General features: G+C 50.7%; 2 protein-coding genes and 1 pseudogene across 3 annotated transcripts; 1 reads left to right on the top strand and 2 right to left on the bottom strand.

Annotated features, from left to right (window-relative positions):
• Positions 1-1230: 1230 nt before the first annotated feature.
• On the bottom strand, positions 1231-6288 carry LOC141998441 (uncharacterized). 2 transcript variants are annotated; one of them, XM_074971272.1, is made up of 4 exons: positions 6163-6288; positions 4569-4695; positions 3847-3960; positions 1231-3521 (listed from the first exon to the last, which is right to left on the bottom strand). In XM_074971272.1, the coding sequence occupies exons 1-4, from the start codon at positions 6184-6186 to the stop codon at positions 2035-2037; spliced, it is 1752 nt and encodes a 583-aa protein (XP_074827373.1). In that variant the 5' UTR covers positions 6187-6288; the 3' UTR covers positions 1231-2034. The 2 variants fall into 2 exon arrangements, with proteins under 2 accessions (XP_074827373.1, XP_074827374.1); XM_074971273.1 differs by having other exon boundaries at positions 1231-3518.
• Positions 6289-32368: 26080 nt separating this feature from the next.
• Positions 32369-52620, bottom strand: LOC141998450 (zinc finger protein RFP-like). The gene is made up of 7 exons (XM_074971287.1): positions 52137-52620; positions 48007-48102; positions 44859-45089; positions 42140-42162; positions 41466-41581; positions 39043-39093; positions 32369-34125 (listed from the first exon to the last, which is right to left on the bottom strand). Exons 1-7 carry the CDS (start codon positions 52554-52556, stop codon positions 33590-33592), a joined length of 1473 nt encoding a protein of 490 aa, XP_074827388.1. The 5' UTR covers positions 52557-52620; the 3' UTR covers positions 32369-33589.
• Positions 52621-66125: 13505 nt separating this feature from the next.
• Positions 66126-70319, top strand: part of LOC141998463 (zinc finger protein RFP-like) — a 14047-nt pseudogene continuing 9853 nt past the window's right edge.

Genomic DNA, 70319 nt, shown 5'->3' with positions numbered 1-70319 from the left:
CAAATACATGCTTACAGCCGATTCTTATTAACTAAAGTAACACTTATTAAATGAAGAAAAGAGAGAGTCTTGATCATTATACACACAGACATGAATAGAGTCCTTAGGGCAGTTTCACAGCAGAGATGGTGCTTTACAATTGAAGGGTCCTTTTTCGAATCATTTCATCAGGTTCTTGTCCAGATGTGAGCAAAGTATGGCTCGCGGGACCATCCTGCAAGGCCCCCAAGCTCCCGGCCGGGGAAGTAGTCCCCGGCCCCTCCCCTGCTGCCCCCCTCCCCCACAGCCACAGCGCGCCCCACGGGCAGCAAGCTCCTGCCGCTTTGAGCGCCATGGTAAGGGAGCGATGGTGGGGGCAACAGACGTTCGGGGGGGGCGGTCAGGGGACAGGGAACGGTTGGATGGGGCGGAGGTTCTGGGGTGGGGCGGTCAGAGGTCGAGGAACAGGGGGCGTTGGATAGGCATGGGAGTCCCGGGGGGCCTGTCAGGGGGTGGGGGTGTGGATAGGAGTCGGGGCAGTCCGGGGACAGGGAGCGGGGGGGGTGGATAGGGGGTGGGGTCCTGGGGGGCCTGTCAGGGGGTGGGGGTGTGGATAGGGGTCAGGGCAGTCCGGGGACAGGGAGCGGGGGGGTTGGATAGGGGGTGGGGTCCTGGGGGGCCTGTCAGGGGGTGGGGGTGTGGATAGGGGTCGGGGCAGTTCAGGAACAGGGAGCGGGGGGGTTGGATAGGGGGTGGGGTCCTGGGGGGCCTGTCAGGGGGTGGGGGTGTGGATAGGAGTCGGGGCAGTCCGGGGACAGGGAGCGGGGGGTTGGATAGGGGGTGGGGTCCTGGGGGGCCTGTCAGGGGGTGGGGGTGTGGATAGGGGTCGGGGCAGTCCGGGGACAGGGAGCGGGGGGGTTGGATAGGGGGTGGGATCCTGGGGGGCCTGTCAGGGGGTGGGGGTGTGGATAGGGGTCGGGGCAGTTCAGGAACAGGGAGCGGTGGAGGGGTTGGATGGGGGTGCGGTCCTGGGGGGTCTGTCAGGGGGTGGGCGTGTGGATAGGAGTTGGGGCAGTCTGGGGACAGGGAGCGGGGTGGGGTTGGATAGGGGTGGGGTCCTGGGGGGCCTGTCAGGGGGTGCGGTTGTGGTTAGGGCTCGGGGGGGAGTTGGGAAAGGGGGGTTGCATAGGGGGTGGGGTCCGGGGGAGGGCAGTTTGGGGCAGGGGTCCTGGGACGGGGTGGTCAGGGGACAAGGAGCATGGTGGGGTGGATGGGTCGGGGGTTCTGAGGCTGGCAGTCAGGGGGCAGGAAGTGGGAAGGGGCGGATAGGGGGCGGGGGCCAGGCTATTTGGGGGGCACAGCCTTCCCTATTCAGCCCTCGATACAGTTTGACACCCCAATGTGGCCCTCAGACCAAAAAGTTTGCCCACCCCCGTTCTAGTCTAATGTCAAAATCAGGGCAGTTCACTATCAAGGCAGTCCAGATGGGACTGGAGATCTCAGTCTTACGACTCAAACTCCCCCCGAATAAAGCTTGAGAAGATCTGAGAGAAAACGATCAGGTCCCAAGAGTTTTTATACAGATTTCTGCAGCCTCTCAATGGCACGCAGTCCTGGGGTGAAAAATAGGCTTTTGAAATAACCTTGTATTTCCTAAATATCACCGGCAATTAACTACAGGGATTAACAGAAGGTGATTATCCATTAAGCAGTTCATGGACTGTTTACCACAAACTTTAAAGAGACATGCAGACAGGGATATTATTACACCTAAATTTTATCTAAATATTTCCTTTTGATCTCCAAGTTAACAGAATACAGCCCTAGAGAGGAACTGTCTGATTACATTGTTAACCTCTAACAAGACCTAGGTAAACACAGACTCCTACGGTTACCATCTTCCAATTCTTTAGGAATACAAGTTTACATTTCAAAGCTCAAGCTTATAGAACATGCAATGGCCCTAAATACCATTTACACACTTAGAAGCATGTCTCGAAAGGTTGAACCTAGATCAATTAGCCTGCAAGTTGCTTCACCCTTTCTGGCCATGGGTCACAGAAGTTTAAATGCTGTGTGGATTCTCCCATGCTTAATGAGGTGTGATCTCAGTGTGAAACTTTTCCCACAGTCCAAGCACTTATGGGGTCTCTCTCCTGTGTGGATTTTCCAATGATGAACAAGGGATGATCTCCATGTGAAACTTTTCCCACAGTCCAAGCACTTATGGGGTCTCTCTCCTGTGTGGATTCTCCAATGATTAACGAGGCCTGACCTCCATATGAAACTTTTCCCACAGTCCAAGCACTTATGGGGTCTCTCTCCTGTGTGGATTCTCCAATGATTAACGAGGCCTGACCTCCATATGAAACTTTTCCCACAGTCTAAGCACTTATGGGGTCTTCCTCCTGTGTGGATTCTCTGATGTGTAACAAGGCCTGATTTATCTGTGAAACTTTTCCCACAGTCCAAGCACTTATGGGGTCTCTCTCCTGTGTGGGTTCCCTGATGTTTAACAAGGACTGATTTCTGTGTGAAACTTCTCCCACAGTCTAAGCACTTATGGGGTCTCTCACCTGTGTGGATTCTCTGATGTCTTATAAGGTCTGACTTCCAAAGGAAACCATTTCCGCAGCAGAGGCATTTATAAGGTCTCTCTCCTGTGTGGGTTGCCTGATGTGAAACAAGGGCAGATCTCTGTATGAAACTTTTCCCACACTCCAAGCACTTATGGGGTCTCTCACCTGTGTGGATTCTCTGATGTCTTATAAGGTCTGACTTCCAAAGGAAACCATTTCCGCAGCAGAGGCATTTATAAGGTCTCTCTCCTGTGTGGATTCCCTGATGTGAAACAAGGGTAGATCTCTGTTTGAAACTTTTCCCACACTCCAAGCACTTATGGGGTCTCTCACCTGTGTGGATTCTCTGATGTCTTATAAGGTCTGACTTCCAAAGGAAACCATTTCCACAGCAGAGGCATTTATAAGGTCTCTCACCTGTGTGGATTCTCTGATGTGTAACAAGGCCTGATTTCTTTGTGAAACTTTTCCCACAGTCTAAGCACTTATGGGGTCTCTCTCCTGTGTGGATTCTCCCATGTGTAACAAGGCCTGATTTCTTTGTGAAACTTTTCCCACAGTCTAAGCACTTATGGGGTCTCTCTCCTGTGTGGGTTCTCTGATGTCTAATTAGTGCTGACTTCGAGTAGAAAGATTTCCAGCACTTGAGGCATTGAGAGGGTTTCTTGCCTGTGTGGCTTCTCCCATGGTTATTCAGGTCTGAGCGATTAATGAAGCTTTCGCCATGGTCCAAGCATTGAAGGGGTTTCTCTCCAGCGTGGATTGTCTGATGTGTCACAAGGTGTGAGCTCAGAATGAATCCTTTCCCATAGTCGAGGCACCGATAGGGTTTCTCTTCATTGGGATTTCTCTGCTGGGCTGTGGGATCCTTGTGTCCTCCACCACCTATAATAGATTCATCAACTTCCCCAGGAACGTCCTCATGATTCCCATCCTCACTCTCACTCACTCTCTTAGCACCTGCTGGGAGAGAGACAATCCAGACAGGAGTCATCGTGCTGGGGAGAAAGAGGAATAGCACAGAGGGGAAACCCAACACACTAAAGTTGTGAAGAATCAGCGATTGGATTTTGACTCCACATCCCACCCAAACACTCACAGGGAAGGAAAATTGGGAAGGAAGCTCCAGCAGCTCACAGCGTGGGTGGAATGGCGTGAGCGATATCTGCTGACTACGGCCCTGCCCTGGCTGAGATAAGGAAGAACAGAGGGCGCTTACTCACACCACACATTTGGGATTCTCAACTTTTTCCTACATTCACCACATGGTTTCTGTGTCAGTCCTCACCTGTGCGGGTGCCTCTCGGGATCTCTCTTTCCTCACAGGCCTGGAGATCCGGGACCCACAACTCTTCCCCTCGTTCCAGCTGGGCGATCAGCTCAGGTTTGGGAATGCGAAACCCTGCGCAGGGGGTGAAATCAGACCAGATCAGGGTGCATGGAGGATTGAGAGAGAGTCTGTCACAAAGGGCATTCCATGTCCTGGTGCTGTGCTGGGGGAACGTGGAATCCAAGGGGACGGGAACATGGTCACTGAGCCCCCTTGGGAGAGGCAGACATCTGGGGAGGTGAGGGGAATTGTCACGCCCTCACTAGGAGTTTTCAGGATCTGTGCATTCTGCGGACCCTGCTGACAAACACACAGCTCTAGAGTTAAACCCCTGCCTCCTTCTAAACCTGCAGAGCCCAGAGCCCTCCCCATGGCAAGAGCTAGACCCATGGAGGGAGGTGAACAGAGATGCTGTGTGTGAATGAGAAATAATAGACAGGACACTTCATGAGTTCTGCCCCACTGAAAGCTGGGGGTGGGTGGGAATGGTTTTGCATGTCCATTAGGTTTTGACACTGTGGTCCCATTGGAGAGGGTACAGAGATGCAAGTCTCTCTCGCCGCAGCTGTGGACTATGGGACAAATTCTCCTCCAATCTAACTGACCAGGGAAGAACGTAACCAGAGTCAGAAATGCAGGCCCTACACTTTCTAATAACTGAGGGGACGGGAATCGCTTACCCAGCGAGGTCACCGTCTCGTAGTTATCCTGCATGACGTCCCTGTAGAGGGCTCTCTGACCGGGGTCCAGCAGAGCCCCCTGCCCCTGGGTGAAATACACAGCCACCTCCTCGAAGGTCACCGGCATCTGGAACAACAAGAGTCCCCCACTCAGCACCTGCTGCTCCAGCCACAATCCCACTAGTCACGGGAAAGGAAGAAAAAAAAGCTCTGGGAGGGCCAGAGAAGCAGAATCCCTCTCCCACCCTGCAGCAGCCATGTGGCTTCAGGGCGTGGGGAGAAGGTGAGAGCTCCTTGTCCCCCCAGCACACAGAGCAGGGCAGGGTCTTCTCATTTCCCACAAGCCTGCCAGCCACAAACAGAAATGGGAAGCAGAGCTCTGAGCCGGGGACAGGGACAGGAACCCCGACAGCTTCCCTTTGTATTTCACAGCAGCCTCTGGCCAGTGGGGTCAGGCTCCAGCACTGGGAGTCTGGAAAATGTTCCAAGCCCTGTTTCCTGTTTCATAAATGAGGAAAGTTCCCCTGCTGCCAATGGGTCTATTCAGAAAAGCAGCAGGTGTGAAGATGGAGACATGCAGGCCTGGCTGTAAAGGCCGATACGCTAAGAATTTAGGTGTATTCTTATCACTTGGCTAGTTCTAGAGGTGTAAAAGAAAGAATCAAAATCACTGTCTGCGGGTGGAAGGGCCTTCTCTTACTGTGACAGTCTGAGGCCCTGTGCTTAGGCTAAGGCCTTTGGCTAAGCAGCAGAGGCAGCCATAAGCCAGGAAGCGACCGGTCACCTCCTCACATTCCAACCTAGTCACATTGAAATAAGTTGCTATTGGGCTGTTAGGAATACAATCCTGTCCTGATAGTGCCCATCGCCTCCAGAGAAAGGGAAGTGCCTAGAAAATGTAAAAGGAAACTTAGTTTGATAGCATCCTGTCTGGCAAGAACGCACTTATCAATAGCTGGGATGGGAAATCCTCACTTCTGTATTGTTTTGTCATTATAGTTCCCACTTTGCCATTGTTTATTTGGATGGTCTCTGTCTGGTTCTGAGATTGTTTCGTCTGCTGTATAATTAATTTTGCTGGTAAACTAATTAAGGTGGCGCGATATAATTGGTTACATAATCATGTTACAGTATGTTAGGATTGGTTAGTTAAATTTCAGGAAAATGATTGGTTAAGGTATAGCTAAGCAGAACCCAAGTTTTACTATCTAGTCTGCAGTCAATCAGGAAGTGAGTGTGTGGGGGGTGGGGAAATGGGAACAGGGAATGGGGGTGGGGAAACTGGAATCATGTTTGGCTAAGGGCAGGAATGGGAACAGGGACACAGGTGTAAGGCTCTGTGGTGTCAGAGCTGGGAAGGGGGACACTAAGGAAGGAAACTGGAATCATGCTTGCTGGAAGTTCACCCCAATAAACATTGAATTGTTTGCACCTTTCGACTTCGGGTATTGTTGCTCTCTGTTCACGCGAGAAGGACCAGGGAAGTAAGTGGGTGAAGGAATAAGCCCCCTAACAGCAGGTTTATCACACCCTGTTTCCTCCCTGCCTCTCCCTTTCTCCCCTCCCCCCCAGCAGCTCCCTTAAAATCCCCTACCTGAGCTGGCTCCATCACAGCCATTTTCCTTCCCTTTCTCCTGGAAGATGGGTTGATCTGGAGCGAAATCTGGACGTGATTCCTCAGCCTGTCGGGGTGAGAGGGGCGATGGGGGAGGTTTCAGAAGGGGCTTGAGTCCATTTCGCACCCCGATTCCCCCTCAGACTCTTTCCCTTGAGTCAGATGCTCTGGACTTTGCCATGCTGGGAAGAAACCCAGTTAGGTTATTACCACCCAGGCCAGCCCCCTCCCAGGAGAACTGAACCCACCGGGACACTTTGAAACTCTCCCTGTAACAGTGTTTCTGAGCCAAATGCTGGAAAAAGAGCAGAACCAGAGAAGCCACTTTTGGGGATTCCCTCTGACACTGTCCCCAAAGGCAGCGCCTGTCCCCCCACTCTACAAGCAGCGCAGTGATTCCAGGCGGTCAGCAACTGGCTTTTCCTCTCTCAGCTCCTCTCCTTGTGCCCAGGAGAGTCAGTCTGCCCGGGATAATGCAGGGACTGGATCTGGGCAGGTCTGGGAACTTCTCTTCCTGCTGCTCCTTCCAGTCTCTCCACTCTCCCTTTTTATCATCTTCCCTCTCCCTGGAGAACTGGTGACTGCTCCATTGACGTGGGCCTTTGCTCTCCTTCGGGAGATCAGCCACTGACACTACTAACAGGGGTTTGAACCGTAGCAGTATCCATGAGGACAGCAGCTCTGGGACTCACAGACACACGGGGAGCCCCTCTCTCCTGTACTTCAAACTCGCCAGCAGGTCCCTGAAAGGGGCCCTTTGTGCAGAGTCACTTTCCTGCCATGTGGAGGAGCAGAAATTGCTCCCTGTAGGAATTTGCTACTTAGGGTGCGCTGAGCATGCTGACGTGAACTGAGCATGCTCAGTAACATCTGCTGAAGTCACTGCCCTTCACCCTGCCCTTATTACCCATAAGATTCTGCAGACTGTTTTTACAGGGGTTAAAAAGCAGGAAAGGGGGCAAATCGGAGGAGGGAGGTGTTGGCCAGATTCTGAGCAGAGGGCAAAAATTCATTGGTCTGGGGGGTCAAGCAGCTGGAAGCAGGGTTAGGATTGGGGCTGAAGGGCAAAATCAGGGATGGGGGGGAAGGAGCTGGGGTTAAGCCCAGGGGTAAGGCGCTGCCAGAAGGTAACAGAGGGTAAAACCCTGGCAGAGGCAGGGGCAGATGGGGTATGAGTTACCCCGGTGGACTGAGACACCAGTGTTTCCAAAAATAGGGTGTGGGGGAGGGAGAGGGTTTTTTTTATTTCTCCTCTCACAGACAGCTCCTGTCAGCATGGGCTTCCCAGGGCTGGGTTCTTAAAGGCATCCCAATGACTAGCCACTGGAGCTCCTCTCTGTCTGATGTAACCTACTAAGGTGCTGCAGGAGACTTAATTCAGTGAAACAGGGACTTCCCTCCCCCCCCCCGCCCCATTCTTTCCCCGCCCCGCAGTGATCAACCAGTTACCCGCAGTGTTGCCAATTTAGTCATTGGTTGGAAATTGGAATAGAAATTGAAACATTAATGCACACTTTAAAATACACATACAGTGTATGATCAAATACTTGTACCTGAAAGTATAATAGGTTTGAAAAGTCTGAACAAAGACTGGCTTCCTCACACAGCCGTTGTTTTTTCTGACAACGTCGGCACATTGGGTTCGGCAATGTTGGCCAACCTTATCATTTAAAATGATGATTTGTAAGCAAGGTGTGAATGAGCTCTCCCCTGACAGCTCGTGATGAGCCAGGGGTAGGGGGAAGGCTTCAGGACCAGACTGTATTTACATGAACTCACCTACTCTGCCGAGGTATCCACCAGACAGAGCTGTGGGGCCCAAGTGATCAATTTTGCCTGGTGTCGGGAGTTTCTGTACTAAACATTTTTATTATATTATAATTAATTTTTGCATAAGAACGTAAGAACGGCCAGACTGGGTCAGACCAAGGGTCCATCTAGCCCAGTACTCGGTCTTCTGACAGTGGCCAAGGCCAGAGGCTTCACAGGGAATGAACAGAACAGGCAATTATTGAGTGACCATCCCCTGCCGTCCACTCCCAGTTTCTGGAAAACAAGAGGCTCTCAGAGCATGGGGTTGCATCCCTGCCCATCCTGGCTAATAGCCATTGATGGACATATCCTCCATGAATTGATCTCGGTCTCTTTTGAATCCTATTCTAGTTTTGGCCTTCACACCCCCCACCCCGGCAAACAGTTCCAGAGGTTGACTGTGTGTTGTGTGAAGAAGTCCTTCCTTTTGTTTGTTTTAAACCTGCTGCCTATTAATGTCATTGGGTGACATTGTTCTTGGTTACGTGAGGGAGCTTATTCACTTTCTCCACACCAGTCAAGATTTTATAGACCTCTATCATATCCCCTCTTAGTCCTCTCCTTATGCGCGTGTGAAAGGACGTCCTCTTTCCTCCTCTTTTTCTTATCTGTCTCAGGGGTCTCCTGCACCACTGTAGCCAGACAGCCAGCCCCCCCCCGCCCTCAGACCAGCATTGCTGGGAACACACGGGAGCCAAAACAACAGGGCACTTAACATAAATTCCAGCACAGCCTTTGAAGCTGTGAGAAGCACAGGTGTGCTGCTACAATGTGCCTCTGGGAACATATACAACGATTAGGCTCACAGCAGACAGAGAAGCTGTGACAGACATGGCTCTTAGCCCCTACTAAACAGCGTGATGCACACACCCCAACATCCTAGGTGGGAAAATATTTACCCTAATAAAAGGAATGTCCGGTAGTCGAAACTTATTGTTTCTCTCCCTTGCAAGTGTAAACTACTCTTGCGAGAGCTGGCGTCGCCCAGACAGACCAGCCCCAATTTGGCATAAGAAAGGAGAAAGAGAATAAAGGAGTACAGAGGTATAAGTAGGGGACCTACAGCACCATGATTTTTGAGTGCTTTTCACTATCTATCTGCTGGTCAGATAAGTGACAGCCTCCCAAGGCTTCTGCAGCTAAGAGGGTCCCTAAGCCTTGTCCCTTATTCGTCTTTCCGCGGAATTGAGTGACCGATCCTGGCTTGGCACCGCTGGAATCGAGAGATGCAAGGAGGGTAAGAAGCACCCACACCCGATCTCCTATCTTTAGTGTACATATATTTTGAAATAGAGCTCTATACTTTGTTTTCTTTCTTTGGGATTGTGGCTTCAGTTTTGTAACTTGTTTGTGTGTGTAACATCTCTACATTTAAATAAGTAGGCACTAGCAATTTTGTAACCACATGATTAGAATCTAGTTTAATAAATTTTGGTAACCATTTGTGCATAAGCCTGACTTGTTTCTCTGGTTTACTGTAAAGCAGCCAACACAATTAAAGAACCTCAGCCGTTTTGGCTACAAAGCCTGGCCATTAGGTGAGAGTACTAAGAGCCTAGCGTTGAGTTGTGCCGCCTCCACGGGGCAAACTCTTGGGGCGCCTGTCAGTCAATCCTGACTGCCCACTGCGAAGGAGCTCTGAACTCTAGCAGTTAAAGTCACGGGTGTGGAGAGGCTCTTAGTGCTGCCATTGGGGCACCTGTCAGTCAGTGTTGACTGCCCACTGCAAAGGAGCTCTGAGCTCTAGCAGTTAAAGTCACGGGTGTTTAGGACCTTGGGGTATCCGTCAGCCTAGCCCGGGCTGCCCGCCGTGAAGGGACAGTGCGTCCTAGCGGTTAAAGTCACGGATGGTATAAAACGGGCATAGCTGGCACCTCACCAAACATCCTTGGCCATCGGCTAACAACCACTCTGTGCTATGCCTGCTTCTGCCCCTCCTCCGGCTTACCCTCAGCTTTCTGACTTATGCCCGTCACCTCCTTGCGTGCCACCCCCCAACCCGTACGGGCCCACTATTGACCCGCCGGTTGCTCTGCAAGCTCCCCTCATTCAACAACCCCTTGTTACCCATGGTACAGACGGCACTGAACGGCTAGCCTTCCCCTATGTTCACCGCCCCTTTGGCCCAGGCGATTTAGTAACATGGCAACAGCAGATGCTCTGCCTGCATGACAATCCAGAGAGGGTACTGCAAAACATTTGGTCTGTATTCACTGCGTTTAATCCTACATGGGGAGATGTCCAGGTAATCCTGGACACACTTTTTACCTCTGACGAAAAATATTCGATTCTGGATGCTAATCGGCGCTGGGCAGGGGAGGATAGTACCCTGACTTCTTGGCCCCTGACTGATCCCAATTGGAATCCTAATCTGCCCGATCGTATGGGCCTTTTAAAGGCAGGTAAAAACGGCCTTTTAGAAGCTATAAGCAAAGCTGGTAGTAAAACGGCTAACTGGCCTAAAATCCGCGAATGCCAGCAAGAGCTTACTGAGCACCCCTCCGCCTTTTTGGCTCGGTTGTCCAAACAAGTTCATGTATATAGCGGCGGTATAAACCCTGAGGCGGAGGAAAGCCGTCCTATGATGGTTTCCTTTTATGTCGATCAAGCAACATCAGATATAAAAAAATATTTTTCTAAACATGTTCCCAATTGGCCAGGAAAACCCCTCCATGAGGTAGTTCGCCTGGCCACCTTTGTGTTTAACGGCAGGGACGAGGAGAAAGCAAAGGAAAAATGTAAACAGAAGAAGGAAGAAGTAAGTATGTTAGTTGCTGCCTTGCAGGTTCCTTTGGGAAACCAGCATTGGCAAAGGCGCAGAGAGATGAGAGGAAGGGGGCATGGATGAGGGACAGGCGGAGGGGGAGGCTGGGGTAAGTGAGGGACGGAAATTGTAATTATTGTAAGCAAGCAGGGCACTGGAGGAGGGAGTGTCCTCTGCTTCCCGGAAGGGCTCCTTGGAAGAGTCAGGTAGAGGCCAATTCTTCTTTTCCCCCTAACGGCCCCCAGGACTAGACCCCCAGTGTTGTTGACCCCCAGTGACTAGAGGCGGAGGTTTTGGGAACCTTGGGAGAATTGGAATGGGATTTGGGGTTACAGTCGCAAATTTATTTGAAAGTTGGGGAACAGCTTGTGCCTTTTTTAGTAGATACCGGGACCACCCTCTCCACTTTAACTTTTGTTCTGGGCTCTCTATCCGATACCAAAGTTTGGGTGCAGGGTATAGAGGGCAATCCATGCCCGGCTCCCTTATCCTACCCTGTCCCTGTTGAGCTTGGCTCTTTAAAGTTGTCACATAGGTTTGTTGTAATGCCGGAGGGCCCCACGAACCTCCTCGGGCGGGATGTGCTGGGCAAACTGGGGGCACACATATATTGCGCCCCCGAGGGGCTCCGCATGTCCGTCCCGGACTCGGCGGTTGCTTCTCTTATGGCATCGGTTACTCCTGTTCCTGGTGTGCCCTCTGAATTGTCCAGTGTTCCCCACAGTTTGTGGAGCACAAATCCTACCAATGTGGGTCTTCTTAAATCAGCCATTCCCGTGAGTCTGGAAACAAGGGACGGACTGCCTCCGTCCATAAAACAATACCCCTAGCTGAGGGAAGCGGAAGAGGGCATCTCACTTCTTATTGATAGCTATTTGACTCAGGGGGTTTTAGTCCCCTGCATTTCGCCTTGTAATACTCCCATTCTTCCTGTAAGGAAGCCTAAACCAGGACCGGACAGGCATCCAGTCTATCGGTTTGTTCAGGATCTATGGGCCATAAATGGTTATGTTATAGCCCCCCATCCAGTCATCCCTGATCCGAGCACCATTCTAACACTGATTCCTCAGTCAGCCACTTGCTTTACTGTCATAGATTTGTGTGTGGCATTTTTTAGTATCCCTTTGCACCCCGATTCTCAATATTTATTCGTGTTCACCTGGAAGGGTCAGCAGCTAACATGGACACTTCTTCCCCAGGGGTTTTCAGGATCCCGCACTATTTTTTCCCGGATTCTCATCGAGGATTTAAAAGATATCGTCGTCTAGTTCGTCTGTCCTAGTTCAATATGTGGATGATTTGTTAATTTCCGCCTCTGATTATAATGCATACTTAATTGATTCTGTTGTTTTGCTTACTGCATTAGCTAATAAGGGTCATCGTGCATCTCCATCCAAGCTGCAGCTGTGCAAAGATCAGGTAATTTATTTGGGTTTTGTAATTAGGCCTGGAGAGCATCTACTCTCCCCTGATAGGGTCCAGGCAATCCAGAATTACCCACGCCGGACTACCAAAAAGCAATTACAGGCTTTTCTGGGGGCTGCGGGGTTCTGCCGACCGTGGGTAGTGGCTTTCGGGGAATTGGTGAAACCGTTAGTCCGGGCTACCACAACATCGACCCCCGATCCTGTCTCCTGGACCCCGGAAATGGAAAGCGCTTTTGAATCCACCAAGAAGGCTCTGATTTTTGCACCCGCCTTGGGATTCCCGGATTACAATAAACCATTTTCTCTTTTCACTCACGAACACCAGGGGGTGGCCAGCGGCGTCCTTTTGCAGTACCTGGGGGATCGCCCACGCCCCATAGCCTATTACTCAGTGCAGCTGGACCCTGTCATTCGGGGCTCTGTCTCCTGTGTGCGATCCATTGCCGCTGTCATGGTTGAATGGTCACAACCTATTGTTTTGGGGCACCCTCTGACTGTCTGGGTCCCTCACAAGGTTGAAATTCTCTTAAAACAACATTCTACACAGGCACTGTCTCCACAGCGGGCTCACAAATATGAACTAATCCTGTTGGCTGCTGACGTTACTTTACGCCACTGCAACGTCCTCAATCCAGCCACGATGCTACCCCTCCTGGAGGACGGTACCCCTCACTATGTATGGATGGATGTCGTCACGCAGGATGGTAAGCCTCGCCCGGATTTAGCTGACTCCCCTTTAACCAAGCCCGATTTACTCCTTTTCACCGATGGGTCTTCGTATTATTTAGATGGCCACCGGGTCTCGGGCTATTCAGTTACCTCTCAGGCAAACGTTATCGAGGCTGCCCCCCACCACCTTCCTTCCGCGCCCAGGGTGCAGAGTTATACGCGCTTACCAGGGCTTGTCTGCTGTCTTCAGGAAGAACTGTTACAATCTATATGGACTCTAAGTACGCTTTTGGTGTTTGCCATGCTACGGGCCAGCTCTGGAAACGTCGAGGATTTTTAACCTCCTCAGGCACAAAAATTGCTAATTGCTCTTATTTCTGCCCTTTTGGAAGCTATTCAGGCCCCTCGCCAGGTGGCGGTGGTTCACTGTTATGCGCACAGGCAGCCTAACACTTTTGTATCCCAGGGCAATGAATTAGCTGATTCAGCCGCGAAGGCTGCAGCTCTACAGCCCCTCTTGGTTTCGGCTTCCCTCTCCCTGGATGCGTCCTTCCCGCCTGCTGAGTGGACGCTGCTGTATGCTGATGTATCCTTGGAGGAGCTTCGAGACTGGAAACGCTGGGAGGGATCTGAGGGCCCCGATAAGGTTTGGCGAATCAGGAACAAACCTATTCTCCCCCGCCGTTATCTGCTCCCAGCTGCTCATTATTTTCATTCCCTGGGTCACGGGGATTTGGGGACAGCGTATTTTGTATTTAATTCTTTTGACTGTTATTGCTTTTTTGTATGCCTACAATGCTGTAATATGTGCTGTCAGCAATTGCTAACCCTGCATCGCGGTTACTCAGCCCCGATATAGCTTACTGACGTACATAAGAAAAGAGGGGACTGTTAAGGAAAAGCTAACATATGTGACTCCATTTTGGTTGGGGGGGGGAAGGCACCATTGTCTGGAAGCAAGCACATCATGCACCAGGAGGAGTGTTCCTTAGATACTGCATTCCTGTGAAAACCCTCCCCCTTGTCTCCAGCTTGCCTCGACTCCTGATGTCTGTTCTTTGTCTGTCCCTAACTCCTTACCTCCTGGCCTTTGATGTGAGGCCTCCCATCCCGATAATAAAAGTTACTGATGCATTGCTTTAGGGCCATGCTGTGTAACTGAAGTACTAGTTTAGCACGGGGAATGTACCTAGCAGGGACAGGTGGTAGATAAGAAAAGGGTTTGTTTATTGGCTAAAGTTTCTGATGCATGAGGGCAACATGCTTTGCTAAAAGGTATATAACCTTTGTATAACCTGCATTTGGGGTCCTCTCCTGGTTAGCAGGGGGGCACCACGCTCGAGCGTAATAAACTTGGTGTTTTTTGGGAACTCTACAGTTGTGGACTTTGTTCGTGTGCCTCAGCCTAGATTCGAAATGTGCGTGACCTATCAGGTATAATTCGCAGCAGTTCCTGTGCGTGACCTATCAGGTATAATTCGCAGCAGTTCCTGTGCGTGACCTATCAGGTATAATTCGCAATACTACATGTAGCAAATTCCTACAGGGAGCAGTTTCTCATACTACACCCACCCCAGCACTTTGCCCCAGGTCTCTCCCCTCACCTGCAGGCTCCGGCTCAGGGGCTGGTGTCAGCAGAGCCTGGGGCTGCCCCGGGGCTGGTTCCAGGCACCAGAAAAAGTCCCCACCCGAGATGGGCACTGAGGGGGCTTTAACAAAGGTCGCTCCTCTGCCGGATAAGCAGCAGCTTCTCAGTTTGGGTTCCCAGGTCAAAATGCAGGAGGCAGGGCCGGCTCTAGTTTTTTGCCACCCCAAGGGGGAGGAAAAAAAAAAAGGAGTGCCATCCCTTCAGAAGTGCCGCCCCGCCCCGGACCGTGGCCCCTTGAGAAGTGCGGCCCCAAGCACATGCTTGGCTGGCTGGTGCCTAGAGCCAGCCCTGCCTGCACCACCCTGGGACAGGCAGGCAGAGACTGATCTCACTGGCCCTCTGCACTCACCCCCTGCCAGAGCCAGCAGTGACTCCAGTCTGACTCCGGTGTGGCCGAGATCTAAATCCTGCATGGAAATCAGACCAGGGCCCTGGGCAGCCCCGAACTCCCAGGAGACAGACCCCAAAATTATTATTCTCTCCTGAAAAATAACAACCAAATAATACCTTGGGAGCACCGTGTGTGGGGGGAGGAGGGGGGGTTGCCTGTGGATATTTGCTGTGTAGTTTCTGAGCGGTGAGGGGTTAGATCCCTGCCCAGCCACCCCCCAATGCTTCTGTGACCAGCTCAGGAAAAAAATTCCCACCCACCGGCTGCTGGAAGGGGCAGCCCCGCCCCCTCTCCTACTCCATGGGGCGGGGAGCTGCCTTGTGTCCCTCCCCACCCCCCCCTTGCTCTCTGGCTCTTCCTTCTCCCCCCAGCCAGTCTCCCCTTGCTCTCACATTCTCCCTCCAGCCTCCCCGCCCCACATCCCCCCTTTCCCTCGCAGTGACCCCCCAACATCTTCTCCCTAGTCCAGCCTCGTTCCCCTCAGCCCCATAATTCCCCCCACACCCTGATTCCCTGCAACAGCCCATCCCCCCTTCAGTGCAGCCACTGCCACCCATCTCATCCTGCCCCCAGATCCCCTTTAACCCGCCTCCTGCCCCGCACACACCCCTGCCCCCCCCTTCAATGGTCCTTTCCTACACCCCACAAAGCCCCTCTCCAGACCCCTCCCGGCTGCCCCCACGTGTTGCCCCAGCGCGGCCCGGCCGGGCTCCCCCCGCCCCGCACACACCGGGGGCTGGCGGCAGCTTGCCCGGGCCCGGGGCAGGGAATCGCAGCCGGCTCCGCGGGGAGCCGCCCGGGGCCAAACCCGCCCCTGCAGCCCGGGGGTGCCGGGGGGGGCGAGTCTCTCTTACCTTCCCTCCGAGCGGGACCCCCGGGGCAGGGGCCGGGCCGGGAAGGGGCCCTGGCCGGGCTGGGGGCTCTGCCCTGGGAGAGGCTCCCGGGGAGCAGCGGGCAGGGCCCGGCTGGAGGTTCCCCTCTCCCGGCTGCAGCCCGGGCTCCGGGCTCCCAGCACCAGCCGCCGGGGCGCGGGGATCTCGCCGGGAGCCAGAGTCACCGCAGCGGCTGCGAGTCACTTCCTGCTGCCGGGGACTGACCCCAGCGATCCTCCCCCCAGAGCCGCCCCCCAGCCGCTCCTGGGTCCTAGCGATCAACCCACCGCGCTGCAGCCGCCTGCCCCAGACCCTGCCTCCTGGGGCCCCACCTACCCTTGGCACGGGCAGCCACATCTCTCAGCCCTATGTAGCCGTCCTGCCTAGAAGCCACAGGATCACTGGGGGCACAGAAAGGAGACGTGCAGATCCCGGGGCGGGGGGAGAAGGGGGGTTTCTAGGGAGACTCCAGGTTGTTCCAGAGAATCCAGGGGTGACGGGAGCCGGGGACACTCTGTGTGTGATCCGCTCTGGTAACAGACTGGCACAGGGAGCAGGTGGTCAGAGCTGCCCTCTTCTCTCCACACCAGGCTCACTGGCGACCAGCCCTGGGCTCCCAGCTCTGCTCCCCTCGCTCCGATCATGGAGCTGTCAGAGCTTTGCCCCTGGGTTCCTCTGGTTACCTGTAGGTCCAGATGAACCCATCCCTGGGCTCAATTTAAACCCCCCTCCTGTCTGCCCCCTCTCAGGGATCCCCTCTGCCCATGTCCTGGCTGGCTCCCCCCTGTGGGCACTGACTGCAGCTCCCCATCGGGCACCTGGATGTCTGCAGCGAAGCTCCTGTTGCTCTGGGTCAGAGACTGGTGCTCTGCCCGCTCAGGCTTGTCACCTGTTTCCCCCTCATTGTTTTCCAATTGTCACCAAAATCATCCGCCTTCTCCTAATGGCCACCTAGAAATTCCCCTGAATGTTGGAATTGATCCGATGCAGCCATCGAAACAGACCAGTGCCACCGAGTTAAGTGCTAGGCCAAAAATAAATCAAGATATTCGATAGCACTCTTAGGTCATGGCCACTGACGCAGCCGCGCCCCAGTTAGCTCTCTGGTGCAGGGGTTCTCACAACAAATGTTTTGGTGGCCTCACAGCATGGCCACCAACTACCACTGGTGGCCACTCTGACAATTTGGTCTAAAATACTTAATTAACTTTAGGAATAAATAAATCTGCCCTTATCCATGCCCAAATCCTTGCAATTTATTGATGTAGGGTTGTTCTCATACTCAATAATAAAAATAATGTACAGTTGCCTCTATTCTTTACTGGACCTACACCGAATAGAAACACAAGTAAGGTGCTTCGCATGTTCTTGTCTTTGTTTAATTGTTGTTTCTTTTGCTTTTTTGGTTGCTTTTTTAAAGACTTGCTAGCGAGTAAGTCTGCTGCTGTGAAAAGTGATGTTTGTACGTTTGTTAATATCACGTCTCACAGCAGGAGACTTGCTAGCGAGCTGGGAGGCAGCGAAAAGTGATTCACAAACATATGTAACCCTTCTGCCCATCAGAGTTGGCAGCAACAAGGGCCGGGTTCAATATCTAGGGGATCCATTCCAATAACACAATGCAAACCGGCTCGAGCCCCCACCCAGTGACCTGGGACAAATATATACCACCCCCGCTGGGCACCTCCAAGAGGCAATACTTCCCCTCTCGCAAGCACATAGTCTGAGTGTAGCAAAAAGCCTTTTAATAACAGAGAGAAACAATGTGGCATTATGTTGGGGAAACACCACCAACAGGATTCATAACACAACCCATGAGCAAAAAAACCACCCCAAGCAAATTGGGGCATGCCCCTTTCCCTCGGGTTCTTGAGTCCCAGCACCCAAACGTCTCTTGAGTCCAGCAATCCACGAATCACCCAAAGTCCAAAAAGTCCAGCCCCAGAGTTCAAAAGTTCATCTGCATAGTGTTACTCCCCAGTCTGGCTAAAATGTGCCTGTGTGTGGGGAAAAGGGGCAAGGGGCACCTTACGTGTCCTGAAGCTGACTGCCCCACAGGGCTCTGCTCTGCTACGCTGTCTCACGAACGGCTCTGCTCCACCACGACCGGCTCCGCTCTGCACCGCTCGCCGTCTCACAAACAGCTCTGCTCAGCTCGCCGTCTCACGAACACACCGCTGTCTCACGAACAGCTCCACTCCACCACGACCGGCTCTGCTCTGCACCGCTCGCTGTCTCAAGAACAGCTCTGCTCAGCTGGCTGTCTCATGAATGGCTCCGCTCTGCACAGCTCGCCATCTCACGAACACACCGCTGTCTCACAGACAGCTCCGCTCCACCACGACTGGCTCCACTCCGCACAGCTCGCCGTCTCACAAACAGTTCTGCTCAGCTCGCCGTCTCACAAACACACCGCTGCACTCTAGATCTTCCGGCTCCCCACTACTTGACACAGTGCTCAGTGATTTCAGCTCTTAGTGATTTCAGCTCATAGTAGTGGGGGCCTTAGTGCTGGTGCACCTTAAGGCCAAAGTGAATGCAGCATAGTACCTGTAGCAAGACTCTTAATAGACCCAAAATTAGCTCTGACATTCCACAGTGGAGAGAGACAGAGGTGCAATTGGTGCTTCAGGCCCTCACAAAGGGGCCCATACCACCAAGCACTAATACCTGTCTCAAGTCTCTCTCAATTCACACAGTTTTGGAACCCTTGCCTAGCGAGTGCTACTTAGTTGATGGTGAGTCCCTCCATCATAGCAAAAGGCCAAGTACAGTTCCAAGCACAGTTCCCATAATCAGGGTAATAACAATTTATTCTTCCTGCCCCAATAACAGAGACACTGGGGATCCCACAGCAGCCGAAGTGACCATTTGGGCAGCTATGGCCTCAGTCTAGGCGGCGTGGGTGTGCCTATGCAAATGAGATCAGCCCCTGAAGTTTTTTTTTCCACAACTTGCCACACCTCACCACCAGATGTCAGGGTGGAGCTCATCCTGACACTGCTTACATCCTCCCCCCAGCCGAGAATTTGTCGTCCCGACAAATCACACGCCCTTTATACCAACTCATTGGTTTCCTCCAAAGGGCCTCAGGAAGCCCACTTTAGCTTCCACAAGCCTGTGTGCTAAATGTATTGGCTCCTCACTAGTCACCCCAGGTGCATCATAAGTCAACCGTTTCACTGGTCTTATCACCCTGTCTCGTCTATTGAGACTCTCTGTTGCCGAGGTAGGGGGAACATCCTCTTGAGTGACGGATGGAGAGGCTTCCCTGGAGGGTCCCTCGGCTACTGGCGTAGGCCCCTGCACTCCTAGTTCTAACGCTGGAGGGTCCAAGGTGCCCAGGGCATCCTCTACCTGTGTGTCTCCATTGTCCAATAACCTGTGTGTCTCATCACAGGGGGGTCTCATCAGCGGCACCGGGGTGTCAGAAAGGGGCCTAAATAATTCCGCCATGGGGTTTAGGGCGGAAGAGGGAAAACTCTCGTTTAGTTCAGCTGATCGAGTCTGAAATCTTGTCTCCATCCCAGGATACACCAGGGTTGTGTCTTCCTCCTCAGACTCACTCTCAGATGTGCAGAATAGGGGTAAGTTAGCTGCAGGGGGCCCGCTGTCTGTGTTGGATGGCGGCTTTGGTCTAGCACCTCTGTTCTGCCCGGCTGCCCTGTTGTGGCCCGTCTCATAAGGGATGCTTACCAATTCCCCCACAGGGAGCAAAAGGTTTCTATGCACCGTCTTTATTTGCCCTGGGCCGTCTTCAGGTTTGATCTTGTAGACCGGCAGATCTCCCAGCTTTTCCATCACCAGGTAAGGTATTGCCTTCCATCTGTCAGCTATCTTGTGTTTGCCAGCAATACCCAAATTTCGCAGCAGGACTCTGTCCCCCGGCTGGAGCTCCTGCGAACGCACTCTAGCATCATATCGATGTTTGTTGCGGTCTGCGTTCTTCCGAGCCGCAGCGGTAGCTAAGCGATAAGCATCCCGCAGCTTTTCCCTTAGTCGGGATACATATTGCTGGTGAGTTTCATAGCTATCTCCATCCTCTGATACACCAAAGCACAAGTCTATGGGTAATCTTGGTTCTCGCCCAAACATCAAGAGATATGGGGTGACTCCCGTAGCATCGTTCTTGGTGGCATTGTAGGCATGCACCAGAAATGCGACATGCTGGCTCCAGGTTGCCTTCTGCTCTGGTCGCAAAGTTCCCAACATATCTAATAGGGTTCGGTTGAACCTCTCTGGCTGAGGATCACCTTGGGGGTGATAAGGCGTTGTCCTAGACTTTTTGATTCCTGCTATCTTCAGCACCTCCTTCAGAAGGTGACTCTCAAAATCCCGCCCCTGATCAGAGTGTATCCGAGCCGGGAATCCATAGACTGAGAAATATTTGTCCCACAATACTCGAGCGACGGTGGTGGCCCTCTGATCACGTGTGGGATATGCCTGTGCATACCGTGTAAAATGGTCAGTCACTACTAGAATGTTCCCAACCTTCCTCTTGTCTACCTCTACAGACAAGAAATCAATGCATGCCAATTCCAAAGGTTTGTTGCTGGTGATGTTCTTGAGATATGCAGCCCTCGTGGGCAGAGTTTTCCTTTGAACACATCGAGCACAAGTCTCACATTTCCTGCGAACATCTTCAGCCATTCGGGGCCAATAGAACCTACTACGAATAAGTTCCAGGGTCCTCTCCATCCCTAAATGCCCAAAGTCATCATGCAGAGCCCTCATGGCCAGGGCTCTGTACTTTTTTGGCAGCACTAGTTGTGCTCGTTGTTTTTGTAAAGGGTCAGTGGTCATTCGGTGTAGCACTCCCTGAATCAGTTTTAGTTTGGTCCATTCTCTCAATAGTAGTTTACCCTCCGGGTTAGGTGGGACAACCGCAGCTGGGCTTCGCCCCTCCCTTTTGGCAAGTAGTGTATCACGAATGTCAATATCTTGCCGCTGGGCTTCTTGCCAGTCAGCTGCATTGAGCATGGGCAAAGGAGACTGGTCCAATGCAATATAGTTCACTGAAGCAGAAGGCATGCATTCAGGGGGCAGGCCCAAAGCTTCTGCAACACATACCTGAAGGCTCTCACGGGCCTCTGGCTCTCGGCGACTCACACTGCAAATAGCTCTCACTCCATCTGTGGGTATCACAGCAACTTCTGGAGCCTGTGGACGCCTGGACAATGCATCTGCATCTACATTGCTTCTCCCTGATCGGTACTGAATGCTGAACTCATAGCTAGCCAAGGCGGCCACCCATCTCTGCCCTGTAGCATCCAGCTTAGCACTTGTTAACACATAAGTCAGTGGATTGTTGTCTGTCCACACCTGGAACTGAGCACCATACAAGTAGTCTCGAAATTTCTCAGTGATGGCCCATTTCAGGGCCAAAAATTCCAGCTTGTGGGTGGGATAGCGAGTTTCACTATCAGACAATCCTCGGCTGGCAAAGGCTACAGGTTTACGTTTGCCTTCCACTTCCTGGTACAGGACTGCTCCCAGACCCTCCAAACTGGCATCAGTATGCAGGATAAAGGGTTTGCTTGGGTCAGCAAAAACTAGGACTGGAGCATGAGTTAGGCAAGTAATGATTTCTCGAAAAGCCCTTTCACATCTCTCATCCCACCGTGGCCCAAATGGTTCAAATGGGCCATAGTGTCTCTGCACAGGGGGCTTTGGAGACCTCCCCTTATTCTTGGACTTAGATTTGTTCTTGCTGGACTGATGTCCCCTGGTGAGATCGTTCAGAGGCTTTACAATCGTAGCATAGTTTTTCACAAATCTGCGGTAGTAGCCACTAAATCCGAGAAAGGTCTTGAGTTCTCTGTAGTTACTTGGACGTGGCCATGTAGTGAGTGCTTCTATTTTATCAGGATCAGTACTCACACCCTCTTGGGACACGATGTGACCCACATACTTCACTGAGGTTCTGCAGAACTGGCATTTGTCAATTGAAAGCTTCAGACCATAATCCTCCAACCTATCAAGCACTTTAAGAAGTCTTTCTTCATGCTCCTCTAAGGTTCTTCCAAACACAATCAGGTCATCCAAATAAACTAACACTTGCAGTAAATTCATGTCTCCCACAACTTTCTCCATGAGACGTTGAAAGGTGGCAGGTGCTCCAGAAATCCCTTGGGGCATGCGTTCGAACTGATAAAACCCTAATGGGCAGATGAAGGCTGTCTTCTCCTTATCTTCTTCTCCCAGAGGGATCTGGTAGTATCCACTTCGAAGATCCAACACAGAGAACCACTGGCTTCCCAGCAAACAGTCTAAGGCATCTTGCACTCGAGGCATAGTGTACTGGTCGACCACAGTACGGCTGTTTAGGGTGCGGTAGTCAATACACATCCGAATTTTCCCATTCTTTTTACGAACTACCACAATGGGTGAGGCGTATGGGCTGCGGGACTCTGTAATGATGCCATTCGCAGCCAGCTCCTGAAGATGATGTCGCACATCTTCCATCTCAGAGAGAGCAATCTTCCTAGATCTCTCCCTGAAAGGTCGAGAGTCATGGAGTCTGATATTGTGCTCTACTCCTTTTGCACATCCCACATCCCACTCATGCAGTGAGAACACCTTGGATCTTTCACAAAGTTTCTTCCTCAGGCGATCTTTCCAGTCCTCGGACACTGGTGAATCTCCAAAGTCAAACTTTGCTGGGTCTATTGTGGGAACTTGAGTTTCACACTGGGGTTTTACAATCGACTCAGGCTCAAAGAGGTCTGCTATCTTTTGTCCTTGCTTCACAACAACATCACGACTCGTTTCATTAGCAATCAGTATAGTCACCCTTTCCTGGGCTTCAACGGGTAGAGTTATGACTCCACTGGGGACCAGCACTCCTTCAGGGAGCTCTCCTCCCATCGGCTGCTCTATCATTGCTAACGTCCGTTTACTGCCTTTCAGACAGGTACTCATGACAAGCACTTCTTGCTCCGTCCTTGCAGGCACTACTAAGGGGGTCATGCCCACGTACTTCAGTGCCCCAAGCGGTAGCTCAGATGTCTCCCTTTTAGCACTCTCAATTTTCCTATAGGCTTCAGCACAAAGCGTATGGATCATCAGGGTATTCAGGTACTGGTCCCCAGCCCGCCTTCTGCAGTAATCCGCGAGTACCTTGAAGAGACTGGAGTTGGTCCCTATCAGCACAGACATATCAGAGGTCCCTTTAGGGTCAGGGCATATTAGGGCAGCTGTGTCTACCTCTTCTCTTACCCCAGCAACCTCCTCTGGGAATTCCAGGTGCACTATGACATACCCTTGGTAGGGGTATTCATCCATGCTGAGGCCACACAGGCCAAGGCCAGTCAGTGGCTGTATAGGCAGGTGCCTAAGCATCTGCTGGTAGAATGACTGAAATATAATAGTCACTTGAGATCCAGTGTCAAGCACTGCTTTACACTCCACCCCTTCAATCCTCACCGTGACCTCTGCTCGAGGCCCTATCAGTCCTGCGGGGATCCCAGCTGGACAGTCTTTTCTGGGGGAATCTTCAAATCCTGTAGACCTGGGGGGTCCCCGTCCCCAGACCCTCTGGCAGCTACCGGATCTCTCCCAACTGATCCTCAGCTTTCCATACACTAAGGAGGGGTTTTCTTCATTACGGCACTTGGCAGCACTGTGTCCATCCTGACCACATTGGTAGCAGAAGAATTGACATTTCCCCCTTCGCCTGGGTTGGATGGTGGCTCTAAGTGCGGGCTTCTCAATTGCCACCGTTTGAGGCTTCTTATTCCTGGAAGTCTTAACTTGGTCAATGCTACTTTGCAGCTCAGCTATCCGTTCCGTCAGGACCTGCATTTGTTGGGCAAGTTCCTCTCTGGTGCTCACCATCAGTACACTGGCCGCTTGCAGTGGTGTTGTGCTGGCTGGATCCGATGTTTGGGCTTCCCAAAACTCACTTGCAGCCTGCCTTTCCTCCTCCTCTCTGACCTCTTTTATCAGCTGGGAGTAACTTGGGGGATGTTCCCGTCGTTCTCTTAGCTGGAGATGAAGTAGAATCGGGTTCTGATACTGAGTTCCTCTTACAATTTGAGCCAGTCTGGTCTGATCCATCTGCTCAGCAGTCACTGCTCCCCTCATGACAGCTCTCTGAAGCAGTCTCTCCAGTCTCTGTATGTAGGCTGAAGCCTTCTCGCCCTTTTGTTGTCGGGAATTAAGGAACTTACAGTAGCTGTCTTCAGGGTCCTCTACGCTCCCAAAGTTGTGTTCAAGGGCCTCTAGGCAGTCCTTCACACTGACCCCAGGGTCAGTGAGCTTCAGGGTGCGAATCACATCTAATGCTGGGCCGCCAAGGCTCTCTATGAGGCATCTTCGCTTTTCTGCATCTGGTACGGCCCACTCTTGCAGCATTTCAGTGGTATGCTCTAACCAGGGTTCAAACTCCTCCTCCCCAGCAAATAATCTTAACTTACGACAAGAGTTTGACGCAGCATGGGACAGCACAACCTTTTCCAATGTTTGCCCCAGAGCTTTTGTCCAATCATCAGCCGAGGCTGCAGCCTCTGAGCTAGAAGCAGCTGAGCCAGGGCCCAACAAACCTGACAAATTAGCCATTATACAACAGTAATTTCCTCAAAATATAAGCACAAACAAAAAAAATATAAATTGTTTTCCAATGTAGTGGATCACTCAACAGGTGCTTGCGAGGGGTACTGACCCAGGCATCCCGGACGAGCCCCCAAAAATGTAACCCTTCTGCCCATCAGAGTTGGCAGCAACAAGGGCCGGGTTCAATATCTAGGGGATCCATTCCAATAACACAATGCAAACCGGCTCGAGCCCCCACCCAGTGACCTGGGACAAATATATACCACCCCCGCTGGGCACCTCCAAGAGGCAATACTTCCCCTCTCGCAAGCACATAGTCTGAGTGTAGCAAAAAGCCTTTTAATAACAGAGAGAAACAATGTGGCATTATGTTGGGGAAACACCACCAACAGGATTCATAACACAACCCATGAGCAAAAAAACCACCCCAAGCAAATTGGGGCATGCCCCTTTCCCTCGGGTTCTTGAGTCCCAGCACCCAAACGTCTCTTGAGTCCAGCAATCCACGAATCACCCAAAGTCCAAAAAGTCCAGCCCCAGAGTTCAAAAGTTCATCTGCATAGTGTTACTCCCCAGTCTGGCTAAAATGTGCCTGTGTGTGGGGAAAAGGGGCAAGGGGCACCTTACGTGTCCTGAAGCTGACTGCCCCACAGGGCTCTGCTCTGCTACGCTGTCTCACGAACGGCTCTGCTCCACCACGACCGGCTCCGCTCTGCACCGCTCGCCGTCTCACAAACAGCTCTGCTCAGCTCGCCGTCTCACGAACACACCGCTGTCTCACGAACAGCTCCACTCCACCACGACCGGCTCTGCTCTGCACCGCTCGCTGTCTCAAGAACAGCTCTGCTCAGCTGGCTGTCTCATGAATGGCTCCGCTCTGCACAGCTCGCCATCTCACGAACACACCGCTGTCTCACAGACAGCTCCGCTCCACCACGACTGGCTCCACTCCGCACAGCTCGCCGTCTCACAAACAGTTCTGCTCAGCTCGCCGTCTCACAAACACACCGCTGCACTCTAGATCTTCCGGCTCCCCACTACTTGACACAGTGCTCAGTGATTTCAGCTCTTAGTGATTTCAGCTCATAGTAGTGGGGGCCTTAGTGCTGGTGCACCTTAAGGCCAAAGTGAATGCAGCATAGTACCTGTAGCAAGACTCTTAATAGACCCAAAATTAGCTCTGACATTCCACAGTGGAGAGAGACAGAGGTGCAATTGGTGCTTCAGGCCCTCACAAAGGGGCCCATACCACCAGGCACTAATACCTGTCTCATGTCTCTCTCAATTCACACAGTTTTGGAACCCATGACCCTTGCCTAGCGAGTGCTACTTAGTTGATGGTGAGTCCCTCCATCATAGCAAAAGGCCAAGTACAGTTCCAAGCACAGTTCCCATAATCAGGGTAATAACAATTTATTCTTCCTGCCCCAATAACAGAGACACTGGGGATCCCACAGCAGCCGAAGTGACCATTTGGGCAGCTATGGCCTCAGTCTAGGCGGCGTGGGTGTGCCTATGCAAATGAGATCAGCCCCTGAAGTTTTTTTTTCCACAACTTGCCACACCTCACCACCAAATGTCAGGGTGGAGCTCATCCTGACACTGCTTACACATACAAATATCACTTTGCACAGCAGACTTCCTCAGACCCAGCAAGCTGGGGGACAAATTAAGCCCTGGATGGGAGGCGGGCAGGGTGCAGGGCTGGCCTGACCAGGAGGCGAACTGATGTGTCTGCCTCAGGTGCCAGACTGTGGGGAGGCACCACTAGGACCCAGAGTGTAGAAAATTGTGTCTGCTGCTGGTGCATCTGTATTCTCTGCTCGAGATGCCCAGAGATGGGGGAGTGCTGTGCTGGAGGAAGGAGGGCACAAGAGACATAACAGGCGGGCAGGAGAAAAGGTGAGAGGCAATAACAGAAAGCAGCAGGAGCTGCAGGGAGAGAGAGGAGGAGGAGCCTCTTATGTACCTCTCTAGCACCCCCAGGAGCCTGGACTGATTAACCCCAGCTTCTCAGGCAGCTTCCTGTTTCCTGCTGCTTCCCTGAACCAACTTGAGGAGAACAGGCAGTCAACTGAAGCAGTAGGAGCCAATTAGGCCCTTAAGATGCTGATATCTTCCCTCACTCAGGCCCTGTTACCAGCCTGCTTATTTGTCCCCTTCAACTGAGTGTTGAGAGCCACTATAGCTGGCACAGAACAGCAATCATGAGTGAAAGAAGAAAACACCCCTCTGGGGCAGCACTCAGAAAAAGTAAGAAAGTGAAGGAAGCTTTTCTATCTAAGCAGGAAGGAGCTCTCCTGAGATACACAGACACAAATGTTCACAGTGAGCCTTCCGGCCCCAGTGAGGATGTGAGTGGTGAGGAGATGCCTGATCTTCCAGTTAGTCGGAGTGCAGGTGACCTGGCAGCTACTGCAGCATCCATATCTCCATCTCAAATGGATGTAACCATGCACATTCCTGAAGAAAAGTGTAGATCAGAGAAGAGTGTGGTGGAGGCGCAAGAAACAGCTGCTCCTGAGTTTAGTTCCTTAAGTCTAGATGATCCAGGACTGTGGACCCACTTGAGCAGTGTTAAGGAAAAGTTAGCATATGTGACTCCATTTTGATTTGGGGCCCCACCATTGTCTCAAAGCAAGCTCATCATGTACCAGGAGGAATGTTCCTTAGATACTGCATTCCTGTGAACGCACCACCCCACCCCCCCGTCTCCAGTCTGTCTTGACTCCCAGTTTCTGTTCTTTGTCTGTTCCTAACTCCCTGCCTCCTGACCCTTTGATAAGAGAAGTTACTGATGCATTGCTTCAGGGCCATGGTGGGAAATTGAAGTAACAGTTTAAGCACGGAGAATGTACCTAGCAGGGATAGGTGGGAGATAAGAAAAAGGTTTGTCTATTGGCTGAGGTTTCCAATGCACGAGGGCAACATGCTTTGCTAAAAGGTATATAATCTTTGTATAACCTACATTCGGGGTCCCCCTCTGACTAGCAGGGGGCACCACGCTCGAGCGTAATAAACTTAGTATCTTTGGGAACTCTGCAGTTGTGGACTTTGTTCGTGTGCCTCAGCCTAGACTCTAACTGTGTGTGACCTATCGGGTATAATTCGCAGCAGTTCCTGTGCGTGACCTGTCAGGTATAATTCGTAACAGTTTGTGTGCATGACCTATTAAGTATAATTCGTAACAGCAGTAGCCCGAGGGACTTCCTTGTACTGCACTGGCCTCAACAAGTGAAAAACTTCATGTTCCCCAAAGACAATGAAAAGAGAAGTTTCCATCCAACACATTACTGGCGTGAAATCCCCAATGGTGATAAAGTGGAGAGGCCATGGCTTATGTACTCAAAAACCCAGAATGCTGCACACTGGTTTTGTTGCAAACTCTTCCACTCTAATGTTCTAGCCACATTGGGTTCTACAGAAACAAAGGACTGGAAAAATCTGGCTAGAAATCTGGCATGCCATGAGAAGGCAGCAAATCACGAGAGCATTCCATAGGTGGAAAGAGCATGAGATGAGACTAAGGTTAAAGGCCACCATAGATGATCAGCATCAAGAGAAGATTGCATCAGAGTCTCTTTACTGGCAAAATGTTGTGAAAAGGCTCATTGCCATTGTGAAAATGCTTGCTACCCAAAACCTAGCACTGCGTGGCACTTCAGATCAGCTGTATATGCCAAACAATGGAAATTAACCTTAATTGACCTTAAAATTGTGGAGCTGATGGCTGAGTTTGATGCTGTATTCCATGAGGCTGCTGAATTTTTTATTGTAATTCAAAGCATCTATGTATTTTTCTCGGCATCAACTCATCAATGGCAAATTTTGAAGCAACATCTGGGAACATCCTCTCTGATACTGAAACCACTGAGTGCCACACAATAGGAAAGTCGAGTGGAGGCGATAAAGCCTATCAAACACCAAATTGGGAAGATAGATGATGCCATAGTTGCCATTATGGAGGATTATGCTGTGACAGGAACTGTTCATGGGAGAACAGTGGCAGAGGGAAATGGAATCACCAGAAACATACATCACTTCAAATTTCTGTGTGGCTTAGTGTTGTGGCATGACATACTGTTTGAAATAAATGTTGTAAGCAAGAGACTCCAAGGTGTTGACCTTGACATATCTGGAGCAATGGAACAACTGGACAAAGCAAAGTCATACCTACAGTCTTACCACTCAGATGAGGGATTTCAAAATGTTTGAAAAGTGCAGAGAAGTTGTTAGAGGAACTTGACACTGAAGCTATTTTCCCACCCATTCAAGGATACAAGTGTAACCCTTCTGCCCGTCAGAGTTGGCAGCAGCAAGGGCCGGGTTCAGTATATAGGGGTTCCATTCCAATAACACAATGCAAAACCGGCTCGAGCCCCCACCCAGTGACCTGGGACAAATGTATACCACCCCCGCTGGGTGCCTCCAAGAGCCAATACTTCCCCTCTCGCAAGCACAGAGTCTGAGTGTAGCAAAAAGCCTTTTAATAACAGAGAGAAACAATGTGGCATTTTGTTGGGGAAACACCACCAACAGGATTCATAACACAACCCATGAGCAAAAAAAACCACACCCCAAGCAAATTGGGGCATGTCCTTTCCCTTTGATTCTTGAGTCCAGTAACCCAAAATCACCCAAAGTCCCAAAACTCCAACGACCCAAAAGTCTCTGTCCCTGGTCAGGGCAGCCCCAGAGTTCAAAAGTTCATCTGCAGAGTTTTACCTCCCAACCTGGGTGGAGGTGGGGAGGAAGAGGTAAGGGGCACTTTACATGATCTGAAGCTGACTGCCCTGCAGCTCCATAGGGCTTTACTCCGCTCCGCTCCACCAGTCGCCCCACGAACTGCTCCGCTCCGCTCCATTCCACGTCCCACAAGGAGCTCCCGCCATCCCATGAACTGCTCCACCAGCCACTCCAGCCATCCCGCAAAGTGCTCCACAATATATCTTCAGGCTCCCCCACTACTTAACACAACACTCAGTGATTTCAGCTCTTAGTCAGTTTAGCTCTTTTGTGATTTCAGCTTGTAGTAGGGGAGCCTCAGTGCTAGCGCACAATTAGCCCCAAGTGAATTCAGCTCAGCAGCCTGTAATTAGACTCCTAATAGAATCAAAGCTAACTCTGATATTCCACAGTAGAGAGAGAAGAAAATGCGCTTAACATATAAGGCCCTCACCAGGGAGCCCATACCACAAAGTATTAATACCTATCCCCCAACCTCTCCTCATTCACTGGGTTTTGGAACCCATGACCCTTGCCTAGCAAGTGCTGCTTAGTTGATGGTGAGTCCCTCCATCATAACAAAAGGCCAAGTACAGTTCCACTGTCCTTGATTCACATAATCAGGATAATAACAGTTTATTCCCGCCCCAATAACAGAGAAACTGGGGCTCCTACAGCAGCCAAAGTGACCATGTAGGCAGGGTGGGTGTGCCCATGCAAATGAGATCAGCCCCTGAAGTTCTTTTCCACAACCCACCATGACTCGCCACCAGATGTCAGGGTAAAGCTCATCCTGACTCTGCTTACACAAGAATCACCGCAGAAGAAGACATTTTGATGATGAGGCACGGGATAATCCCATAAGAGACCCCAAACAACAATTCAAAGTTGAATTCTTTAACCAGGTGCTAGATTGTGCAATACAGTCAGTTGAAGAACATTTCATGCAGCTCAAGGAACACAGCAATATATTTGGGATGTTGTATGATATTCCAAAACTCCTCACTGTACCTGAAGAAGACTTACACCAGCAATGCAGAGCACTAGAGACAGTGTTGACACATGATGACATGCGCAATATTGATGCGAGTGATTTAGGTGATGAACTGAAAGCCCTTTCAAGATGCATTTCAGCAGGATCAACTCCAAAGGCTGTCCTGGAATATATGTGCACAAAGAAGATGACCCACCTCTTTCCAAATGCTTTTGTTGCTCTGCGCATACTTCTAACACTTCCTGTAGCAGTTGCCAGTGGAGAACGCAGCTTCTCCAAGCTGCAGTTAATAAAAACACATCTACGCTCCACAGTGACACAGGAGAGGCTGGTCGGCCTTGCAACCATCTCAACAGAGCATGAGCTGGCCCAGACTGTGAACCTTCAGCAGGAAGCAGTTCAAATCTTTGCAACCCAGAAGGCACGGAAAGCACCACTTTGATTATTCAAACAGATAAAAATGCCAGTGTTTACTCTGCAGACAAGAAAAGTTACATTTGCTGTTCAGGCGTTTGAAAGTTAAGTGTTACTTAAAATTTTGGAACAAGGCATTTTAAGTTGTTAGTTCAACGCTACGAACTGCTGCCTGCACAATTTGCGACCTGTAGTTGCTACTGACATCTCTTTTCTCCCTTTTACTGCCATGAAACAATTTACTGCCTTTGCCTTTCCCCATCCTGTCGTCCAGAGGGAGCATTCCCATCACAATTTGCTACCTGTCACCTTTCCCCATCTCCTGGCCCAGGGTAACAAAGCGCGATGATGGGGGTTCCCCTATCACAGTAGTGCTACCTCTCCCTTTCCTCATGCTCTGGTCCAGGGGCAGCGCATTATGACAGACGGGGGCATTCCTGTCACGATTTGCTAGGAGTGTGACATTTCTATTTTAAATTTGGACACAAATAAAGTACCTCTGTGACTGGGAAAAGTGTTCTACAGCATTAAACCTCAGGGCGAGTGTTTGTAAACCCCAGAACGAAGGCGGTGTTATTTCTTTATTAGTCTCGGTCCATTACAGATTAGAACACAGAGTTTAATCTGATCAGGGTTTAAATTCTTGTAGTGTATTTCGCGCAGCCCCCCATGCCCTCCTCCAATATGCGATAAAAACTCCATCGGGGTTGAAAATATTTACCAGAGCTCCGCTCCGGATATCTCCAGCTGAATTTAAGCCCTGAATCTGAAAATCGACCCCCTGCTCGCCTGTCTCCCATTCTCATCCTCAGGGTTGGCTGCGGTGGCCCATGACTCCAACTCCTCCGGTACCCATGGGGCTCGGGGGTGGCACGGCATCACCGCAGAGGACAGCGTGCAGCTCCTTGTCAAAGCAGCATGTCTGTGGAGCCGCATCAGAGCGACTGCTTCCCTCCCTCGCCTCCTGGTACGCCTGGCGCAGCTCCGTGGCTGTCACGTGGCAGTGCTGCGGGACCCTCTTCTAGCCCTTCTCCCCCACACTCCGAGCAATCTGCTCATTGACGTCCACTTTTCTACGCTGGATCGGAGCTGGGCCTGCACAGCCTCTTCTCCCCACAGACCCAGGGGATCCACCACCCCCTGAGCGGTGCCGGCAGCAGAGCATTGGGAGCCTGCTCAGCTGGGCAGTTGCTAGGTGAGCTCTCCATGCAGAGCAAAGAGGAAATGGAATTTCAAAAACTCCCAGTCCTTAAACAGGAGGGGCTTGTTCCTGTAACCCTGGCTGATGGGCAGCGGAGTTCAAAACAGTGACCAGAGTGGGTCACAATGGGGCATTGTCGCCTCCTGGAGGCCACTTAAACTGATGTAGGCAACACAGCGTATACACTGCCACTGCGTTGACCTAACTAGGTTGACGTAAGCGCTGCATCTCTCTTGGAGGGGGAGTTATTCAGTTGACATAGCAGGCAAGTTATGTTGGTGGGAGGAACACTGTAGTATGGATGCTGGTGTGCTGGGAGTCTCCCTCACCCAGCCCTGGCCAGGATTCTGCTGGTATTCCAGGCATAGCTCAGTTTTGGAAACAGCTCGTGTTGGGAGGGGCTGCATCTCACGCACCCCTTGACCAAATGACTCCAGATTTGTACCCCTGATGCTTCCCTCTGCCCTCAGGTGGTGGATCAGGTTTCTAGCCACTCAGACTGCGAATGTGAACTTAAAGAAAAAGGGATAATTTGGTTTGGGAAAGAAACGCTGCTGCAGCACCGTGGTGTGGCCAGGTGCCAGCCCATAATATTACTGCAGTTGATGATGTGAGCTGGCTACTTTATTGCCAGTTTCCTTCTGTTCCTCAGCAGCTAGAAGTTGCCAACAGATTTCTTTCACAGCAAGGATGCTGTTGCTTCTTTTCTTGCCCGGGGAAAGCATCGCTTGATGCTTTGATTTTATTTACTCTTTCCTCAAGCTTTGCTTTTAGAGCTTTCGCTTAGAGTTACCCAGCTGCTTTTCTTCAAGCCCCTTCAAGGCATTTGCTGGTGGGTCTGTCTAGCCTTTCAGGGCAGAGCCGTACAGATCTAGTACCCTTGTGACGAAGTCCAAGACCAGAAGATAGAAATAAACTTTATTCTGTGAATTTACTCATCTGAATCTACAGCATCCAAATAACTAAACAGAGCAAAATAGGAGCATTGAGCTGGGAAATTGGAGGGAGAGGGAAACACCACTATGGTTTTTATATTCAGAAGTAAAAAGCAGAGGACTTTGATGGATGATCTGAAATGAGTGAGAACTTAGGCCAGGTTTACACTAAAAACTTCCATTAGTAGAACTATATTGCTCAGGGCTGTGAAAAATCCACACCCCTCAGTGAACGCAGTCGTACCGACTGAACTCCTGGGGTAGACAGCAGTATGTTGACGGGAGAGCTTCTCCCCTGGACATAGCTACCGCCTCTCTCAGAAGTGGATTAACTACACTGATGGCAGAAACTCTCCTGTCGGCATAGGAGCGTCTTCACTTAAGCATTACAGCGGCGGAGCAGCACCGGTGCATTTGTTCTGCTGCAGTATTTTAAGTGTAGACCTGCCCTAAGACAGGCTGGCTCTGCTGTGACCCTGAGAGTGGCTCCTGGTGTCTGCCGGTTGGCCAGTTTTTGTGTCCCTGGAGGATCAGAGAGTTACAGAGACAGGCATGTAAGAGGGTTGGGAAACTCCATTCACCAGCATAATGCTAAGCAAGTCAGTCTTGTCCTCTCTCATCATTTTATTGTGAGTCTCGCAGCACTTGGTGTTTTTCTTAAAGTCCCAGCAGCTGGAGTAGATAGTTTGCAAGGCAACCTCAGATTATACTACAGATACATTTCCAGCCTTCGTGTTTGTGTAGCAAAGACTGAAAATCAGAAACAAGAACACCCCAAAAGCTGGGAAACCAGAAGGCAAACAAAATAACACAATATTTAAAAAGAAGTTTAAGCCAATCTCATGATTCTGGGGGGCCTGACACAGTTTTTGAATGCTTCAGGCTGGCAAGACTGTGATTAGAATGGCAAAGTGTGATAGCTGTAATTTATATATTACCTATGTCTTTGCTCTACTTTAGATATCTCATATTGAGTGATCCCTGCTCCTCTGTCACAGGTCTTAATGATATGCCGGCCAGTGACCATATCTGTTCCTACTCTGCAATTCTACATGCCGGCTCCCAAAGAAGGGGATGATGTTCCCCGTGAAAGAAGATGTGAAAGTAAAGATAGGCTCTCTGCCAGAAGCTGTAACGTAATAAAATGTAACTTTCTCCCCTTCATAATCCAGATAAACCCCAATGTTACTGGGCCTATGAGGTAGGGCCAGAGCAGTCTCAGGGGAGGTGAGGGCTGAGTACCCATTCCCTGTACTCTGCAAAGCCCAGATCCCCTCCTCTGGCTTACAGCTTTTCGCTCCCTCACGAATCACAGACTCTTTGGCAATGCCCAAAACCCAATTATGTTTGTTCCCCACCTCCACTTGCCAGTAACATCTCCCTGAGGTGAAGCCCTTATAGCCCAGCACACAGGCAGCAGGGTAAAAACTGTTCTGTGTCACTACATATCCCGTGTCTTGGTATTTCTGTATCACACTCTCATCTGTGGACACGACGGAACAGGGAATTTCCAGGTCTGGATCCGGAGTAGCCTGCACTGCATGAGGGGAGAGAGAGACAGGAGGAGAGTGTTAAGGTCTGTCCTCACTGCAGAGTTAACCCAGGCGCTTACTCGGCTGCTAACTCTAATGCCCTTCCTGTCCAGATGCATAAACACCTCATCTGAGTTCAGGGGTGCTTTCCACCCAGCATAGGCATCGACTCCGTGGGTGCTCCGGGGCTGAAGCACCCACAGAAAAAAAATAGTGGTGTCCAGCACGCACCGGCAGGTCCTTCCGATTAGCTCCTCCCCCGCTACCCAAAGCACCTCCCACCCACCGATCAGCTCCTCCCCCTCCTTCCCAGCGCCTTCCTCCTGCCACGGATCCATTGTTCAGCAGTGGGCAGGAGGTTCTGGGGGATGGAGGGGTGGGGCAGAAAGAGGCAGGGGAAGGGGGCAGAATGGAGCGGGGCAGGAACAGATGGGGCCGGGGTGGGGGCTTGGGGGAAGGGGTGGAGTGGGGGTGGGGCCTGGGGCAGAGCAAGGGTCAAGCACCCCCTTGAGAACTGGGGAAGTTGGCACCTCTGTGCAGGCTAAACCACTCCAGTGCTGAGAGTCAGAGAGTCTGAGGCCAGAAGGGACCACCACGTCATCTAATCTGACCCCCGTATATCACAGGCCACCAACCCCACCCAGCACCCACCTAACCCAGCAACCAACATTAGCCCAAAGCATGACAGCCTACAGCCGACCGTGCTATGATGTGCCACAGGCAGAGAAGAGGAGGCACTGAGGGTCACCAGTGCCTGAGGCCCCGGCAATGCAGGGAAATGATTTGGTGAGATACCCCCAGATAATCCTGGCACGTCACCCGCTTCCACATGCTGCAGAGGAAGGTGAAAAGCCTCCCCACTAACGCCACTGCCAGCTTGACCTGAGGGAAAATAGCCCTCCAGTGCCTTCCCCCAATTCCCCCGTGAAAGACAGACCGGGTACCCCACAAATCACTGGGAAAGAAACTCAGAATAGCTCATCAGCCAGGGGATGTGCTCCCAGAGTCCTAGAGCCACAGCAGCACCTGTGAGGACCCAGTAAGTGAGGTCAGGCTCAGCAGCATGGCTCCTTGCACCCAGCCCAGGCTAACCTGGGAGCTGAGCCCCAGAGTTCACTCTGCAGTGCAGACAGACCCTTACAGGCAGAGCTCAGCCCTGGGGGAGGCTAGGACCATTTCTCAGGCTCCCCAGTAGCCCCGGGCTGGCTGGGGTGGGCCCGAGTGTCAGTCCTGGGGAGCTGCCTGTTGGCTGAAGCTGAGCAGGAAATTCCCCATGGTTCCCGCCAGGCAACAAGGAGGTATTGTTAGGAGGGTGTGAGAAACTGGGATTTTTTGCAATATTTTATGAAGCCTATATGTGCCTCAGTTTCCCAATATGCAGCATTTTTACCCAGTGGGTGAAATGGGGGTGTTCGCTCTCAGGGCAGGCTAAGCTGCCCACGTCACTATCTGGGGCCTGAGGTCCACAGCAGACAATGGCAAATCCAATTGCCCGGCCATAGAAACATAACGATCAGCAACCCGGAGAGCTACGGCTTTCCCCGCCTCTGTGGCTGAGCTGCATCGCCCCGGCTCGGGAACAAGGGACTCAAGGTGGGGGAGGGGTGAAGCGGAAGTTACGTGTTGGCTGCAGGAAGCAGTAGGGGGGAAGAGGAGCTGACTTCCTGGGGGGTGCTTGACCCTCGCTCTGCCCCAGGCCCCACCCTCACTCCACCCCTTCCCCCAAGTCTCCACCCTACCCTGCCTCTTCCTGCCCCTGCTCCTCCCCCTGCCTGAACAGTTGATCGCGGTGGGTAGGAGGCACTGGGAGGGAGGGGAAGGAGCTGATTGGCAGGGCCACCAGCGGGTGGGAGGGGAGGAGGGGGAGGATCTGATCCACGGGGCTGCCGGTGGGTGCTGAGCACCCACTATTTTTTTTCCATGGGTGCTCCAGCCCCGGAGCACCTACAGAATCGGCACCTATGGTGGGGGGCACACCTGGGAGTCTGAGAAAGCAGATCAGATGGACAGGGAGACAGAGCTTCAACCACGGGGTTTGCACTGCAGCGCTGGGCACCGGCTCCCCAGAATGGACTATACTGTAACCTTCATTTCTCTGAGCTAACCAAGGTCTTCCTGGGCTGTGGTGCAGAGCAGGGGACTAATAACCCCAGGGGCTTGACAGTGACAGCGGTGGCTGAGTGTCACTGCAGGTGCTTGCAGAGCTGTGCTGCTCCCTAAGATCACAGAGGGCTCCCGCAGCGGTCTGTCTCAGATGGACACACTGAGCACAGCTCAGGCAGGAGAGCTGAAGGCCCAGAGGTCCAGCCTAAGGCGTGGGTGAAGCCACATGGCTTACCCTGGAGGAAGAGGGGGCTGATGGTGGTGGTCTGGCCCATCGAAGAGGCTCCTCCCAGAGACTGTTCCAAAGCGGGGGCTGCAGCATGAATCTTGTGGATCCATGGCAGAGGGGATCTCGGTCTCCTCCCCCGATCCCTCGCCCTTGCTGGGGGTGCTCCACATCCAGCAACAGAACAGAGCAGGGGAGGCAGCAGGCACCAGGCAGAGGACGTTAACAGGGACACCAGCTTCAGCTTTTCATGCATTTCCATGCTGCCCTATTCCTCCCCCATCTCCTGGTGGAAAGTCCCCAGCCCAAGAGTACAGCACATGGGGTGAGAACCCCTCCACCCGCTTGGACCAGGAGAAAGTAGCGAGCAGCCCTGCTGGAGAGACACTGGGCTATCTGGTGAACTGGGAATTCGACTTCTCGGTGGCACTAAATGTCCACACCCGAGGGATGTGTAACAGTCATCCAATGCACTACACTCATTTTGGGGAGGGAGCATGGTCTAGAGGTTAGAAGCCAGGACTCCTGGGCTCTATTCCTCTCTGCTGCTGACATGCTGTGTGACCTCAGGCATGTCCCTTCCTCTCTCTGCAATCCAGCTTCCCTTTTTGTCAAATGGGCATAAAAGATGCCAGGTATTCAAATGCTGTTGTGGGGGGCCAGATAGGTAACTATGAGATCAGAAGAGAGCCCCTTCCCCAGCCTGCAGTGGTGCTCATGGGACAAGGACGGGGACACAACACGGTTGCAAGTGTGGTGTTCAGTAATCCTGCTGGGAGCATGATGTTTGAATGAAACCCTCTTTATCCAGGGTTCTGTATCACAGAGCTTCTGCTATGCTCCTCCTTCCTGTCTGGGAAGCCAAACCACTTAAAGGGACAATTCCCAGTACCACAGGGAGCACCAACCCCCAGGGAGAGATAATACTCCTTGAACTGATGAACCTATCTTCCATGAATTTATCCATCAATGGCTATTAGTATCCTGTATTCCAACAGTGGCCAATGCCAGGTGCTTCAGAGGGAATGAACAGAACAGGTGATCATCCAGTGATCCAGCCCCTGTTGCCCATTCCCAGCTTCTGGCAAACAGAGGCTAGGGACATCCTCCCTGCCTATCCTGGCTAATAGCCATTCATGGACTGATCCTTCATGAATTTATCTAGTTCTTTTTTGAACCCTGTTATAGTCTTGGCCTTCACAACATCTTCTGGCAAGGAGTTCCACAGGTTGACTGTGTGTTGTGTGAAGAAATACTTCCTTTTGTTTGTTTTAAACCTGTCGCCTATTAATTTCATTTGAAAAAAGAAAAGGAGTACTTGTGGCACCTTAGAGACTAACAAATTTATTTGAGCATAAGTTTTTGTGATCTACAGCTCAAAGTGACCTGTAGCTTATGCTCAAATAAATTTGTTAGTCTCTAAGGTGCCAAAAGTACTTCTTTTCTTTTTGCGGATACAGACTAACATGGCTGCTACTCTGAAATTTCATTTGGTGACCCCTAGTTTTTATGTTATGAGAAGAAGTAAACAACACTTCTTTATTTACTTTCTCCACACTCGTCATGATTTTATAGACCTCTATCATATCCCCCCTTAGTCGTCCCTTTTCCAAGCTGAAAAATCCCAATCTCATTAATCTCTCCTCATATGGCAGCTGTTCCATACCCCTAATAGTTTTTGTTGCCCTTTTCTGAACCTTTTCCAATATATCTTTTTTGAGATGGGGCAACCACATCTGCACGCAGTATTCAAGATGTGGGCATACCAGGGATTTATATACAGGCAATATGATATTTTCTGTCTTATTATCCATCCCTTTCCTAACGATTCCCAACATTCTGTTTGCTTTTTTGACTGCCGCTGCAGTCCTGATTCTCTGCCTGGTTCAGTGCTGGCCTTAGCATGGTCTCCCACCAAGGGACCTTCCACCAGCTGGGGATGGATGGAGCCCAGCACGTGAGTCCATGCTCCTGACGCTAGGCTGAGAGGGAAGTATAGCACAGGAACTGGTGGGAGACGCTTCCTTAACTCTTTATTTCCCAGTTTTCAGAGGTTGAAATATGGGTTCCTTTCACGTTCTGGGAGAGTACAAGGCACTGATGGTCAACCTGCACTCTGCGTTAATGACGTTTTCCAGCAGTGAAGCTTGTCTTTCATATAAAAAATAAAAATAGAGCAAATTTCTAGTCCTTATAATTGCCGAGAGAAGCAGAAAAATGTGACCTGAGTGTGCCCTAAAGGCTGATTATTGGACCTAAAAAATGTACCCTACTTTCCAATTGTAAATAGTATGTGCACGTTCATACATCACTAAATGGGAATGGGAGATGGGCTCGATGATTCCCTGTTCTGTTCATTCCCTCTGGGGCACCTGGCATTGGCCACTGTCGGAAGACAGAATACTGGGCTAGATGGACCTTTGGTCTGACCCAGTCTGGCCGTTATGATGTAATGGTTCCTTCTAACCTTGGAATCCATGGCTCTGTATTGATGGAAACCTCTCTTGTTTGAATTCAGAAGTGTCTTCTAAAAAATTAATCTGGAGATTTTAATTAATAATTGTTGTAGGAAAATATCCTTATAAAAACTTACCCTCTTTCTCTGCCTTTGAGATCAGAAAGTTCAGTTGATAGGGCAGGGTCTCTAGAGGAAGAAAAGATCAGAGGAGAGGTGATTTCCCCCTTTCTTGTGGGAAAATAGCCTCATGAAAACGGGGCTGGATTCACAAAGAAACTTAGGCAAGCCGACGCTTAGCATCACAACACCCAACCCATGTATATAATGTCTTCTGCAGCTTCCACAGTATGCATCCGATGAAGTGAGCTGTAGCTCATGAAAGCTCATGCTCAAATAAATTGGTTAGTCTCTAAGGTGCCACAAGGACTCCTTTTCTTTTTTAGAAAGTCACTGTGATTTACAAAGCCAGAGTCAGACACCCAGGCAATCTGCACCATGAATGGGGAGAGAGATGCACCTTGGAGTGAGATTCATAAAAGCCAGCATGCTAGGCGACTCCCTGCTTACGCCAGCCAGTGGGAAATGCCAAGGTGTGGGGGGTGCTAAGCCCCGGCCCTCTCAGGGAGTTTGGCGACCGAATCTGGGCAGCACTGTAGGCGCCTCCCTCAGCGTGGGATTCTCAGCTGCGAGCCCTCTCTTGATGACCAGCACCTCTGCCATTTTTTGGTAAGAAGCCTGTGCGGGGGGGAAGGAAACCCACCTTGCTCATAACTTTTAGCCCAGTGGTTAGAGCACTCAGCTGGCCTTTGGGAGACCCCTGGTTCAAGTCAACCCTGTGCCGCAGAGGGAGCAGGGATTTGAAATGGGATCTACCTCCTCTCAAGGAGCGCCCTAATCTCTGGGCTGCAGGATTGTCTGATGCGGGGTGCCCACATGCTCTCCTGTGGGAGAGGTTCCACTGGGGATAATCAATAATTCATTGGGCCAGAGGCAGAGAGAAATCCTGAGAACGTCCCAGGTGGTTAGAGCATGCTCTTGGGATGTGGGAGACCCAGAAGCCTGTCCCTCTGCTCAATTATTTATCCACAGTGGATCAGATTCAAAAGGGGCAACAGAGAGGCCTATATCAGACCCCTGTTGGAATCCCTTCTTCCCCTCGGGGGGACAGAGAATTTGAACTGGGGGATCTCCCACATCCCAGGTCAGTACCCTAATCACAGAGCTATACATTATAAGGGAGCTCCTCTTTCCCTAGAGCCTGGTTCTTTTGGGTAAGTTCACATATAAGGCCTGAGTCAGTAAGTGTGCTCAGAGCAGGCATCTCAGATTGGGGCCCTGTAGGTGAGTTAGAAGGAGGAACCCCTTTCTTTCCCCAGTTCGTGTATCTCTCTGGGGCTTAGGTGTCTTGGCAGCTGGACTGGAACTGCAGAGTGCACGCACAGAAGCAGAAACATAGGTGCCTAGGGGACTTTTACCACAAAAATAGAAGTGATGAGTGATTTTAGGCACCTACAAGGTTTGGTTGCAGCTGAGTGGGGGTCTTTGTGAATCCCAGTGTGGTCTGATTCTGGGATTTAGGTGCCTAAAATGGCAAGTAGACCCCCGCCCACCCCAAGTCCTTTTGTGAATCTATCCCATACCCTTTCTCTCTGCATTTGAGCTCAGTTCATAGGGCCGGGTCTCAAGAGAAAGGAAGGATTGGAAGAGAGGTGATTTCATGTTGTCTGACTCTGGTGACATTCCTACCGCTAATTAATCTAACCATGATTGAGAGAGACAAGCTTTGGAGCTTACTCAGATGTCTTTTTCAGGTCCGTGTAGCTCAAAAGTTTGTCTCTCCCCAACAGGAGTTGGTCCAATAAAAGCTATGACCTCCCCCACCCTGTCTAATATCCTGGGGCTGACACGGCTGTCGCAGCACGACATGGAACCGTGCTGTAATTCTGAGAGAGAGCCCAAAGGAAAAGACCGTAGAACGAGAGGCAGATTGGAATGGGGAGACCTTTCCAGTGAGACCAAACTAAAGTGAAATCATCGTCCAAAATATATCTTGCACCTCTCCATCTCCTGTCTTACTCCAACGATCTCAAAGCACTCGGCGGCATTCACTAATTAGCACAACAAGGTAGGTTGGCCATTATTTCCTCCTTTTTCAAGACGGAGGAACTTGAGGTACAGATTCTGGGATTTTCAAAAGGGCTGAGGCCACGTAGTGGCCAACTCCCATTGACAGTCACAGAGAGATGGGGCCTAAATCCCTTAGGTCCCTTGGAAAATCCCAGCCATGGAGGTTAAATTCAACATTTTCTAAAACATCTGGTGATTGTGTGTCTCTGAAATTCTGAGTGGCCAATTTTGACACCCATGGTTGGGTCTGAGACAATCCAAGTGGAGGCCTGGCGAACTGGCATCAGCCCTGAGCCCTCCCCATCCCACCCAAAGACGTCTAGCTGTGACGAGCTGAGAACTAATAGGCCAGAGTCCATCTCCTTCCACAGTCAGAGGCACATCTTGATGTGCCATCACCATATCATGAGCCCAAATATCTGTTAAGTTACCTTTGAATTTCTTCAGAGCCTCCTGTAGACAAACATTTCTTTGGGAGGAGACGCCAACTCTCTCGCTCACATCCTGTGGCACAGCCATTAGTTTCTCGAACTTCACCTTCTCACACCTGGAGGGGAGGGGGGAAACACCCTAAATCTTTTCTTTCTTGAGAATGAGCTACCAGAGGCTGCTCTCTTGTGGGCTCAATGAGAGCCTCTAACTCCCACTGGTGAGACAATTCATCTCCTCACTGGAGTTTTTAAATGCCTAGATCCTCCAATGGCAGTTAAAGAGAGTAAGTGGTCCACAGGCTGCCCCTCAGAGAGAAGGGCCTAATCTCATGGGAAAGGATGCTCCAGTGGTTAAGGGGTTGCTGTAGGACTCTGGAAACCTATGTTCCACTCCCTGCTCTGCCACAGCCTCCCTGCATGACCTCGGGCAAGTCACTTAAGGCTTGATTTTTAAAGGTGCCTCCTGGGATTTTCAAAAGCACCTAACCAAGTCAGGCTCCCAACTGCCACTGATCACAATGGGAGGTGCCTAACTCGCGTAGCTGCTTTGGAAAACCCCACCAAGTGCCTAGCTACGTCTCAGGTGTTTAAATGCCCTGCAAAATCTGACCCTGGGGGGACAATCCCCTTCTAGCATCACGACGCGTGAGGGGGAGTGGGAAGGAGTCACGTACCTGCTCCAGGTGCTTTTGATGTCCTAGAAAAGAGAAAGAGAGTTCAGTCCCACATGCCACAAGATGGGGATCACTCCTGCTCTGCAGGGGACTTGCTTTGCCATCCCTAGTTGAGCTCAAGATCCAGTTCCCTGCAGTTAGCAACTTCAAAAGTCCATTCACAGATTTCAATGGAATGGGACCCCTAAGCACACACCATGATTGTGGGTTTTCTCCTTCTAAATTCTATTTTGCCTGTGCCAATGGCATTTGCTCAAACAGACTGATCAGACGCATGAATCCCTGACTGCCACATGCAACTGCTGTGTCCAGAGCGTTTGCCTTTCTCAGTCTAAAAGCTCCATGTATGCAATTCTGCTCAGCAATTCTGGAAGCTGGATTCATTCCCATTTCTTTGCAGGGCCTATTAAGAACTTTGCTTTCCTAATCTCCCACTTCCTAGAAAGTGGAGTTGTGCCTTTTATTGCTTTCATATCATTAGGGCCCTTCGTTTTCAGTTTTTATTTTAGTTAATTTTTCCTGGGATTTTATCAGTGTTTATTACCACAATAAAAACAGGTGAAAATCAGTGCAGAAAACTATTAAGTTTTCTGGGTAAATATCGGGATTTGTTTTGGTGGATGGAAAGACAGGGAGAAAAAGTATTCAGTACATTAATGCTCTGAATTCCGTTCATCCCTGTGGTTTTCTGCAGAACTAAAACAGAACTCAAAGCACAATGCCCCTCGCCTGAGTTTAAGAAAACAATATATCTGTAATCCCCAAATAAAACGTTTCATTTGAACGAACAGTTTACTGGTGTAGAATCATAGAATATCAGGGTTCGAAGGGACCTCAGGAGCTCATCTAGTCCAACCCCCTGCTCAAAGCAGGACCAATCCCCAACTAAATCATCCCAGCCAGGGCTTTGTCAAGCCTGACCCTAAAAACCTCTAAGGAAGGAGATTCCACCACCTCCCTAGGTAACCCATTCCAGTGCTTCACCACCCTCCTAGTGAAATTTTTTTTCCTAATTTCCAACCTAAACTTCCCCCACTGCAACTTGAGAGCATTACTCCTTGTTCTGGCATCTGGTACCACTGAGAACAGTCTAGATCCAACCTCTTTGGAACCCCCTTTCAGGTAGTTGAAAGCAGCTATCAAATCTCCCCTCAGTCTTCTCTTCTGCAGACTAAACAATCCCAGGTCCCTCAGCGTCTCCTCGTAAGTCATGTGCTCCAGCCCCCTAATCATTTTTGTTGCCCTCCGCTGGACTCTTTCCAATTTTTCCACATCCTTCTTGTAGTGGGGGGCCCAAAACTGGACACAGTATTCCAGATGAGGTCTCACCAATGCCAAATAGATGGGAATGATCACGTCCCTCAATCTGCTGCCAATGCCCCTACTTATACAGCCCAAAATGCAGTTCGACTTTTTGGCAACAAGGGCACACTGTTGACTCATATCCAGCTTCTCGTCCACTGTAACCCCTAGGTCCTTTTCTGCAGAACTGCTGTCAAGCCATTCGGTCCCTAGTCTGTAGAAGTGCATGGGATTCTTCCGTCCTAAGTGCAGGACTCTGCACTTGTCCTTGTTGAACCTCATCAGATTTCTTTTGGCCCAATCCTCTAATTTGTCTAGGTCCCTCTGTATCCTATCCCTACCCTCCAGTGTATCTACTTCTCCTCCCAGTTTAGTGTCATCTGCAGGTGCAATTGCTGAGGGTGCAGTTCACGCCATCCGCCAGATCATTAATGAAGATATTGAACAAAACCAGCCCAGGACCGACCCTTGGAGCACTCCGCTTGATACTGGCTGCCAACTAGACATGGAGCCATCGATCACTACCTTTTGAGCCCGACAATCTAGTCAGCTTTCTATCCACCTTATAGTCCATTCATCCAGCCCATACTTCTTTAACTTGCTGGCAAGAATGCTGTGGGAGACCGTATCAAAAGCTTTGCTTAGAACGATTAGCCTATAAATATTCACATTCGATAATTGGGCCACACCATTTGCAGCGCATACACTCAACTTCATCCTTTTGTCCTATTTTTGTTTCTTTAACCCTTTTGAATACTTCTTTGTGTTCTGAAATGTATTCTGATACAGATTTTCATTTTTTTCCATTTTAGTGTGTCAAATCTTTAACCCATTGTCCACTAACAGTTTGAAATGTGTACGTGGTGGGCATGAGATTTATCAGTAGGTTCAGATGCATACGCACTTCAGAGCTTGCATGCGTGCCTGTTGGTTTATTGTGTGTATCTTCTAGAACAATACCTTCTTACTTCAGCAGGCAGCTTTGCATATACACACAGATTAATGTATTATCGGAATACAGAGATCTCATGCAATGTATTGTATTTTCTTAATAAAACAAGTTTTTTATATATATTTGAATGATACAAAAGTAGGATGAAAATCAGAAAAACCTGAATAATACTTTTTTGTAAAACCCAGAAATTTTTTGGTAAAAATTGGTTTAAACTGAAAACGAAGGGGCTTATATAGGATGTATCAAAAAGGCCTGAGATGTCTGCTTTAAAACAGCAAAGCTGTTTCCACACTGGAAATATTAGAAATGTCACATTTTGTTTTCCCTCGCTTTGCTAAAGGACACGCTGACAGTCTCCATTGTGGAGTGGGAGCTCTCCAAGAACTTAATAAACTCCAAAGCTAATCAATCAGAATCTCTCCCTTCCCTGGGAAGGGATCTGGGTGTCTCTAACTGTCTCACCTGCAGGAATTCACTCGTTGGCTGCTGACACTTCTCTTCTATCTCACTGATCAAGTCACTGAGACGGGAAATCTCCTCAGACAGTTTGGTGACATTTTCATCCTGTATCTTCACAATTTCCTTGTCCAACTCTTCCAGCTGGGCCAGCAGGAGTTGCTCTTGTTCCTCCAACAACTGCCGCAGTTGCTCAAATTCAGACACAATCTTCTGCCTCTGAGCTTCTATCTTTCCCTGTAATGAAGAGACAAACAGGGAAAGGACAGGTCAGGGACTTGGGTTGCCACATGTCCAGTTTACAACCAGAAAGTCCAGTCAAAAAGGGAACCTGGCAGTGTCCGGTCAGCACTGCTGACTGGACGTTAGAAGTCGGGTTACCCACAGTAACTGGCTTCCACCACCAGGGGGTGGGAAGAACAGCAGCTGCTGCTGGGAGCCTGGAGGAGCACCCAGGGATGGCTCTGGGGGGAGAGAAGTACGGGCAGCTCCCCTGTCCTGCCCCAATCACCCCTCTATCCCTCCCCCGCCCTGCCCCAGGCACCTCCACCACACTGCTAGAGCCCTGCTCAGCTGGCAGGGGGAGGGAGGTGGAGAGAGCAGCAAGCGACAGAGAGAGGGGGAAAGAGGAGCGGGCAGGGCCGGGGCAACCACTAGGCAAACTAGGCGGTCGCCTAGGGCACCAAGTGGTTGGGGGCGGCCAAAAGTGGGCTCCGGGGAGGCGGGGGAGCGGAGGTGAGCTGGGGCAGGGGGGTGCGGGGAGGGCCGCCTGCAGCAAGTAACGGGGGGTGGGGGGGGAGTAGCGCCGCGCAGGGGAACCGCTCCCCGCCATAGCTCACCTCTGCTCCGCCTCCTCCCCTGAGCACCGCCCCACGATGCCTCTCTCCCTCCCAGGCTAGCGGCTCCAAACAGCTGATTGGCGCCGCAAGCCTGGGAGGCGGGAGAAGTGGAACGGCGGCAGCGTGCTCAGGGAGAAGGCGGAGCAGAGGTGAGCTGGGGCGGGGAGCTGCCGCACGGCTCCCTGGGCCGAGGGGAGGGGGGGAGCTGCCGCACGACTCCCTGAGGGGAGACGGGGTGGCGGGGAGCTGCTGCTGGGGGGCCCGCACATCCGGGTGGGGGAGGGGCGGCAGGGAGCTGCCACGGGGGGGCGCCTCAGGGCGGAGGGGGGTGCAAGATGGAAGTTTCGCCTAGGGTGCAAAAGAGCCTTCCACCGGCCCTGGGAGTGTGGGGCGCGGCCACGAGAGAAAAGGTGGAGCATGGGACGGGGCAGGTTCCAGCATTCAGTTCTCACAAATGAGAAAGTTGGACAGCCTATCAGGGCCATGGGGAGAGTCAGGGAACAGTTCTTAGAGCCCTCTTTTCATTTCACCTACAAACACACGGGTGAGATTTCAGGAGAACATGCCTGACAGTCTCAGCTGGCCTGAATGAACAATACGTTCCCAAGTGTCTTGGGGACTTACGCCTCCAGTTCCCATTTTCAAAGTGACTTTTGGTGCTGAGGAGCCGAAGTTTCCTTGAAAGTGACTTTTGAAAATAGAACTGAGGGTAAATTTTCAGAAACAGCAAAATCATTTAGGAGCTGAAACCCATTTAAAAAAAAGGTATAAGGAGCGGCTTTTACAAGATATTTAGGTGTCTAAAGAGGCATATAAGCCTCTAGAGGGATTTTCAATATCACTTAGGTGCCTAAGACGCCTTGACTACAGAGGACGTCAGGTGCTACTTAGTTGCTTTTGAAAAATCTCACTAGGCCTCTCTCTGCATTTTAAGCCCCTAAATACCTGTGAGAATCTGGCCCTTAACCACTTGCAAAATTGTAAACCTTAGGCTCCAAAATCACTTAAGCACTTTTGAAAATGTCACCCAATACCTCAAGAATGATGAGTCTTCAGGTCTGAGTGGCTTAGTATTCTGCTGATCATCTAGATTGTTCCAATAGCAGAAAGGTTGGGGGGGGGGGGGGTGTCTGACTCAGAATCAGAAATACATTGGCAGAGAGTTGTGGAGAAGACGGAAGGAAAGTTCTGCTGGTTACCCACACAAAACACCAGTTACAACATATACTGTGCAAAATGCATTTTCTCCAGCTCTTACATGTTTCATCTGGCATTTTGTTAATTACATTGTCCCAGAGGAAACCAGTCGTGTCTGGTGGTTATAGATGGAGATTCAGGGGGAGGATTTCAGAGATAGGTACCCAGTGGCTGTTTTGTAAGTGCTATTGATTGTTAATGTGAATTAGGCACCTAATCACCATACGTGCCTTTGAAAAAAATCTCCCCTCAAATCACTGTTTGTAGGTCGATTTGGACCCACTGATGTGTGGGGAATAAGATCAGTGCTTAGAGTTGAAGCTGGAAGCCAGTGGAGGAATCAGCCCAGAGGGATGAACAACAAAGACCAACAGGATCACACCCTGAAAGGGTGAGTCTACAAGAGGCAAAGTGCTTGAGGTTACCTAATACATCACAGCTAACCCCGATCTAAGCTCGACCTTGCTCCTAGTTAGCACATTTTATCTCAGTTTAACTGGACAAGGTGAACCCTTCACACCACACTAGAGTCAAATTAAATTAGGTTTAAAATGTTTGCAAGTCAGAGGCTTACACCAGTATAAAGACGTTACTTTAAAAAGTGATTTGAGGTACATCTGTACTACACAGATGTTACAGCGGTGTGTAGAGGACGTACACTATATGCCCCTGCTAACATGGGCATAAATAGCAGTGTAGATGGCAAGGCATGGCTTAAGCAAGTAGAGTCACGATATGCCTGAACCCTCTGGGTATAAACCCTACACACAGGGCTCTATACACCCCCAAGCAGGGCCTCCCCCATCTACACTGCAGTGTCCCGCTGCTTCCCCAGTGCCAGAGCCTTTCCCCACCAGAGGAAAAGGCTCTGCTGCCTCCCCCGCTGGAGCCTTTCATTCACCCCTGTAGCTACACACCACAGCATGGACACAGCCTGCTTTTCACTGTGCTGTGTCACTACACAGTCCTTACAGGTTGCCCCCAGGGCTGTGCCGTGTAGATGTAGCCATAGCTAAGACAGGCACTGCTGAGTATAGAGCAAGCTTGACACTCTCCCCACACAGAGAGATACCAACTCTGATTGATGCAACTGTTGGACCATAACAATGGGAACCTACCAGATATTCCTGGCTTTGCTTCTCTCCATCCTGTTTCCACTCCAGAAGTTCTTCTCTCTCTTGCTTCAGGGTGTTCAGTCGGGTTTGAATTTGTTCCTGAGGCAAGAAAAACAATGTTTGGGAGGCTCAGGAGCTGAGGAGTCTGTCTCACAGAAGCAATGTATATACATTGCATGTCCCTCTCAGGCGGTCCCACAGATGGTGCTCATGGCTATGTCACAATTGCCTCTTGAGAGGTGGGAGATTCCAGTTTCAAATCTCTTCCCCTCATCAGCCCCGTCTCCCGTTGTAATCCTGTCAATTACAGGCCAGTAAGCCTAAGGGCTTGTTGATAAGTACAGCGCTGCAGCTGTACCCATACATCTGTGCCGCTGCAGGGCATGTGGTGGAGACGCTCTATGCGGACGGGAGCATAATAAACCCACCTCCACGAGTGGCAGAAGCTATGGTGGCGGGAGAAGCTTTCCTGCTGACATAGCACTGTGCACATGAATGCATAGGTCACTCAGGAAGGTGAAATATTCACAGCCCTGAGCGACGTAAGTTTGGGCGACATAGGCTGTATTGCAGACAAAGCCTAACTTCAGCACCAGGCAAATTGGTTGAAACGATAGTAAAGAACAAAATTGTCAGACACAGATGAACACGATTGTTGGGGGAAGAATCAACATGGCTCTTGTGAAAGGAAATCCTGCCTCACCAATCTATTAGAATTCTGAGGGTGTCAACAAGGATGATCCACTGGATATAGTGTACTTAGACTTTCAGAAAGCCTTTGACTAGGTCCCACACTGAAGTCTCTTAAGGAAATTAACCTTCTCTCTTATCCCATGACTGTTTATCTCATGGATCAGTAACTGGTCAAAATATAGGACACAAAGGATCGGAATAAGTGGTCAGTTTTCACAATGGAGAGAGGTAAATACCAGGGTCCCCCAAGGATCTATACTGGGACCAGCGCTGTTTAACATAGTCATCAATGATCAGGAATAGGAGGTAAACAGTGAGGTGGCAAAGTCTGCAGACGATACAAAATTACTCAAAGTAGTGGAGTCAAAGCAGACCGAGGACAGTTACAAAGGGATCTCACAAAAATGGGTGACTGGGCAACAAAGTGGCAGCTGAATTTCACTGTTGATAAATGCAAAGTAATGCATATTGGAAATCATAATCCCAACTATACATATAAAATGACGGGGTCTAAGGAGCTCTTACCACTCATGAAAGATTTTGGAGTCATCTCTGAAAACATCTGTTCATAAAAGCTAACAGAATTTTAATAACCATTAGGAAAGTGATAGATAAGAAGACAGACACTATATAAATCCATGGTACATCTTGAATACATCATGCAGTTCTATTGGCCCCATTTCAAACAAGATATATTTGAATAGGAAAACGTACAGCAAAAGGAACAAAAATTATTAAGAGTATGGAACAGCCTCCATATGTGGAGAGATTAAAAAGACGGAGTGTTCAGCTTGGAAAAGAGACAACTGGGGTTGGGGTGGAGATGTGAAAGGTCTATAAAATCTTGGATGGTGTAGAGAAAGCGAATAGGGAAGTTTATGTACCCCTTCACATACCAGGAACCAGGGGAAATTAATAGGCAGCAGGTTTAAAAAACAAACAAAGGGAAGTTTGGTGCTTTTGAAAATGTGGTCTGAGGATCTTATTCTGTAATTCACCCAAGGTGAGGTGTTGCAGAGCCACACAAAGGATTTAAAAACACAGCTCCATTCATTTCATGGCAGCTGGGCAACTCAGTCTCCAGTCTTAGCCCTACTTGCTTTCCTTCTATGCTGTATGTGTCATGCTGGCAGGGAACAGAGAGGCCTTGGGGCACCAGACTTGATGTAGAGGATTAGGGACTTTGTCTAGACCAGTGGTTCTCAAACTTTTGTACTGGTGACCCCTTTCACAGAGCAAGCCTCTGAGTGCGAACCCCCCTTATAAATTAAAAAACACTTTTTGATATATTTAACACAATTATTAATGCTGGAGGCAAAGAAGGGTCTGGGGTAGAGGCTAACAGCTCGTGACCCCCCCAGGTAATAACTTCATGACCCCCTGAGGGGTCCCAGCCATCAGTTTGAGAGCCCCTGGTCCAGACAGCCCTTTGCCTCCAGCAAATCCTCCAAGTGCTGCAGGGCAATGGGTTGAAGTTGTATCCATTTTCCAGCAGTGTAGACTAGAGGGTCCTGCTCCCATACAAAGACAGGGAACGGTATATGAAGAGATCTGGATGTCAGAGAGTTAAAGCCGAGCAACTTACAGGGAAGGGAGTTTTGGTAAGAGTTGTTTAAAACACTTTTTTTAAAAGTGTATATTAAACTCTGGAGCCTAATGAACACTTGGGAGAAAGGGACTCCTGGTTAAAAATACAACACACTCCCAAGGTTCATAACTATTGGCATGGGGGAAAAGAAGCACTTCCGAGGTGCTCCAGTACTGAGACTCAACATGGTCCTGGGAATCAGCCATTTTCTTCCTTTAATCTTATTGTGGCACTAATACAGCCCACTTCGTCCTTACAGCTAGAGTGGCGTACAGCACAGCGGATTCTGCCCCGAGGGGATTGCTCTGTCCAACAGGCTTTTTAAGGTTCCAGTCCACTTGGGCTTCATGGGCCCTAGAACGTTGCATCGAGTTTGTGGTTCAAATGGACGCATAAACCCAAAGCAAAACTCCAAAGTATGCATGGGCGGGATGAGAATCACTGGCTCGGGGAGGCTGTCTGCCAGTCCAGCCCTTTCAGCCTGAGGCCCCCACCAGAGCCTCCCACGATGACAGCCAGCCCCTCCGCCCCAGAGCGCCAGGCAGTGCAGCCCTCAGCATCCCCAGCCCCAGGAGCGCCGGGTGGCATGAGCACCGGCCCCAGCGGCCCGCAGTCCTGGGCCGCAGGGCAGGCCCCCACTAACTCCAGCCTGGCCAGGGGGGAAGAGATGCAGCATACTGGCGGGAAGAAAGAGGGCACCTGTGGGTGGTGGGTGGGCAGGGCCATGCAGGGCTGTGCCTCCCCTGACTCCCCGCTCTGCTTCAGGAGCAGCAAAGTGACCAGCCTTCAGCAAGCCAGGGAAAACAGGAATTTGTCATCCTGGTTTTACCTTGAGAAAAAAATTAAGCAGATTAACCTTGTTTTTTTAAAGCAGAAATCTTTCAGTGCATCTTATGCTTCAGAAAGTAGCAGGAAACGAACCCACTGAGAATGCTGCTGACAAGGTTACCTTACCGCTGCTTCCAGGAAGCTGCCAGCGGTCATTAGATAGGAAATGCTCAAGCTGGGCACTACGCCAAGCACCAGCTCTGTCGAAACTCAGCTGTGCTCAGAGGTTTATAATGCGATTGTAAAGCAGTGCGTTGCAGGAGTGATGAGAGGTGGTGTTGTCTAGTGGCTAGAGAACTAGGATGGGCATTGGGAGGCCAGGGTTTAATTCCTGGTTCTGCTACTGAGCTGTTTTGTGAGTTTGGTCAAGTCATTGCCCCTTTTGTGCCTCTCTGTCCCTCCCATTACTTTGTCTGTGAGGGTGCCCAGCAGATCAGGCCCTGCAGGTGGGAGAGACAGGCGAACACCTGTCCTCACCCAGCTCATGGGTTGGCAGGAAATAGGCAGCCAGAAGCCTCTAGAGGGGCAGCTGTGCACATGCCCAGAGGCAGAAACCAAGGCACTGAGAGAACTTGTACCCTGAACACACAGGCACTGAGTGAGTTTGGGCTTCTACAGGGCTTGGCAGTAGCTCTGGGGATTGCAGTGGAGCCTAAAACTGGTATTTTAGGTGCCTAAACCCCAGATTTATGCACCTCACTCTGGGGTTTAGGCACCTAAGTACTTTTGTGAATCCCCAGCCTTTGCCTCCCTGTACCTCCGCTCCCTCTCCTGCACTTTGTCCACCTTGACTGTTTAGACCAGTGGTCCAAAAAATGCGGAGTGTGCCCCCCTAGGGGAGTGCAGAGGAAAGTTCGGGGGGCCATGGTGGGGCCTGGGCCAGGCCCCACAGGGGGAAGGGGAGTGCCACCCACACACAGGCGCAGGAAATAGGGGTGCACTGGGGGGGGGGCGGAGGGCGGCTCCGCTCCCGGCCCGGGGGGGCGCAGCTCCGCTCCCAGCCCGGGGCCCAGCTGTGTCCTACCTTGTGCTCCCCGGCAGCCTCCTCTGTGGGGACCACCCTGTGAGCGCGGTGAGCCTGGGACTCCCTGCAGATCACACAGATGAGCATTTGGTCCTGGTTACAGAAGAGTTTGAAAGGCTCCTGGTGCACATTGCACAAATCTCCTCCTGCTGCTGCTGCCGCTGTTTGGAAACTCAGCTGCTTGGCGATTTCTACAAAGTTCCCCAGCTGTCTGTTCGGCCTGAGGGTCCTCTGGGGAAAGGTCTCTCTGCACTGAGGGCAGCAGGTGTCTGTATCTGGTCCCTCCCAGCACTGGGTGATGCAGGCTTGGCAGAAATTGTGCCCGCAATCTAAAGACACTGGATCCTTAAAAAAACTCAGACAGATGGAGCAAGTAGCTTCCTCTCGGAGGCTCTTCAAAGGATTCACGGCTGCAGCCATGGCTCCCGGCAGACAGTCTAACAGGGTAAGTTTCCTTTCCTGCCAGACCCAGCAAGCAGCCTTGTAAAGCAGATTGCCCAACCGGGAGCCAATCACGCTCTCTGGCGGGAATTTAAAAACAAACAAACAAAAAACCATCAACACCCCAGAAGCCACGCATCCCCACTCCCCAGCAGAGCCCCCAAGCAAGCAACAGGCGACTTAAAGAAATGAATAGGCAATTACATACACAAAGATGTATGCTGGGAGTGGGCTTGGCAGCTTTCTTTTTTTTTTTTTTTTTTACAGGTTTAATAATTTTATTAAGACAATGTTGAAATAATCAACGGTACAGGGTTCAAGCATAGAAGTTTCTGGTTGTCAGGGGATAAGATACAGATTATCAAGGGGTACAAAATTCGATTTAGGAGCTGGTGGAACAAGGATCACATAATAATCTGCAAACTCCCCGACTGGGGGAAAAAGTTTAACCGGTCAGAATACAGACATCGAGATATGGGGTAAGTTATCCACACAACGGCTATGTTCGGTATGCTGGGTACAGTGAGTGAATACAGGGGTGGGGATGGGTCTACCCTCATTTGGTGGGGTTTAATTTCTACACCACAGAATAAACCCAGGCTCAGATTCAGGTTTAAGGTCAAGACCCTTCCTGTACCTCCTTTGTAAAGCGCTTTGAGGAAAAACGCCATATAAGAGTGTTGTTAGGCTATAGATATTCAGGCCTGTCTGTAAAGGCCTATACTCTAAGAATTTAGGTGTATTCTTATCACTTGGCTAGTTATAGAGGTACAAAAGAGAATCAAAATCACTGTCTGCGGGTGTAAGGGCCTTCTCTTACTGTGACAGTCTGAGGCCCTGTGCTTAGGCTAAGGCCTTTGGCTAAGCAGCAGAGGCAGCCATAAGCTAGGAAGCGACCGGTCACATCCTCACATTCCAAACTAGTCACATTGAAATAAGGTGCTATTGGGCTGTTAGGAATACAGTCCTGTCCTGATAATGCCTATCACCTCCAGAGAAAGGGAAGTGCCTAGAAAATGTAAAAGGAAACAGCATCCTGTCTGGCAAGAACTCACCTATCAATACTGGGATGTGAAATCCTCACTTCTGTATTGTTTTGTCATTATAGTTCCCACTTTGCTATTGTTTGTCTGTATAATCTCTGTCTGGTTCTGTGATTGTTCCTGTCTGCTGTATAATTAATTTTGCTGGGTGTAAACTAATTAAGGTGGTGGGATATAATTGGTTACATAATCATGTTACAATATGTTAGGATTGGTTAGTTAAATTTCAGGAAAATGATTCGTTAAGGTATAGCTAAGCAGAACTCAAGTTTTACTATATAATCTGTAGTCAATGAGGAAGTGAGAGGGTGTGGGTGAGAGGGCGTGGGTGTGTGGGGGAGATGGGAACAGGGAATGGGGGTAAGGAAATTGGAATCATGTTTTGCTAAAAGGGGGAAATGGGAACAGGGAACAGGGAATGGGGCTGGGGAAATTGGAATCATGTTTGGCTAAGGGCAGGAATGGGAACAGGGACAAGGTGTAAGGCTCTGTGGTGTCAGAGCTGGGAAGGACGATACTAAGGAAGGAAACTGGAATCATGCTTGCTGGAAGTTCACCCCAATAATCATCGAATTGTTTGCACCTTTGGACTTCGGGTATTGTTGCTCTCTGTTCATGCGAGAAGGACCAGGGAAGTGAGTGGGTGAAGGAATAAGCCCCCTAACAAGTATTACTAATCCCTAATAGTTAGAGATCATTTTAAGCCTTGACCAATTTATTCCTTCCAAAAATTTTTATTTGCATTAACTTAACTATTATAACTCTGGGGTTTCTAGTTATTCATATCATCAATATCCCATCCCTTTTTTGAATCTTGCTAAGTTAGTGGCCACAAAAACTCCATGTGGCAATGAGTTCCACAGTTTAATTACATGTTTTGTGTAAAAGTATTTCTTATGGGTTTTGAATTTGATCCCTTTCCATTTCATTGACTGTCCTCTTATTCTTGCTTTATGAGACAGGCAAAAAAGACGTTTCCAGTCTTCTCTGTCCCATTCATTATTTTATACTCTTTTATCCTATCCCCTCTTATTCATCTCCTTTCTAAGGAAAACAGTCCTATTCTTTTGAATCTTTCTTACAAAAAGAGTCTTTCCAGGTCCTTCATCATTCTCATTGCCCTTCTCTGAACCCTCTCTAATATTGCAATAGCCTTTTTCAAATGGTGTGACCAGGACTGCACACGCTACTCTACGTCGGTGGTTTTCAAACTTTTTTTCTGGCGACTCAGTTGAAGAAAATTGTTGATGCCCATGACCCAACGGAGCTGGGGATGAGCGGTTTGGGATGTAGGAGGGGCTCAGGGCTGGGGGAGGGTTGAGGTGCAGGGGTGAGGGCTGTGGGCTGGGGCTGGGAATGCGGGGTTCAGGATGTGGGAGGGGGCTCTGGGCTGGGGCAGCGGGTTGGGGTGCAGGGGGGGTCAGGGCTCTGGGCTGGGGGTTCAGGCTCTGGGATGGGGCCAGGGATGAAGGGTTTGGGGTGCAGGAGGGGGCTCCGGATTTGGGGGGGGCTTAGGGCTGGGGCAGAGGATTGGGGCACGGGGTTGGGGCGTGCCTCAGACTTACCTCCGGCGGCTCCCGGTCAGCGGCACAGCCGGAGTGGGGAGGCAGGCTTCCCGCCTGTCCTGGCACCTCGGACCGTACTGCGCCCCAGAAGCAGCCCGCAGCAGGTTCAGCTCCAAGGCGGAGGTACGCAAGCGGCTCAGCGCGATTCTTGCCCGCAGGCATTGCCCTCCCCAGCTCCCATTGGCCGGGAACCAGCCAATGGGAGTGCGGAGCCGGTGCTCAGGGCAGGGCGGTGCATGGAGCCCCCTGGCGCCCCCCCCAACGGAGGAGCCAGACCTGCTGCTGGTCGCTTCTAGGGCGCAGGGCGGTCTCGGAACAGGGAGGGACGAGCCTGCCTTAGCCGGGCAGCACCGCCGACGGGACTTTTAACAGCCTGGTTGGCAGTGCTGACCAGAGCCACCGTGACCCAGTCCTTTCCATTCCGTGACTCAGTTCTGGGTCGTGACCCACGGTTTGATAACCACTGCTCTACATGTGAGCTAGGTGCTAACTCTGTGGGTGCTCCCTCTGGGGCTGGATCAGCTCCTCCCCCTCCCTCCCAGCGCCTGCATGATCAGCTGTTCCACAGTGCACAGGGAGGGAGAGGGCAGAGCGAGGGTGGCGAGTGCTCAGGGGAGGAGGCAGCATGGGGCAAGGGCGAGCCCCCTGCTGGAAATGACAGCGTTGGCGCCCACGCATGTGAGCTCACGAGCGTAGCGTCTATCAAGTCGTTGCTCAAGTACCTATGTCAGACAACCTCGCTATCACGCGTGCCGGGATTTCAGAGGTTAGGGTCTGTACATTGAACCTTGAGAAATCCTGTTGTTTTCACCTGTGTTTGCACTGAACAGTCCTACGACCACCAGCCTTATTGGAACTTACTGTGTGACGTGGGAGATTACCTAATCAGCCATCATCATCAGCCATCCAAAGAGGATGGATCTAGGCTATTCTCAGTGATAGCAGATGACAGGACAAGGAGTAATGGTCTCAAGTTGCAGTGGGGGAGGTTTAGGTTGGATATTAGGAAAAACTTTTTCACTAGGAGGGTGGTGAAACACTGGAATGCGTTACCTAGGGAGGTGGTGGAATCCCGTTCTTTAGAAGTTTTTAGGGTCAGGCTTGACAAAGCCCTGGCTGGGATGATTTAGTTGGGATTGTTCCTGCTTTGAGCAGGGGGTTGGACTAGATGACCTCCAGAGGTCCCTTCCAACCCTGATATTCTATGATTCTATGATCATTTGGGCAGGCTGCCTTCATGGAACCGACGGCTCTAATGGCAATATTCACTTCAATCAGGGTGCGATCTGACCCTCCCTCTATCAGCTCTTGGGCTGGAACCAAAATATATCACTTAGTATTTAAGGTTAAGGATGCCCTATTACGGTGATATTGCTGGCTACACAGTTCTGCCACCTTCCTGGAGTGTTATGTAGCACTTAGAAGGTGCTGTTAATGTATTTGGGGTGGTTTAAATCACCAGTTACTGTACTCAGCCAGGTTATTAATGTTCTTTCATTTTTCCGTGTTTTGGTTATTGAGCTGTTTAAATATGTACCGTGGGCAGTTCGGCTGTTTGTTCCCCCAGACGTCAGGGGGCTGGAGGAGACTCCAAGCCCCACCGAAGGCTGGTCTCTAGAACTGCCCCAGAGTCCTCCAGGGACGGGCACCAGACCTGGAACCTGCTGGCTTTCGAGGGAAAGATGACCTATGCGTTGATCATTTATTTCCATCAGCGTTGGGGGGCCTGGGGTGGTCAAGCCAAAGCCGACTAGTCCCCCCTTAATAAATCTGTACTCCTCACATCTCCGACCCCCTCAGTTAGTCACTGGCTCATGCCCTGATGCTAGGGGATTTAAATCTGTTATATCTTTGAATCCCTGTGTATAGCTACTTGTCCCAAGTATCCCTGTAGAGTGAAAGGGTGGGTCCGGTGGGTAGGGTGCTAGCCCAGGAGACCTGGATCTGCCACACACTTCCTGGATAATCCTAGGTTCCTCTGGTTATTTGTAGGGCTGAATTAACCCACCTAGGCAACTCCCCCGCATATCCACTATCCCCCTTGTCACGAGGGCTACCTGCCGCCCCACTCCTGGCCAGTGTAACATTACAAACTGCTGCTTGCACAATGTGCTACCTGTCCCCTTTTCCCCATCCTCCACCTTTCCCCATCTCCTGGCCCAGGAGTAGCAAATTGCGATAACGGGTTCACCTAGCCCAGTTGTTGTCCTACCTCTCTGCCTTTCCTCATGCTCTGGTCCAGGGGCAGCGCATTATGACAGACGGGGGCATTCCTGTCGCCATTTGCTAGGAGTGTAACATTTCTCTTTTAAATTTGGACACAAATAAAGAACGTACCTTTGTGATGGGGGAAAGCGTCTTTAAACCTCAGGGGTAGGCTATGTAAACCCCAGAATGAAGGCAGCGTTATTTCTTTCTTCGTCTCGTTCCATTGTAGATTAGGCCACAGAGTTTAATCTGATCAGGGTTTAAATTCCTGTCGATTATTTCCTGGAGCCTCCTATGGCTCCCTCCGACATGCTATAAAACCTCCAGGGCGGTTGAAAATATTGACTAGAGCTCCGCTCCAGACAGCTCCAGCTGAATTTAAATCCTGAATCCAACAATGGATCCCCGCTCGCCTGTCTTCCATTCTCATCTGCCTCTTCCTCGGCCCATGACTCAGACTCCCCTGATGTCTCCATGCGGGGGGTGGGTCGCTGCAGAGGATAGCGTGCAGCTCCTCGTAAAAGCGGCACGTCCGTGGCACAGCATCAGAGCGACTGCTTGCCTCCCTGGCCTCCTGGTACACCTGATGCAGCTCCGCGGCATTCGCGAACAAAGTGAGCATCAAAGCCCTGGGGGTTGGGGTCAAGTAAAGATGCTTCTCTCCGGCTGGTCTGTTTCAGTTTAATAACCCACATCCTGTCCATGGGGCCAGTGGCTGAAGTTCCATTGGGCGGCTGCTCTGGGGCCTGCATGGAATGTGCTGGGATCTCACCCTGGTTCCTGGGGCATAGGCATCTCCATCACACACCGAGGTAACCAGCAAAGTCTGCACTGGTCGTCCCCCACCACGTGAGGCTCAGCAGAGAGGCCAGGAGTTCAATGGAGCGTGCAGATGGAGCTTCTCTCTCCCCTTTAGAGAGATTCATCCCAGGTCAGGGCAGAGGGCCAGTGGCCCAGGACAGCGTGTGAGGGGAGCTGGCACTGGGGATCCCTGTCCTGTTCAGGGTAAAGGGTAGGGTGACCAGATAGCAAGTGAAAAAGCAGGACAAGGGGTGGAGGGTAATAGGTGCCTATATAAGAAAAAGCCCCAAATATCGGGACTGTCCTTATAAAATCAGGACATCTGGTCACCCTAGTAAAGGGTTACACAGAGTCTCCAAGGCCCTTATCTATCCTGGCTGCAGGAGGGTGATCTGGGCACAGACTGAGGGAGAAGCGGCCACCTGGGACCAGAACCTGGGAACTTAACCGTGGTGGGAAAAGCACAGAGACTGGAACTCTGCTGGGGATGTGGCTGGTTACGAGGCCGGCTTTGCAGCAGGATACAATGTTCCAACACGACTTCATTTCCCTTCCTCGCCACCGGGAATCAAGGCCCCATGAAGGTCAGCCAAAATTCATCTCGCCAAGCACAACCCTTCAGTGTCCTCCTTTCTGATGCACCTCACAGCGTCTGCCCCTCACGGGGGGCAATTGTGGAACCCCTGCCAGAGCCCTGTATAGGATAAACTTATTTATTGACCTCCAAGCAAGCCAAAGGTAGGTTGGCTCTACCCTAGAAGAGCCCACATAGTTTAGATGGGGAAACCAAGGCACAATCTGTGTCATGCACCGAGCCTGCCCATTCTCATCAGACGCCCCAATCTCACCTGATTCTCCTTTTGCCAGCGCTGTGTGTCTGTGCCATGCGCAGTGTGCCAGCTCCCACCCCAGTCCCCACACTGCTGTATACTAGACATGTTTGCATCTCCTCAGCCCCAGTCAGTGCTACCTCTGTGTCATGCCCCAGCTGTGTGCACGCTCAGCTGGCCTGCTGTCAGCTTTCCCTGCCTGCTCGCAGTGCTGTGTGCCTGTGACACACACAGAGCCGACCTATTCTCAGCTACCTCCCCTGCCCCCAGTCTCAGGGCTGTGCTTGTTCCATGCACTGAACTCACCTGCTCTCAGCGGTCAAGCCAGTCTCAGGGCTGGGTGTCTATGCCATGCTCCAAGCTTGAAACAACTCACCCTTATATCAGTGTTGTGCGGCTCGGCCATGCACCAAGCCTAAAATTCTAGCAGGTGTAGCTAACTGATCGGGTAGGTTCGTTTCAAAAGGCCGTAGGGTTCAGTGATTGAGAAATACACAGACATATTAACAGGGGTCAGCCGCAACAGAACAGATTAATTTGTGGTTTCAGAGTAGCAGCCGTGTTAGTCTGTATTCGCAAAAAGAAAAGGAGTACTTGTGGCACCTTAGAGACTAACAAATTTACTTTGCGCATAAGCTTTCGTGAGCTACAGTAGTGAGCTGTAGCTCACGAAAGCTTATGCGCAAATAAATTTGTTAGATTAATTTGTGTTTTTCTGCCTCCCAGCCCAGGGCAGTCTCCAGGGTGTGTTGGACGAATCTCATAGACTCATAGACTTTAAGGTCAGAAGGGACCATTATGATCATCTAGTCTGACCTCCTGCACAACGCAGGCCACAGAATCTCACCCACCCACTCCTGCGATAAACCTCTAACCTGTGACTGAGCTACTGAAGTCCTCCAACCCTCAACCGGCCATGGACAGGATTTTGCTGGTATTCCACACCTAGTTCACAGCGTTTTAAAAACAGCTTGTGTTGAGAGGGGCTGTATGTCACACACCCCTTGACCAAATGACTCCAGATTTGTACCCCTGACCCTACCCTCTGCGGATGTAACAGGTTTCTGGCCACTCAGACTGTGAATGTGAACTTAAAGAAAAAGGGATAATTTGGTTTGGGAAAGAAACGCTGCTGCAGCACCATGGTGCGGCCAGGTGCCAGCCCATAATATTACTGCAGTTGATGATGTGAGCTGGCTACCTTCGGGCACATTTCTCTCTCTTCCCTGGCAGCTGGAGGTTGCTAACAGACTTCTTTCGGAAGGAGAATAGTGTGGCCAGGAGAAAGCATCGCTTGATGCTTTGATTTTATTTACTCATTCCTCAAGCTTTGCCTTTAGAGCTTTCGCTTAGAGTTACCCAGCTGCTTTTCTTCAAGCCCCCTCAAAGCATTTGCTGGTGGGTCTGTCTACCCTTTCAGGGCAGAGCCGTACAGATCTAGTACCCTTGTGACAAAGTCCAAGACCAGAAGATAGAAATAAACTTTATTCTGTGAATTTACTCATCTGAATCTACAGCATCCAAATAACTAAACAGAGCAAAATAGGAGCATTGAGCTGGGGGCAGAAGTGCTGTGGGGATTGGGGGGCAGAATTAACAGCTGGGCTGGGGACAGGCAGATGTGGGGTGGCAGGGACACAGAATTAATTAATTAATTAGTGTTTGGGGAGAAGCTGGAGGCTCTGCACCAGCAGGGAGCCTAGGGGATGGAGACCCAGGGACTGGGGAGTTGGGGGTGGGGAGATGTCAGCGGGATTAAGAAGAGGTGGCTGTGTGGAGGGGAGAGTCAGGCACTGGGCAGGTTTCACCAGAAGGGAGAGAAGAAATGAAGTGGGAAAAGGTGAAGATAAAGTAAAATGGGAGTAAGGAGAGAAGCCCGGGGAAAGAGTGGGGAGACTGAAATGAGAAGAGTGAAGGTGAAACAATCCTGAGAAGGGAAAAACTCATGAGGCACCGAGAGGGGTGGGGATACATTCAGCAGAGAGAACTGGGCACCTGCGTTGGAATGATCTGTGACACGGATTAGACAAGAGTTAGGGAGACTCAGGCCTGGTCTACACTTGAGGGGGGATCGATCTAAGATACGCAACTTCAGCTACGAGAACAACGTAGCTGAAGTCGACGTACTTAGATCCACTTACTGCGGCATCTTCACGGTGGTGAGTCGATTGCTGCCGCTCCCCCGTCGACTCCGCCTGCGACTCTCGCGGGATTGGAGTACAGGAGTCGATGGAAGTACAGGAGTGGCTCGGGGGTCGATTTATCGCATCTAGACTAAATGCGATAAATTGACCCCCGCTGGATCGATCGCTGCCCACCAATCCGGCGGATAGTGTAGACATACCCTCAGAGAACTAAACCGATGGAGAACGAGTGCTAGAGAAAACACTGTAGAAAACTGGATGAAATGAAAGAAAAGTGAACAGGAAAGGGAACGTGAGAGGGAGATGGAGATAGAGATGTATAAAATGTTTCTGAAAGTGAGACTGTAATTCCACCCCTTAATTCATGGACAGTGTCTGCACTTTAGTCCATTTCAGAACAACGCTTCAAATTTGTGGATGTTTTTGCCCTGTGGTCTGGTTATGAAAGTTCCCTCTCTGCTCCTTGTAAGCCTGCATTTACTTAAGGTCAATGAAACATATAAAACATTCTTCTTGTCTATATCCCTTTAATTTCCCAGCTGTGACTTTTGAGGAAAGACATGGGATCCCCCCCCCCCCCACATCCCGCCCCAAATTGGTTGTGTCAACACAGCACTGTAAGCTGCCTTTTGTTGACCTAACTCTGTGGTGTAGACCAGACCTTCATTTCAAACGATATCTCACAAGGCAGACTTTGTACAACCTTTATCATAATCCTGCAAAAGGGGAGAACACAGAGGTACAGCCCATCACACAGACATGGCGGGAACCAAGGAACACAATGAGACAGCCCCGGGCAGCATGATCAGCCGTGGTCTCAGCACACCAGCTGCCTCACCACTGCAAAGGTTTTTTGTAGGCATCCTGGCAGAGGAGTGTTTCAAGCAAGGATCTGAAGGAGGTGTCAGAATGCCCACGCATTGTGGGCGAGCAGCAGAATCCAGCAATCTGTGTATCAACGGGGGATGGAGACAAGATCTTGTCTCTGAGGGCAGGTTTACATCACAAGGAAAAGTCGATCTAAGCTACGCAAGTTGTTAAGTTGAAGTAGCTTCGATCTACTTACCGTGGGGTCCACACCGCACTCGGTTGACAGGAGAAACTCTCCGGTCAAGTCCCCTGACTCATCTCATTCTGGTAGAGTGACCAGGAGTTGATTTGGTGGGTCCCCCGGTGGATCGATCACTGCAGCATCAATCCTGAAAAGCTCCATGCAGAGTTGTGGTTCTATGTAGCTATTTCAATATATTGATTAATGTTGCGGTGAAATTTTAGTGACAAGTCCCACAGCTGGGCTCCAGTTTTGTGGACATGTAAAAATCCACCTGATTAAAGAAGCTAAATAAAGAGTAACATTTCACCTAGACTTTGTATTAATCTTTAGCCTACATTTGTGGAGTGACATAAGATCTGACAGCCATCAACAGAGCCACCATTTACTCAGAAAGGTGCAAAGGGGCCATCCCCAACTGCCTGTCTCAGGGCAGCTCTACGCTACAAATTTACAAAATTACACCACGCTGCTGTGGCACTTCTCTAACCAGCTGGGCACTCTGCATCCTACAGTCAGAGGAGTTATATATTGTATCCTGCTATTTGTGATTTTTTTTATTACTATTGTAACTCTGCTCTGCTTTGAAATACGGAGAGAAAGACCCAGGTACCTGACCCAGCAGCAGGATGAACGTGTTTCATGGCTCACTACACCGCTGAAGAAATACATTCAGCAGCAACAGAGCAGCAGCGATTTCCTTCCCCTTAAAGAAAATCCTTCAGCCAACAGCAGCCAGAGAACAGCTGGGCTGGGGTAGTCACAGGTGAGGCTCTGCTTTACTCACCTCAGTTGCCACATGATCTCCTGCTACACGTTGTTCAGTTCCTGCCACATCATTTCCAGGGAACTGGCTACATCCCCAGAAGCTTCACTAGCTATCACGGCTTCTCCACCACACTTGAATTTCCTCTTCTCAAGTGGCTTCTTCCAGGCTCCCAGACGCACCTCGCCCTCCCCTGCAGCCGCTGCCTGAGCCCCTTGGGGTCTGCAGTTCTCTGTTTACCTGGGCAACGCAGGAGACCCAATGCCAGCTGCCCTCACATATGCTGCCCTCAGCCAAAAGGCCCCAGCCTGGCCTGGGGGGCAGGGGTGCTGAGTTATTGGGGCCTGTGGTGCCCGGGTTCCAGCAAACTCAGGGCCGGGGCAGGGCGGCTTCACCCTCATTCGGGGCCAGATCTCTCCCCTGGCCCTGCCTGCCATCCCTGCGCACTTCCCCCGAGCGTCACTGCCTGCCCCGGGCAGCGGGTGCTTGCCCCCTGCACCTCCAGGCTGCGCTCCCTGGCCGGCCGCTGCTGCTGTTGGCTACAGGGGAGCAGTGCCAGGGCCAGGCTGAGGTGGCTGCTACACCTGCAGAGGGAGAAGGCGCATGGCAGCTCCACCCGCCCGGCAGGTGATTCCAAGTTGACTGTGGGCTTATCCTGGCTGGACCTCCTGAGCAGCAGTCTGGGGCCTTGGGTGAGTGTCGTGCCAGGACGGGAGAGGAGGGGGACCGCTCCCCAGAGCTCGCTGCTGCTGGTGGGAAGAGGGCTGTGGGGAGTCCTCTCTGGCCCCCAGCCCCGGGGCAGCCTGCCTGCTGCACCCCAAACTCCTCATCCATGGCCCAGCCCCACGCCCCCTCCCATACCCCAACTCTTTGTCCCAGCCCCGTGCCCACACCGAGTACCCAAACTCCCTCCCAGAGCCTTAGGCGCGTGGGGGCAGGAAAGGAAACTGGACCCATTCTGGGCATCACCAAAAATTATACAACCCTGCCACCCCTGCCTGGGGGCGAGAGGAGCTCCTCACTCCATTGAGCCCTTGGCTTCCCCCCGACACTGCTGACAAAGGGGCCAATCAGCGCAGAAGTTGCTGGTTACGTTTATGTGTGACAGGGAGACCTGCCCTGCTAGGGACCAGGCCAAGATCCCGGCACATTCCCCACAGGGCCCTGAACAGCCACACAGGGACTTTCAGCCACTGCCCACATAGGTGGGGTTTCGGTTATTAAACTTGAGCCAACCAGCTGTGGGAGCTGCTGGGGAGGAAGCAATGTCACCAGCTTAGAATCCAAACAGACTCTTTTTTACTGTATTTCCCCACCAGATGAGGAGCAGGGACTGGCAGAGATTGTGGGCGAGGGAGAGATGTTTGTTTCTCTGTTTCTCATCTCTTCCTCCCAAGGGATCTGATTAGAAGCAGCGGTCACAGGTGGAGAAGTTTCTCTTGGGAACACAAACAGACCAGGAGAGGGGAAGGGCTGTGGTCAGCTGGGCCCTGAACACAGACTGTGACTGCATTCAGAGGCAGCCTGAGCATTGTAGAACAGGCCTGAGAAAATCATCTATTTTCAATCTCACTATGTACTCGATTCCTGTCCACTGTGATCCCCTGACTCTGCACAGGGCTGGCCCAGTGGTTGTGGGAGGGTCAGTGAGAGGTTTATTAGACAAACTTTGTTGATGTATTTTCCCTGCATGTATCTTTGTCTTTATCCTCCTGTGATGGGGCATGCATACCCCCCACTAGGCAAGAAAGAGTTAACCCAGCACTATGGATGGTGGAAGTCTCACCCCTCAGACCATGCTGGGCATGTGCCAAGTGCTGCCTCAGTATAAAAGGGAGCAGCCCAGCTCATCCAAGGCTGACCACCGAGGAGGGAGGACATGTGGCTGAGGATCCTGCCCAGGAGTGGACTCGGAAGCCTAGGGAGCTATCCTCACTGAAGAGCTCAGAGACCCCAATGTCATACGGACGCCGGCTTCAGGGGACACGGTAGGAAGTGGCCCAGGGAGGTGGTGTGAGTGGTATCTCCCACCCGAGGAAGGTCAGCATGTTGCGGTGGGACCCCTGCTGACTGGGGGGTGACCGCACTCACCGCTGACTGGGCCCTGGGCCAGGACCCGGGGGAGCAGGGAGGGCTCAGGGCCCCCTATCCCGGCAGTCACCTCCCCCGGCCACTGGTCATGCAGCTCTCAGCCTAGGGATAGTTGGGTAGATTGTAACAGTGGTAGCATCACAACTACACCCTGCCCCAAAAAGGGGGTTTCCATACACCGTGACACCTCCTTTCCCAGGCTCCTAATGCAGACAGAAAGTCTGGTCCGGTGGTTTAACTCTTCACTTGGAAGACCCAGGTTCAATTCCCTGCTCTGTAACAGTCTTCCTGCGCGGCTCCAGGCAGTCACTTCTCTGCTCTGCGCCGGGTGTTCCTCTCTTTGAAATGGGGTCACAGCACTTCCCCACCTCACAGCAGTCTTGTGAGGCTAAACATATGGTACAGGGATGGGAGGCAGAGAAGGACCTTCAATAGTCAGAAATAGAGCCATTTGTTTTCCACATCAAATCACCCTGGGGTTGCCACAAATTCTCATGATTTTAACTCGAGTCTTTCAGTACCTGGTGTGTTTCCTAAATCCCCAGCTCCTAGAATCCTGTGATACCCTGAGAATCTCAGCTCCCATTTGAATAAAATGGGAAGCTTCTTGGTCACATGCCAGAGTAGAAAAGGTCGAGAACATGACCAGGGTGAAACCTCGTCACTCAGAAACAAAAGGAACAGTTTATGTTTTCTGGCCTGAGTTCTCCAGCTAAGGTCTAAGAACCTAAATATAAAAACAAACATTCTCCTTTATCTTTTTCAATAAAGAGTAAGATCTTTTCCCCTGCTTCTGCAGGCTCAGCATCACGGATGCCCCTGTCAAGTCCCACACAAGCTAAAGGACTGATTGCAGGACCAAAGCCCTAGTGGCACATTTTTCACTAAAGCCTCCAGGGCTGAAATTCACAATGGGCTCATTCCTGCTTAGCCAACAGCACAAGTCAGTTCCAGGAAGGGAAACACCCAGTTGTTGCTGCAGGTGAGGCATAGTGTGAACTCAGGAAATTGAAACATAAGTTACCCTGTTACACTGCCCAGAGGGAGCCATGGCTGCAGAGAACCCTGTGGAAAGTCTCCAGGAGGAAGCGACATGTCCCGTCTGTCTGGAGTATTTCAGAGAACCTGTCACTCTGGAGTGTGGGCACAATATCTGCCGAGCCTGCATCGCCCAGTGCTGGGTGGGATCCGATACAGCCGCCTCCTGCCCTCAGTGCAGAGAAACTGTGCAACAGAGAAACCTCAGGCCCAACAGGCAGCTGGCAAATGTCGTAGAAATCGCCAAACGGCTGAGTTTACAGGCAGCGAAAGGAGCAAGAGGGGACGGGGTGTGTGGGGAACACCAGGAGACTCTGAAACTGTTCTGTGAAGAGGATCAAACCCCCATTTGTGTGATCTTCAGAGAATCTCAGGCTCACCGCGCTCACACGGCGGTTCCCATACAGGAAGCTGCCCAGGAGTACAAGGTACCGAGTTGCTGTCCAGTCTAATGGGTAATAACTTAGGCTTTTAATTATAGGTTACTGGCATCACAAGTTGCCCAAGACAGGTGTAACTGTGTTATTCAGCTGTGTGTAGCCTTCACTGCATGAAAGAGGCTGTACAAATTAATGAGACTCCAGCCTGACGAGAAAGGCAACAGAGGAGGATTTTAAATTTGTCTGATGTGGGAAAGTTTTCTTTAAGCAGCTGAATCTTTTCAAATCCAGCTCCCACCAGTGAACTAAGGGAACTTTCTGTAGCCTGGAAGCTGTTAAATGGTCAGTGAGGTTTGACTCACAAGAGCTGCCGGTCGGTCTATGTGACAGTGCTGCATTCAGGCTGGAGAAACGGGAGTTACAAGCTGTGGCTGTTATTACTGATTTATCACAGAGTTTATTATTGTTATTTGCATCCCATCAGCCCCTACAGACCCCAGATGAGCGCAGACCTCGATTGTGGGAGTCCCTGCACAAACCCCAGTGTGGGACAATCCCTGCCCCGAGCCATTTACAGTCTAACTGGACAAGAGAGACAAAGGGTGGGAGGGGAAACCGAGGCAGAGTGAGGGGAAGTGCCTTGTCCAAGATCACTCAGTGGGTCAGTGGCAGAGCTGGGTATAAATCCCGCTTTTCCAAGGCCCAGTCCAGCATCCTAACCACTGAGCTACAGTGCCCCCCCAGCAGCACTGAGCAGTGATGAAGTGCGGCCATTAGCAGGGAAAGACTCCTTGATAAAGGCCCCAGGCCCAGCAGGGAGAGGAGGTTTCCCACTGGGATTCTGAACTCCCGTGTTGCTCCATGAGGGGTTAAACTCAGATGCTGCCAGCCTGCACTAAAGCAGATCACTGGGCTAAACACCGTGTGGACCCCGAGCACCTTCAGTCCAAACCGAGAAGGGCTCCAGACAGCTCAGGTCCATGCCAAGTACCACTGGGATTACACTGGATTGCAGCAAAACTAACCCCAGGCTGGAGCTGACCGGTGTCAGTCTGACCTGTTCTGTTGAGTATGTGGGCAAGGACTAGCCAGAGTGGTTCTGTTAGTCCCATACTGCAGCTTATGCAAATCTCTCAGAATCCACCGCTTCCGGGACCTTTGCTGGGGACGGTGGGGTCGCTACCCAGAGGCCACTGCCAGGGAAAGGGGCTAGGACAGCACTAGAGCAAACCCCAGCTGTTCCTAACACAAATCAACACATCTAATGGGGTTTGCCCTAGGCCTTAGATCAATGCTGTCCAACCAGTCCAATCCCCAGGCTTCAGGGCTGAAAGCCAATGGAGTTGGGTTCCTTTGAGCATCCCAGCTTATATGGCTGCCCCGGAGGCTTCTGGGATTGATATCACTGTTTCTTAAATCTGCTCAAAAACAAGCTTTATAGATTTACCACCATGTGACACCAGTTTCCTGCCGGTTTAAATTGATGGCAAAAGTGGACGTAATAACTCAACTCTGAATATAAAACACTCCCAGTTTCCACAAATAAAGTTTCATTTCCTTGGTGTCGCTGATGTTCTACATCTAGAAGAGCCCACTGTTGTACACAGTGTTGTTGTAACCATCTTGGTCCCAGGATATTAGAAAGACAAGGTAGGTGAAGTAATATCTGCTCATGGCCAGCTTCTGTTGTTGGATCGTATTAAAGAAGTTCTGTATTAAAATCACAAATGAGTTTGATTCCCCATAGTTTAAATTCCAGGGTATTACTAATTAAGAGGTCTCTTGGTTTTTGGTACTGTTTCTCTCCCTCTATGTGTGAAACTTGCAAGCTGCTAATTGTGTTAGTACATTCTAAGACAGAGTCTGTTCTCAAAGCAATTCAGAGAGAGAGAGACTCAAAGCAATACTCTAACAACAGAAACAGCACCCAGAGGCTCCCCGCCCTTTTGTTGTATTAACAATTGTGATTAAAATAGAGATAGAGGATGTATGTGGATGGATGCTTGGTGTGGATAATAACTGAATGATCAGGGAGGTGCCAGCCTAAGAATCCAGTGTCCATCGGCTGAAGAAGGCGTCAAGTGGAAATAACCAGAGGACCCCCGAAGGGCAGACTGGAATCCACCCAACAGCCTCAAGAATGGGAGAACCAAAGAACAAGATAACATCTAGCAGCACGGAGCCGTCAGGAATGTGACATCTGCTGATTGATTCAGCAACAGCATGATGAAGCAATTCCCACAGACTGGCCTAGGAAGAAATTCCTATAAAAAGAGACTCTAAAAAGTGAGAACTTTGGGGTCTGATTCTGCAAACCAACTTCCAGGAGCATCAGATGAGCATCTGACAAGGCCCTGCTCCCTCCTCATGTCCAGGCCACCTGGCCAGTGGCTTGGCATGAGCAACTCTAAGGCTGGTAACTATGATAACAACCTTGCAGAACCTGTGTGTGTGTGTGAGTGTGTGTGTGTGAATGAATGTGTGAATAAATATGAGATTGAATGGAATGTTATAGCTGTAACTAACTGTTCACTGTGATTCTTTCTGTATTCACAATAAATGTGGTATTTTGCCTTTTTCCCTTTAATAAGATCCTGCTGGTTTTGAATTTATTGGTATAACATTTTGGTGGAGAATTGCGAAAGGGGGAATATTGGTAAAAAACCTCAGTTATTGTAAATATTGGTGTGCACACCGCCAGCTCTAGTGAGCTAGGCATTTCTATTAGGTTAACCAGACCTGCTGGCCTCCGAGAAGGTAGCAGGGGACCTGCTGGCCTCCGAGAAGGTAGCAGGAAAAACAGATTATACCAGACCTGCTGGCCTCTGAGAAGGTAGCAGGGGACCTGCTGGCCTCTGAGAAGGTAGCAGGGGACCTGCTGGCCTCCGAGAAGGTAGCAGGGAAGAACAGATTAAACCAGACCTGCTGGCCTCCGAGAAGGTAGCAGGGGACCTGCTGGCCTCCGAGAAGGTAGCAGGGAAAACAGATTAAACCAGACCTGCTGGCCTCCGAGAAGGTAGCAGGGGACCTGCTGGCCTCCGAGAAGGTAGTAGGGAAGAACAGGTTAACCGGACCTGCTGGCCTCCGAGAAGGTAGCAGGGAGAAATAGGTTAACCAGACCTGCTGGCCTCCGGGAAGGTAGCAGGGGACCTGCTGGCCTCCGGGAAGGTAGCAGGGGAAAAACGCATAGATTAAGCTATGATTTCAGAATCTAGGCTGTGTCACTTGCTAAGTAATACCAGCAGTGACAAAGAGATTGAAATATCCATGTTAAGATGTTTAAAAGAAAACAGGGTAAGCCAGTACCAGAGGGAGGAATGGAGTCAGAAGGAACTCCAACCTCACCTTTTGTTAAAGAAATTACACCTTTTAAACAAAACCTTCAAAAATTTGGGCACAGTCCTTGGACTAAACAAGCCCTAGCTGATGTCTGCACTATTTCGGACCTGGAGGATAGATTGGCTCAGTATATCCTCATATACAAACCTTCTAGTGCTGCCAAAAGAGATGCAGCAGCAATTTGGTTGTTGTGTGAGGCATGTAAGGATTCTTCCCTCCGCTTGTCTTCATGTAAAGAGGAAAAGGCACAAACGGAAAAGGGAGCAGACAATTGGAAGGTGCTGGCTACAAATACCCAAAGCCAGCTGAAAATAGTGAAAGAGGCACTCCAGGAATACAAAAAGAGTGAAAAAGTTAACTCTGCAGAGGCTGGAGGGAGGCAGCTAAAGGGGGAGAAGGTCCTATGTATGGCACCCCCAGGCATAATTACAAAGATAAAGAGTTAAAAAAAAAAAAAGTTAACTCTGCAGAGGCTGGAGGGAATTA

Source organism: Natator depressus, chromosome 14 (assembly GCF_965152275.1).
Source record: "Natator depressus isolate rNatDep1 chromosome 14, rNatDep2.hap1, whole genome shotgun sequence".
In the NCBI taxonomy this organism is placed as follows: Eukaryota; Metazoa; Chordata; order Testudines; family Cheloniidae; genus Natator; species Natator depressus.
This window is presented reverse-complemented; position numbering and strand designations above follow the sequence as displayed.

Bases quoted from the DNA above. Each gene is read 5' to 3' on its own strand.
- LOC141998450 (XM_074971287.1), bottom strand. From the start codon at position 52,556: ATGGCTGCAGCCGTGAATCCTTTGAAGAGCCTCCGAGAGGAAGCTACT. The intron at 42,163-44,858 runs GTGAGACAGTTA...TCTCTTTTCTAG, and splicing joins CAACGAGTGAATTCCTGCAG to GACATCAAAAGCACCTGGAG. The intron at 39,094-41,465 runs GTAACTTAACAG...TTCTTCCTCTAG, and splicing joins GGCTCTGAAGAAATTCAAAG to AGACCCTGCCCTATCAACTG.
- LOC141998441 (XM_074971272.1), bottom strand. From the start codon at position 6,186: ATGGCTGTGATGGAGCCAGCTCAG. The intron at 4,696-6,162 runs GTAGGGGATTTT...TTGTTGTTCCAG, and splicing joins CTGTGATGGAGCCAGCTCAG to ATGCCGGTGACCTTCGAGGA. The intron at 3,522-3,846 runs GTGAGGACTGAC...TCTCTCTCCCAG, and splicing joins CCCGAGAGGCACCCGCACAG to CAGGTGCTAAGAGAGTGAGT.